The following is a 72,089-nucleotide window of genomic DNA, read 5'->3' as shown; positions in this document are numbered from 1 at the left end:
TCCTCGTTTCACCATGTCAAGATCCGGTTTTCCATTGTCTTGATTTTGGCACTGCCCCATATTTATGCCACCCTATGGGGCAGCATCAAAATCAATGGGTGTAGCAGTGAAATACCCACCACAACACCCACTGCCAACCACTTTCACGCTAAGTATAGCGTGAAAGGGGGCCTTATCCACAAGGCGGCATTAAGCCATGTGTATAAAGCAAATCCCTTATCACCACAGAAACGTCGAACAAAGTGATGTTGCCCCCCCAGCGAGCAAATCTTTCCTTCAGCTACTTGCTGCAGCACATATTTTCCAAAACACATCAGCCGGAGGATCACACTTTGGATTGTTTTATGGGAAAAAGATGATGGCCCCTCTGCTGCCTTTGTTATTTAATATGCCCTTGCCCTTTATTATGTTTTCCAATTCTCAGGTTGGGATACAGGTGTCTGAATAAAAAACACTTACATTAGCTACATAATAGAAAATTCACAGGTTGAAGAGTGTTCTAGTGTAAAGAGACATGAAAGACTGGGTGAATTTCAACCAACACAACTGAACAACTAAAAAAGTAAATAATTGTTTTTGGTGCCTAGGACCGATTCATTCTATCTCCCCTCACAAAATAGTTCAGCAACATATTGCCCAACAGCTAAAGTGAAAACAATCTTGCAATAATGATACAAACATGTATTTTAGCTCTCAGGTAGGATCAGTCACTGACAGCTCCAACTATTAACTGACAGCAGTCAATTCAATGTTAGTCGATTGTATTTGTCTTTATTCAGGGCTCCCAGCCTTTCAGAGTAATTGACTTCAAAGAGTGCAGCATGCTATCGCCTGACTGATTGCAGGCCTTGCCAGATAGGACCAAGTTACATCTGCTAGAAAGACACTCAATTCCACTAGTTTCCAGTGAAGGGTAAGATTACATTCAAACTAGACTACAGCGTTAACAATCTCTCCCCTTGTACCTGTCAATCAGAGATCTATCGGTCCACCAGAATCATTCGCAGCCAACACAAGACATATCTGGTTATCCTACGGGTCAAGCTAAAATCTCAGGAAGGCTGATAATTTTCAAAGATAGGGCCATGTTTTTTTGGAACTCTCTTTTAGATGCAAGTCGGCATTCGCCCAGGGACGCAGGGTTCAACTTCTGTACTGTCGGGGCATCCAATTGCCACAACTGACAGTGCTGTAAACTCTGAAATACAATCATTTACTTTGCTACCATGCTGCTGCAATAATTAAAAGTCAATGCTTCTCTTTTGCCTTTTATGTTATTTGTGTTTCTGAGTCCAAAATTGTAAAAAAAAAAAAAAAGCAAAGGCAGGCTAAATAGGGGAAAAAAAGAATACATAAAGTTTTAAAATAGCACTCTGTAAAGACATTTGAAGAACAAATGCGTTTCCACTGGACTGGGAGCACTCTCACTAGCGTCCCTGAGGCCTTTGCCCCTGGGTCGCCAGGGTCTGGTGTGGAGTGGTTGGATCCTCTTCTTCAGGACGTCCGAGCAGTCTCACTGTCCAGTCTCCCATGCGACCCCAAAGGTGGATGTCACGAATGTCCAGCCTTCTCGTATCTGTAATCACCAGGTGTTCTGAAAACTCATGGATAGGTAGTTTGGTAGTTTCTCCAAGTCCCACCGGTGTTCTTCAGGTACTCTACTCCATGCCAGATGTTCTTGAACTCGTCAGCTTTGCCTTCCGGTGTGTGAGTTGTCATACCACACACTCTTCCCCTCTTCTCAAAGTTTTTTTGAGGTGTCGCCATGCCACACAATTTCCTACTTCATGTCCTTTTGCTTCATGACGCTGTCCAGTCCTACCTTCTTGCTCGTCTTCACTGCCCAGGCCTCCCCATGTGACGTGCACTTCACACTGGTGTCCCTGTTCCTGTCCTACCCCTAGGACATGCATTCTCTTCCTTCGGTGACCAGACCTGTAGTCGCGACCTTCTCCCTTTCCATGCTCATCATCAATCTTCATTATTTGATTCCAGTTCTTTCTTCTCTGACCTCTTCTCAGGTCATTGCTTCAATGACCTTTTCACAGGTCACCGCTTTACCGACCTCTTGCAGGTCATCCTTCGCTGACCTCTGGCAAGTCATCTCTCTTGAGGGCGTGCTATCGGCACCTCAATACGACATCAACGTGGCTCTCTCATTGCAGCATTCTCTCGAGCCAGCTTCACAGGATGAATTCGCCATTTGATCACCTGGGCCCTCTTCCCTGTAGGGCGCTGACTCTCATGCTCCAGTCCGTACCGTCCATGTCTGGGACACATCTTCGGTGCAACGTCATCTCCTTGTGCTCTTTGCTCAGCTACTTGTGTTGGCGTCCTTTTGCCACTGGGTGTGCATGCAGCGCTCCTTCTTCTGTTCTCCAGGGACTTGCTGCTTTAGACTTGTGTCCTGAACCACTCTTGTTCTACTGGTGGCACTCCTTCCTGTGTTCCTGCTGCTGCTTTGAATTCCCTCACAAGGCAGGCCATGCAGTCTTCCTTGACCAGCAGTGTACTAATGTTTAAGAGGCAAATCCATTTCTCGCCCCCCATGAACTATGGGCCACAGCAGCCATTCTTGAGCTGCTTTTCACTTCAACTTGCACTCTGGTTGTTTTTCTCATTGTAAATGCTGAGTGCTGTTTCCTATCGCCAGGCTGCCCATTTATCTCCTTCTTTTGGACAGGTCATCACTTTCCTTCTCTTGGCCTTTTAGCAGCAGCACACGTCGTCCTACTGCAGGCCGTCATTCAGTTCACTTGACCTTGGGCGCGGTGTCTCCATTTGGCCAGTAGGTGGTAGTGTTGCATTATTTCTAGCATGGCCGGTGCAGCTTTCCTGACGCTGTGGTCATGCGCTGGAAGCACTGAGGATACCGAGCAACCTCAACTCTCACCCACAGCTGGTTGCTCTAGCGCTACACTCTTCCCTCACAAAGCGGCTCGCAGTGCAGGCACACTGTTGATGGTTTCCGGTCTCCTATATCATTAACCAGCTTCTCCTGATGCGGCTGGTCCCTGGCACTCGTGGCATGGCCTTTTCCAGTGCCTCTTCGGGGTAAGTCCTTTTCATGCTTTAGTCAAGTCCTTTTTTTTTTTCTTCTTTCTCGCCGTTCAGGAGGCAACAGCCAGCCTCGACAGTGTCACTCTTCCTGCCAATGCGGTACCTGAGCTGTGCCACTAGGTGGCCTTGTCACTCATTTTCAGGCCTCCCGGCAACTCCTAAATGTTGCGTGCCTCGTCACTCACTCCAGCTTTATACAGCTGCGCATGCCTCGCTTCAGCCGTTGTCTGTTCACTTTGCTGGTGGTGGGCCTCACCTCATGCCAGCACCCGACCAGCCCTGCTCGTTCAGCACTGACTTCCTCGGGCTTGCTGGCCATGTACCAGGCCTTTCCAATGACTTCCAGACACATGTTTCCTGTGGCCCCGGTCAGGGCACCATTGCCGCTGGCCACAACATGCAGCGGAAATACCCCAGCAAGACGGTGGCATCCCTTCCCCCGCACAGTGAGTATAGTTGCATTTGGACCGCGCGGGAGATCACCTCATGTACCACTAGTGTCCGTTCAGGTCAGCCGCAGGCCACACGCTCTCGCCTCTTTACTCCAACCCACCGCAGCAGCTTCTCTCAGTTCACACGCTGCGAGGGGGTGGGCTGGAGCTGCTACCCAGAGACCACGGAGCTTAAAGTAGTGTTCTCCTTCTTTGCGGGGGTGCGAAAGAGCAGGTTACTGCTCTGCTCTTGTCTTCCCCTCGTCACACTTTCTTCGATGTCCCGTCTCCCCACTTAGGGCTCACTTTCTGCACACTCACTGGTCGGGCTTCACTCAGCCGCGTGGAACTGTCTGCGGCATCGGCAGGCATCTCGGCAGTCCGGCCTCGCTTGCATTTTGTAGGAGAGTGGGATCTGCTTCTTATAGTTACCCCTACTTTTTGCTGATGCTCCACTGTTTTTCGACTTAGTCTGGCTGGGATCCTGCTGATCAGGACCACAGTCTAGCTGCTTTCTTTCTAAATTGATTGCATGTACTTTAGGTACACTTCAGATTTGATTCTGGGGTACCCTTATAAGTCCCTAGTATATGGCATACTATATACCCAAGGCATAGGTACCCCAGAGGCCTCTCAGGGGTTGCAGCATGTATTATGCCACCCCTGGGAGACCATTCAAAATGACACAACAGGTCTGCTACAGCAGATTGTGTGTAAGGTGGTGTATGCACCCCTTACTTAGATATAGGTTCCCTATATCTATCCATATCACTGCACATATAAACCTATTAGTCACCCGTATGGCAGGCCTTATCTATCCTGAAGGCAGGGTGCTGTGTTTTATGTGAGAGGGTGCACCTGCATGAGTAAAGCCCCTCTGCAGCCTTCAGAACCTCTATTCCGGGGTTGTTTGTGATGCAGCCATACCATATACTCTTAAGTGCATTATAACCTCGCGGTAAATGCTAACTTTAAAATGGCTGCATGGAAACATGTTGTGTTTGGTGTCAAACACATTGGAATCATACCTCCACACCAGTAACTGGTGTGGGAGGTATGATTCCACCCTGCTAGAGGGAGAAATATGACAGCACCGGTACACCCGGTACCAGCTTTGCAAGCCCTGGCATCACAAAATGGATGCTGCCAGCCACAGACACAAGTCTGCCCTCCTGCTGCTGGACAAAACTCTGGCAGGGGATGGCTGGACAATAGGTTTCCTGTCACAGGGAGGTGTGACCACCTCCCAGACAGGCTTTAGTGTATTGGGGCTGGGTGGGTGCACTCCAAGAGTGCTTTGATGTCTGCACTGGGGGCACATTTGGTGTCCCTGAGCATAGTCCAGCTCAAACTCGTTGCAGGGGCTACCAGCCCGTGCTCTGGCGCGAAACTGAACAAAGGACATGGGTGTATCCACCCCTCTGTCCTGACCCTCCCATAGGTGGGTCCCCAGAGTTTGTCCCACCCCTTTCTTGGGTATAAAATAGGAACCCCTGGCTACAGGACTGTAGATTTACCTGGACTAAACTCTGCTACAGAATCCCAGAACTTCAACTATCTACACGACATTGAATGACCGAAGAATCTCCCTTGGAGTAAAGGAGTTACTCCCCTGCAAGGCAGGCACCAAAGACGCATCTGTCCGGTTGGCAACTACGCAGCTCCTGAAGGACTCCAAAGACTTTGCAACACAGGAGGTGGGTTTCCAAGCTTCCCCGAGACCAATCCATACTCTCAGCGAACCTGAGATCCAAAGTCCTCGTGGAGACCGTGCAGCCAGAACCCCTGGATAGCGTGCATATTTGCAGCAGCATAAGCTTCTTGGCAATCCCTGAGCCTGTGCTTTGGGCTACTTGTAGTCCAGACCCCAAGCAGTGACTCCACTGAAGATTACTGACCTACACTCCTCGAGTGTCCCGTGGGCTGGTATTTAGTGCTTCCTCTCGAGGTCCCTTCACGATCCCATGTCCATCGACTTGTGGGTCCCTGAGAAGGGTACTTTAACTTTCAATGGGCTTACCTGGTTGCTTCAGACATGCCCTGACTCTGCATCACTTGGGGAGTCCACAGGACCTGGCTGGTCCACACCGAAGCCTTTTTACTCTCACCGCGTGGGTTGCCCTGGCCAAGGCTTGTAGGTCTCCAATCCGGACACCGACCCCCCAGCACTCGACATCCTTTGTGGGACAGCTCGCCTGCAGACTATGTTCGTCATCGACATCTCCTGGTCCCCGTGGCAGTGGAGTCAAGCTTCACCTCTTCGCACCTGAAACATCTGACATTGGTGGGCATTGGTCTACCGTGCCCCTGGTAACCCTGAAGAGACCCAGACTCTGTCCCCTCTGCTTTCAGGTTCTTCACATCTCCGATCCAGGCTTGGATCACACCGGACACTTTTCCTCTTCACGGCAGCAGCACTTTGCAGCAACTCTCCATTGAAAATGATGAAGATTCCCGACACTATTTGACACCTATGCACCCGGCTTCTCTGGGTTAGGTAACACGAGTACTCCAGTGCTCACATGGGTGCTGGCCGTAGAACCTTCTAAGTTTGAAAGGGTTTGCTCCATGTCCTCTCCTAAGTGTCCTTAATCTTTAAATTCCAACCGTGACTTTCCCATAGGATTGTACGGAGACTGCGGCTGTGTTCTCAGACTGCACGCGTCCCCCGTGGGTCCCCTGTGTCAATACCTTGGGTGGTTCCTTGGTGTCCCAGCGATTCTATGTGCTCTAGGCACTGTGTCTAGTCAAGTCGTGGTTCTTATACCACATTCTTAATAAATGATTTGGTCTCCCCCTGGGGTCCATTGTATATTGTGCTATTTAATGTCGTTCTAGTGCTTTATTATTGTGTATCTTGTTCTCTAATCTCATAAAGAGGTTAGTAGAGAGTGTTTAGAAATAAATACATATATTTTATATATACCTTGTGTGGTTCTCCTTTCGTTTGGTCATTCATGATGTTATAATCTGGTAAACCAAGCTGCTTTACATTCCTTCGAGACATAGCCTGAAGGTTGTTCTCCGTAGTTACCACTAGCATAGCTTTCAATACAGGTTGTCTTTAACCTAATCATCAATAAGGGTTGTTTGGACTGGTACAAGGTGCCCACTTTAATTAGTGGACAGCATATACCAGGCCAACTTCTCACACATTTCTCTTCTGTAATCACAGGAGCTCACATCACACCGGATGGCACAGCCACATGCTCTTCAGTCGCGGGGTGGGCTCCCGCTCCTTCACCTTCACCCCGATGCTCTTCACACGCCCTGCGGGTGCTCAAATTATTCCCTCACCTGCTGCAGGGGATGCCCTGGACACGGGCAGCACTCTCCCCCTTTTACAACCGAACAAGGTGGCTGTAGAAGCGGGCAGGTCCTGCTCGTCTCCAATGTAATGGTGTAGGGCCCTAGGCCCTCATGCACTAGTAGTGATGACACAGACACACTTAGGTAGTGGGTAAACTGGCCCAGGGCAAGTGCGCCCGGCCCCTTTTATTGGCAGGGTCCCATGTCCAGTGATTTCTGTGGTGGATGGGTGTGGGGTTGGGTGTAAGCCAGCCCACTTGGGAGTGGCTGGTACATCAGGACAACTAGAACAGTGACCAGCAGGTCACTACAGAGCCTAGCAGCGCGCATGCGCTGCACTGCGAGGCCTGTTGTTTCTGAACATTGGCGTGAAGCACCACCCATGTATTCTATTGGCTGCTGTTAGTGCCCTTCATAAAGGGCTGCTTTTGTTTGGAGGGTATGTTTGGTTGGTCCCACCTTTTAGTGTTTCCCAGGCGACTGGCCCCGTTACTGTGGTGTTCCTCTTTTTTTAATTTAATGTCCTTTGTGCACTCTTTTCTTATTGTTTGCATCGGCTGTGCAGAAGCACGGAGCCTGCTTCAGAGACGCCCTGCTTTGTTTAGGATGGGCGAAAATTGCACACATTTTTCTTTCAAGCAGATGCGGGCAGCTGGTGAGGACAGGATGTAGACCGGTTTGGGGTGGCCGTGGCCGAGGCAGGGGCTGTGTCCTATCACTGCAATGGAATTTAAGAAAGAATAGAAACCTGGGTCATCTTCAGGGTATATGGTCTTCTATCCTTCTTGCAAGTTCCAAAGACGACGCCTTGTTCTTTGTTCTCTGTTCCGGGGAGCAGAAAAGGAAGAAAATATGATCAATATCTTTATTTTTATAGTGCCCGCTCTCAGTCTTGTAGCCTTGAAGCACTGTAACCATGGGGCTGCTGGTTGCCTGTATTTAAAGAAGTTTAATGTATCAGCCTCAGCAGGATGAACTACATGTATCTTTTTTCGGGGTATGCAGAATTTGTATTTATCTACTTATGTGAAATTTCGCAAAACTTAGCTGAAATGCAAAGTGGTATTTAATGCTACATTTCAGTATGAAATGCATTTTCCGGTCCTTTTTGCCCAGAAAGACTAATTTTGTGCTTAATAAAACAGGAAAAAAAGTGCTGCAAGCAGCCGCTTACTTTCTGGTGGTGTATATGGTTCTGTGCACCCTTGCTAATTTCTTTGGTGAAAACGGTGCCTAATTAGGTAACATAAACATAACGCAGAAATATGCTAAATCAGTTGGTAATCAGTGGTTAACATGGTATTAAAGAAGTGTAGGTACTTATTGCCAAAGAGTAGCTGTGTGTTACTGAGAAGAGTCCTCCGTTCTCCTGAAACTTGTCAATGGGTCCAGGGGAGCTGTATAGGTGCAGAACCCACTCTGGCCCAGTGAAGTGCAGAACTCCCTCTGGTCCAGTGGAATGCAGAACCCCCTCTGGTCCAGTGGAATGCAGAACCGCCTCGGGTCCAGTAGAGTACAGTGAGAAAGGCTGCACCTGAGATGTTCCCATGTGAAAAGCAGTGTGTGTGGATGTTGAGCAAGTTGTACCAGGAGCCCTCTTTGTCAATGATGCTGGGAGGACCATGTGTCTGGGTGAGCCTGGGGCAGAAGTAAGGACACGGGTGCATTCTGAGCTGGGTTAATGATGGACACTCAGTACTGGCTGTCGGTGGAGAGCTGGCATGAGAGAGAAGCTGTGCTCAGCAGCCCCCCTGTACAGTAACACTTGGGGTACATGGCAAGACCAGTCCATGGCTTCTGGTTGAGTGTGATGCTTGCACCCCCCTGTGCCTCTCCACTAGCGGTGGGCAAGCCAAGCACTGGCTCGACCCAGATGTCTGGCTTAGCTCTGGTGCACAGGGGGATGGCAAGTCGAAATGGAGCCCCAGGCACTGCCACTTCTCTCCTAATGGAGCTGTGTTTAGAAACTATCACTTCACAAAGTACTAAATTAAACACATTCTCAATTAGTCAACTTTTTTCATCATTACAGAACTCTAAAGAGTGCTTATCTGTAGTGCTGCGCTCTAGTCCTCACGCGCTACGTGGTGACGTAGCGCGCGAGGACGCATGAAGATGGGCGAATGGGCATGCGCGAGGTGGATTGGACCCGCAAAGTCGCGTCTTTCCCGGCGCTCTCCCGCCGATAAGAAATAAAGCGTATTTCATGCAAATTTCTGACTCCTGGTGCTGATTGATTATAAGCTGGAATAGCAACTGTACAGTGGCGACGAGAGTTGGGAACTGAGAGGAATATTAAGAAAAAAAAGGGGAACTTAGTCACCCCACCAAGAAGTGCTGTCTGGCTGGGAAGATACCAGAGAGGACCACAGGAGGGGAACCACCATCAAGGAGCACATCACGGCGGGAGAGCGTGGCAGAGGCAGCAATAAGGGGCAGAAGACAACCACAGGGTGAAGTACCAGGTGTGGAAAAAAAAATATGCTTATCTGTAGAATTGCGCTCTAGTCCTCACGCGCTACGTGGTGACGTAGCGCGCGAGGACGCGTGAAGATGGGCGAATGGGCATGCGTGAGGTGGATTGGACCCAAGAAGTCGCGTCTTTCCCGGCGCTCTCCCGCCGATAAGAAATAAAGCGTATTTCATGCAAATTTCTGACTCCTGGTGCTAATTGATTATAAGCTGGAATAGCAACTTTACAGTGGTGACGAGAGTTGGGATCTGAGAGGAACATTAAGAAAAAAAAGGGGAACTTAGTCACCCCACCAAGAAGTGCTGTCTGGCTGGGATGGTACCAGAGAGGAACACAGGAGGGGAACCACCATCAAGGAGCACATCACGGCGTGAGAGAGTGGCAGAAGCAGCAATAAGGGATAGAAGACAACCACAGGGTGAAGTACCAGGTGTGGGAAAAAAAATAATAAGACGGCGAAGACCATCTCCATTCCAAAGAGACCCTGGTGGAAGCAGCAGCACGCAGAGACAGGGGAGCAGGAGAACCCCGACAAGATCAAGCGCAAGGTGAGAGCGCGGACGCGCCAGGCAGTCCGAGAGGCCCAGGGGCGGTGCCAGAAGAACGCGCCACGATGAGCACGCAAGCATCTTCACTGACGACGCCAATCCCGTTCCTGCCGAGACCAGGAGAACCTCAAATGAAATGGGAGGATTGGAGAGAGTACTTCAAGAACTATATTGCAGCTCTGGAAGATGAAAATGGAGAGGCCTTCCCCAGTGCGAGGAAGAAAAGGATCCTACTGCACAATTTAGGCCCGGAAGGGATAAGAGTCTTTCAGAACCTGGTACCCGCACCCAGGTCGGACACGGATGATGACTTATTCAGACAGGCAATAGAAGACCTTGACACCCACTACCGCCCTGCGGTGTGCGTCTCCATTGACCGGTATAATTTCCAGCAAAGGAAACAAGAAAACGGCGAATCCATAGATGATTATGTGGCAGCGTTGAGGAAGTTGGCGGTAACGTGCAAGTACGGAGTCCTGAATGACGAGTTCATAAAAGATCAGATAGTTATGCACACCATCAACAAAACAGTGCAAGACAAGTTGTGGACAAACAGTGAGGCATCACTGAAGGAATTAATAGCCATGGTGAAAAAGGCGGAAATGTCGAAAAGGTGTGCTGACGCAGCAAAAAGGGAGACCATCCAGAAGACCATGGTGAACAAGGTGGATGACGCTGAACCACAGGGAAGGAACAAAACCATGCCGCCCGAAGAGAAAGGACAAAATAAATGAAAAGGGAAACCGGGACAAACATGGAAGCCGAATAGAGACAACAGTACGACGTGCTACAGGTGTGGTAGTCAAGCGCATGCTTCCCAGGACAAAAGTTGCCCAGCGTTCCGAGCAAAATGTATGTTCTGCGGCATAATGGGGCACTACGAAAAAGTGTGTTGCCGGAAAACGAAGAGACCAATGGTGAAGTACGTGATGCAAGACCAACAGGAGGAAGAAGAAGAACAAGATGAGGAAGACGGTGTATTATGCGTGGACGAGCAAGTGCTAGGCATCGAGGGCAAGCGCTCCCGCAAACCACAATGTGACATGGTAATAGGAGGAGTGAAAATCAATATTGTAGTAGACTCTGGATCTCCATACACAATTGTCCAAAGAGCAGTGTGGAGGGAAGAATTTGAGCCCAGCTTGGGATCAAGGCTAGAACCACCGGACATACGACCAGTGTCGTACACAGGCGAACCCATTCCCATGGTGGGATACAGGAAGTTGAACTTCGAATTTAAGGGAAGATGTGCGGAGTGCAAATTATATGTAGCAGAAAAAGGCCCATCCGTCTTAGGATGGATGGATCAAGGGGACCAAGGGATCAAGTTAGACCCAGGAGGGGACACGCAAGTGCTCCTGACAGTGCCAGGGAGCTGGCCGGAACTAGAAGAAATGAAAAGCAAATTCCCGAAGGTATTTGGCGGGAAAGTGGGCAAATTAGAGAAATTCACACACAAGATCGCACTCAGGGAAAACTCAAGACCGGTGTCACACAAAGTCCGCAACGTGCCTCTAGCCATAAAAGAAGCTGTACAGCTGGAACTACGTAGACTAGAAGAAAATGGAATAATAGAGCCCATAGACAGCTCGGAATGGCTGGCCCCCTTGGTAGTAGCCATGAAACCCAATGGAAAAGTTTGTCTGTGTGTGGACCTTCGAGAGCTGAACAAGTGCCTAGTAGTGGAAAAATTCCCATTGCCGCGCATTGAAGAAATGTTGTCCAAAACAAAGGGGATAAAGTGGTTTTCCACTATCGACCTCACCTCTGCCTATCACCAGATTGATCTACATCCAACAAGCCGGAAACTGCCATCCTTTATAACGCCTTTTGGATGCTATCAATTCCGCAGGATGCCGTTTGGTCTCGCTTCTGCAGCGGCGGTGTTCCAGAAATTAATGCATCGCCTCTTCAAGGACAACGAGGGCATCCAATATTTCCAGGATGACATACTGGTGATGGGGTCAGACAGGAAAGACCATGATAAGAAGTTAGATAAGGTACTTTGTGTGTTGGAAACCAACAGCCTGACCGCAGAATGGGAAAAGTGCCGACTAGGAATGACGTCTGTCACATATTTGGGACATGAAATAGGAGGACAAGGCATCACGCCTAAACGCGCAAATGTGAAAGCGATCTGCAATGCTATGGCTCCATCCAACAAAGAAGAAGTGAGATCCTTCCTAGGGATGGCAGAATATTACAGCAAATTTGTGCAACACTTTGCCACCAAGACACACCACCTGAGATAGTTGATAAGGGACAAAACAGCGTTCAAGTGGACAGAAGAAACACAAAAAGAATTTGAAGCATTGAAGTGCGACATCAGCCAAGCCGTACCACTGCAGGGACACGACCCGATGGGACAATCAATATTGACGACGGATGCCAGTGAGAAAGGATTGGGGGCAGTCCTCATGCAGGAGAGGAGAGAAGGGACGACGGAGACCCTCAGTTTCGCATCCAGATCATTATGACCCACAGAACAGAAGTATAGTGTAATTGAGAAGGAGATGCTAGCGGTGGTGTGGGCCATGGGAAGGTTCCGTCTCTTCCTATGGGGCACGAGGTTTAAACTCAAAACTGATCACAAGCCATTAGTCAAAGTACTCACCTCAAGTGGACATGCCAGCGCCACGCCGCTCATCGCCAAGATGACACTAAAGTTACTAGAATACAGGTATGATGTGGAGTACATACCAGGGACACGAAACAAAGTCGCTGATTACCTCAGTAGAGCGACAGCGATGGAAGAAGCCCCCAACCCAGCAACAGAAGAGGAAGAGATGGTAGCGGTGATGGAAGACCCTGAAAGGGTGATAAGTAAGCAAGAGTGGACCCAAGCGTACGAAGACGACAGTGAGATTAGGGAGGTCAAAGAACACATAATACATGGATGGCCCGAGAAAAGACTGTTGCAAGAGGCGCTCAGGAAGTTCTATGAAGTCAGAGAGGAGCTGTCTGTGGGAGACAAAGGGATTTTCCTTTACAGAGGTGATAAAGTTATTCCCCCAGCAGCGTTAGTATCTCGCCTGGTCATGCTGTTGCACGAAGGACACCTAGGAATAGTGAAAACCAAGATGAGAGCGAAGCACATGTACTGGTGGCCCGGAATGGATATCCAGGTGGACAGACATGTAAGAGAATGCGACCAATGCCAAAGAGCAGACAAGACACTGAATCCTTTAAGGCCAGCATTGGGAAAATTCACTCTACCGAAGGATCCGTGGGAAGAAGTGGCGGTGGACATTCTAGGACCAGTGCTGGACAACCAAGGAACGCCCAAATATCTGTGCGTTCTTGTAGAGAAATACTCTAAATGGCCAGAGATACATATTCAAGAAGCGATGGATACGGAAACAGTGATTAAGTTCTTGACTTCAGTTTTCCCCAGGGAAGGAATCCCGAAAACCATCCTGAGCGACAATGGACCGCAATTCACATCAGAAAAGTGGTACAAGTATGCAGAGAGGAATGGAATCAAAATACAACACACTTCCGTGTATCATCCGTCGAGTAATGGACAGGTGGAACGTTTCAATAGAGTCATCATGGGATCCATCCAAGCAGCCATCATGATGGGCAAAGATTGGGAGAAGGAGATACAGAACATGATATGGGCATACCGTATCACCCCCACAGGCACGGGGTATAGCCCTTTCCAAATCTTGAGAGGAAAGCATCCATTCACCAAAGGCAATCTAACGTGGAGAGAAAAGACAATAACTAGTAAGTGGTCTCCGGCAGTAGTACAGCACAACCTAGAGAAGGCCCAAAGGATATACACTGAATACTACAATCAAAGGAGAAAAGTGAAGGCCACAACCCTGGAGAGAGGGGAATGGGTGAGAGTCAGATTAGCCATAAGGAAAAAGAAGGGAGACAGCAAATACAGCCTACATCTACAAGTGAAAGACGTGTACGATAGGGCAGCATTGCTCAGTGATGGGAATGTGTGGTCCCAAGACCGTATGTCCAAATGTAACAAGATCCTACGATGGCCCCCGGAGGAGAGTGAAAGGACACTACAAGACATAAGCCCAAGAGAATGAAGGAAGTAACGCAGCTGTAGAGAAAGACAGGAGAGTAGAAGAAAGCAGCGAGGAGCATGGAGAGCAAGTAACACCTGAGATCGAGGAACAGAGTGGAGAGGAGAGTAGAACCCCGAGGAGAGAGGAACTGAACACACCGAGAGGCCAAGCGGGAAGCCCCGCAGAGGAAGGTGCCCAAGAAGATTCCTCCACTCTGGTAAGGCGCACTAGAGCGGGCAGAGTGGTAGTAAGACCCAGCCACTTCCGAGACTTTGAACTAGAGGGTAGCTAAGCGACCCGAGGGACTTTATGGACCACTAAATCTTTGTTTAAATAAAAGAAGGGAGATATGTAGTGTTGTGCTCTAGTCCTCACGCGCTACGTGGTGACGTAGCGTGCAAGGATGTGTGAAGATGGGCGAATGGGCATGCGCGAGGCGGATTGGACCCACGAAGTCGTGTCTTTTCCGGCGCTCTCCCGCCGATAAGAAATAAAGCGTATTTCATGCAAATTCCTGACTCCTGGTGCTGATTGATAATAAGCTGGAATAGCTTATAATCAATCAGGGGCCGGTGGCAACTTCAGCGAGAATTTGGTGCAGGAGCGGAGCTTTGCGGCTGCGGTAAAGATTGTTAAAGTGCCCCAGGGGCTCGTTGGGCCTGTGACCTGCACTTCCAAGCCTCTCTTCCGTGAAGTCCCTTTCAAACTCCTTTGTAAGGCCCGGAGGGCGCAGGACCCTGGCTGCAGCACCATACACTGAGCAGTTGACACTGCACCTGATGCTGGGCAATGCTCAAGGAGCCTAGCTATCAGGGACCCTTCCTGCCCCTACAGTGCAGGCTGTGTGCACCAGAAATTTGAAAAATGCACCAGTTCAGTTGTTTTATTTAGAGATTTGCAAATGTCCCTCCTCCTATAGAGGGTGCGGAGTTTGCATCAGAATTTCACGATTTGTACTCGGTCAGACTCCTGCTGCTTGGGGTGAACCTGGGCAGTAAAGAATAGAATAGACAGGAGGGCATTCGCCACAGGAATAAGGCTGCCGGATGGCTCTGTGATCAGGCCCTCAGTGTCCCTATTCTGGACCTTCACAAGTCCAGTGAATTCTGGGAGCTGTAGTCCAGGTTGATCTCACTGCAACGATTTGGAGTGAGGCTCAAGGTCCTACTGATTTGCAGAAGGAAAAACGCATATGGGATACTTATTTTGTTTAATTATGTATACGTTTTACAAAAACACTTCTCATCTAGGTCACTGTAGAGGGCTTGAGCAAACAAGCATTTGCAATGCAATAGGTCTCGCGTTTTCGAAACTTTGACCTATTGCTATAGTAAATGACAATGCTTTTTATTATTGCAGGTTTTTTTATACACATTAATGAAATGCATTGTCATTTACAATGCTAATAGCTAAAAATCACGCAAATGTGAAACCTATTGCATTGCAAATGCTTGTCTAAATATTCTGGGGAAAACACCACAAACTGCATTTGGGGGTTGGCTTTGCTTGCTGTGCGTGATTCAACTTTAAAAGGACACAGCCCACAAAGGGATAAATGCAGATAAGCATGAAGATAAATTATTCCTTTCCCCTGGTATTCACTCCCATAATATAGTTATCTCACAAAGAAAACTTCAAGAGGACTCCAGGAAAAATGTATGACAAAGTCTGGTAGATTAATATTTTTCCAATATATGTGATGCATTAATAGAAAAATGGCTAATAAAACTTGGCTGCAGTTCTAGCAGTTCAATTTCTAGCCTACATTAAAAACTGGCATCATTATCATTATCAGCTTTAAGGCTTTAGATTTCCACTCGAGTATCACTTGCAAAGGTTGCAGCAGATTACTATGCATGCTGTTCTCCCAGCTCCTCTTGACTATTTTGTAAATCTGAATCGAGTCCTATTTGAATTTTATAATGGACTTGGAATTGTTCTATGCATTTTCACGGCACTATTAAGAATGCTTTAATCTAAGGGGGGTTATCAATAAAAAGTACATTAACATGAGCTGAAATCTGCAGTCTACCCTAATTAATTTCAACAGTAATGATCTTTGAAGCAGGAATAAATTGCTCAATGCTCAAAATTGCTGATAATGTGAAATTGTGAATTTTTTTTCGGCAAAAAAGGAAAGATGGCTTGAATATTGTATAAGGTAAATTAATACATTGAATCATGCGCTAGATGCTAAAATCCAATAACGCTATAATGCATTTATACAGCATACCGCAGCCATTGCCTCTCACGATTTACATGAAAGAGTCATTTTTAACTAGTTGTACCATGTTCTAAGTCTTTGAACAATGAAATTCTCAGTCTGCATTGTGTGATTTAAACCTATTATCTACAAGTTACGTATAGATATGTCCAGCCGGTACCTAGCTCACTAGGATGTCTTAGTAATACACTACTGCCCTGACAAGGGGAAATTGCTCTGAAACACATAGGGGCCACCTTGTAGCTGGGCTACTGAAACACAATCAACACAATAATTGTTTCTGAACTCTGGGTGCAGAATTATGCATTTTGACTAATATTTGGCATGTGTCACCACAAGCACTTCCTGACTGTACTGAAGAATCTAGAATAACTTCCACTCAAAAAAGGTCCGAATTTTGATGCTTGTTGATTTATTTTTCTGAAAGATGCATAAGAACTTCCAAAAATAATCAATTCATGATAAATCCATGCATGCACAAAATACAACATTATATGTACAAATGTATACACATTCCTCGAAAATTTCAGCCTCTAGTTCAGTTATAGTAACATGTTTTTGCTTTCCCAAGAACACACAGTCTCTTGTTATTTACTTTTGTTCAACAGATGGCAGTGCTTTAACAAGCATTGGCAAAGCCAAAGGGCACGCCTTTGTGAGAGCTATTGGCTTTGGCAATGTGTTTTAGTTATGTTGTACACCAGTGTGGCTTCTGACCAGCATGAGTTTAAGTTAGTGGTGTGGATTTGGGTGGGATGGAGTGGGGTAGATTGGGGTAGATTGAAGTGAGATAGTTTTGGGTACAATGGAGTGAGTAGACCGAGATAGAGAAAAGTGGAGTAGATTGGGGTAGAATGTAGGTGAGTAGATTGGGGTAAACTGTAGTAAAGTAGAGTGGGGTAGATTGGGGTTGTGTGTGGTAGATTGGAGTGGAGTGGGGTGTGTGGGGTGGGGTGCAGTTAAGTGTGGCGGATTGAAGTGGGCTAGATTGGAGTGTGCTAGATTGGAGTGGGGTAGATTGGAGTGTGATAGATTGGAATGGGCTAGATTGGAGTAAGAAAGTGGGGTAGAATGGAGTAGTAGATTGTAGTGGAATAGATTTAAGTGAGATAGATTAGAGTGAGGTAGATTAAATTGAGCAGATTGGGTGGAGTGGGTTAGATTATAGTGAAGTAGGTAGATTGGGGTAGATTGGAGTAGATTGGAGTAGAGTGGAGTGGAGTAGATTGCAGTAGAGTGGGGTAAATAGAAGTGGAAGGGTGTAGATTGCAATGGGATGGATTGGAGTGGAGTAGATTGGAGTTCGGAAGAATGGAGTTGGGTAGAATGGAGTGGTGTAGTGTGGGGTGGGGTGGGATAGATTTGAGTTGAGTAGATTGGGGTAGGGTGGAGTGGAGTGGGGTGGATTGGGGTAGATTGGGGTGGAATGAGTTAGAGTTGAGTGGAGTGGGGTAGATTGGAGTGAAGTGGGGTAGATTGGAATGTAGTGTAGTGGAGTAGATTGGAGTGGATTGGGGAAGATTTGGGTAGAGTGGAGTGGAGTATATTGGGTGGATTGAAGTGGGGGAGACTGGAGTGGAGTGGGTAGATTATGGGTGGACTGCGGTAGATTCAAGTGGTGTAATTTGTGCTGGATTGAAGCAGAGTTGGGAAGACATGAGTGCCTTGGATTGGGATAGATTGGAGTGTAGTGACGATTGGAGTGGAGTGTGGTAGTTTGGAGTTGAGTTAGGTAGATTAGAGTGGAATAGATTGCAGTGGAGTGGGTTTGATTGAGGTGAAGTGGGGTGGATTGGGGTAGATTGGAGTGCGATGGTTTTGGGCAGATTGGAGTGGAGTAGGTAGATTGAGGTAGACTGGAGTGGGGTAGATTGAAGAGGAGTGGGGTAGATTGGAGTGGAGTGAACTAAGGGGGAGGGAAGTAGAGTGGAGTGGGGTAGATTGAGATACACTGGGGTAGAGTGGTGTACATTGGGTTGGAGTGAAGTGGGGTAGTTTGGGGTAGACTGGAGTGGGGTAGATTGGAGTGAGTGGGGTAGATTGGAGCAAAGTGGAGTGGGGTAGATTGGAGTGGAGTGGATTGGGGCAGATTGGAGTCAAGTGGAGTAGATTGAGTTGGAGTGGAGTGGGGTAGTTTGGGCCAGATTAGAGTGAAGCAGATTAGGGTGGAGTGGACAGGGGTAGATTGGGGTAGACCAGAGTGGAGTGGGGTAGATTGGAGCGGAGTAAGGTAGACTGGGGTTGAGTGGAGTAGATTTGAGTGGGATAGATGGCAGAGGGGGAGATTCGATTGGGTAGATTGGAGTTGTTGGGAGGATTGAAGAGGGTAGATTGGAGTGGTTAGTGTGGGGTGGGGTGGGGTAGAGAGGAGAGGGCTAGAAATGGGTGGGGTGGAGTAGGATGGGGTATATTAAAATGGGGTGGATTGGGGTAGATTGGGATGGAATGGGTTTGATTTGAGGGGAGTGGGGTAGATTGAAGTAGGGTGGATTGGACTGGAGTGGGGTAGATTTTGGTATATTGGCGAGGGGTAGATTTGGGTAGAGTGGAGTGAAGTAGATTAGGTGGATTGCAGTTGGGTAGACTGAAGTGGAGTTGGGTAGATTAGAGTAGAGTGGGGTAGATTGTGGTAGATTGGAGTGAGGTAGATTGTGGTAGATTGGAGTGGTGTACATTGGGGTCGACTGAAATGGAGTGGGGTAGACTGGAGTGGAATGGTTTGGGATATTTTGGAGTTTAGTGGAGATTGGAGTGGAGATGAGTGGGTTAGTTTTCAGTGGGGTAGATCGGAGTGGAGTTGGGTAGATTGAAGTGGAGTACAGATGTTTGGGGCTTATTGGAGTGGAGTAGAGTAGAGTAGACTGTGGTAGATTAGAGTAGACTGAAGTGCAGTGGGTTAGGTTGGGGTGGGGTAGGGTGGAATGGGGTCGATTGGAGTGGGATGGATTGGGGCAGATTGGAGTGGAGTAGGTAGATTGGAATGGATAGGGTAGATTGGAGTGGGCTAGATTGGGCTAGATTAGAGTGGATTGGAGTGGAGCAGGGTAGATTGAGGTGGAGTGGAGTGGGGAGATGTGGTAGAGTGGAGTGGGGTAGATTGGAGTGGAGTGGGGTATGTAGGGGTTGATTGAGTGGAGTGGGGGTAGATAGTGGTTGACTGAGTGGAATGGGGTAGATTGGAGTGGAGTGGGGTAGATTAGGGCAGACTGGAGTGGAGTGGAGTAGATTGGAGTGGAATGAGGTAGATTGGAGGATGGTAAGTGGAGGGGAGTGGAGGGGCGTAGAGTGAAGCGGCAAGAGTAGTGTGGCGTGTCGTAGAGTGGCATAGAGTGGAGTGTAGTAGAATAGAGTGTCTTAGAGTGGAGGGGCATAGACTGGAGTGGAATGTCATAGGTGGAGTGGCATGTTGTGCTGTGGAGAGGAGTGATGTGGAGTGAAATAGAATGGAGTGGCATTTTGTACAGTGGAGTGGAGTGGCATAGTGTGGAGTATGTATGGTGTGGTAGTGCACTGCCATTACAGACAGCACATTTTCCATTGAAATGATCATTACATTTGCACAGACATACAGTTTTACTGCTCACAAGCAATAATGTGTGGAAATGTTATCACCTAGTGTATTGATGCATTTTGATCATATTCAAATATTTGTTCCCATCACACTTTAGAATTACAAAACGTGTCGTTAATTTGTAGTTTCCCTAATCTGAAGATTGTCACATATATTCTCTCACTTTGAAGTCAGAGAAAGAAAACTAAAAACAGAGTTCTGTTGGAAGACAGAGCCTGACATTTGGCCACTGTGTCTTTGAATGCACAGCAAATGTGATAAGATAAAAACAAGATTTAAAGGCATGTTTACAGAAAGCGATAACTCAATATGATACCATAAACTGGTGTTGCTTCACAGGAGGGTCGAACTCGAGCTGGACAGCCTAAAAAAAATAAAGACAGCAAATAGAATGCAAGCAACTTTGAGTTACAAACCACAAAGCCAATGGTAAGCAATAGGTGGAATGTATTCCTAGGGAAGCTTTCAGAATGCCCACAAGAAGTTGTCAGCAGACCAGGCAGCTGTACTGTCTGGTAGGATTTGACATAAAAATGTGGGAAATTAGTTGGATTTTAAAAAAGCATAATTGGTGTGCATGTTCTGGATTTCTTTACATGCCACACTGAATAGTGTGGAGGAAATTCAGATGTTATTATTTTTTGTTGGTTCTTTGTTTTGTAGTGAATTAGGATGGGACATGCTTTCTAGTATATTTCTTTGAATTTCTTAATGCATTTATTATTTATTCATTATTTATTGGTAGAATCATTTATAAAGTTTGTGAATTTTGTGTTCATTTATTTTGAATGAAGCTTATATATTATTATTTATGTTCATAAATATTTTTAAGAATAAGCCACATTTTATATTAAATTATTGTTTTTCATTTTTAAACAAATATAACTGTTTAATTCGTATATGAAGTACTATGATTACATTGTTAATTTAAGCTCTTATTTATTCCTTCCAATTTTAAATATGTATTTTTTCAACATATTTAATTTAGACTATTTCACGTGATTTTTTCAAAAACCCTAAACAAATAATATTTTTAATTGTTTGATGTATAGTTGGTCATTTGTATTTAGTTTAGTTTATTTCTAATATTTTGCAGCAGGAAGAGTGAATCTGACCCTTTCAAAGTTCAAAACTTTCCTTGTGGTTGCTTAGGTTGGAGTAGGACTAACAATTCTGACACCACTAAACTCCAGAACTTGCCACAAATGTCTTTGGTTTGGGGTGGGAATACTTAATTCCCTCAAAAAGTCCAATATTTTCCAAACTGAATTAGGAATCATACAAAGTTAATCATTTTCCCTTCTAATGCTCATTCTATAGTGGGTATAATAAATCTGACCCCCTCCAAATTAAATATTTTCCCTGCTATTGCTCAGGTTGTAGTGGGAATAGTAAATATTTGATTTATTTTATTTTATTTGAAAAGTTTTATAAAGCGCGAACAAGACACAGATGGGTATCAGAGCGCTGTACAAAGAGGAAAACTAAAGTTGACATGAAGACACAGTAAAAGTACAATAACATCCGGAACATATAAGGAACCTGTCACATGAGAGTAAATGTGGGTGTAAGGGGAAGAAGAGGTAGCAAGTGAACAAACAGATAAAAGCCCAACTCAATGGGGTTGAGCAGTTTTAGCATCTAACTGTTTCCAAATAACGATGGAATATATTTTAAGCCCCACGTAAAAATCATTGTCAAGCATATATATCAAACACATAATTGTCACGCATACATTTCAACACACAATGTAAAAATGATTGTCAAGCATGAAAGGGCATTGTCTAGCAATGACATAGGGGCTATTGTTAATGAAGTTCTTCCAACAGTAGCCATTTGACCTGTTTTCTGAATGAAGCAGTCGAGAGGTTGGCTCTGATCTCCGTTGGAAGGGCATTCCAGATTCTTGGAGCCAGCCCTGAGAAGGTGCGATTGTAAGTTATTTTTTTGTTGAATTTCGGTGATTTCATAAATAGGGTATTGGAGCTTCTTAAGATTCGCCTGGCTCTGGAGAGCTCGAGTTTTTTTGCCAGGTAAATGGGGCTATTGAAGTGTATAGCTTTATGAGTCAGACAGGCTATTTTGAAGCAAAACCTTACTTCAATGGGAAGCCAGCTAAACTGGATTAAGTCAGGTGTAATATGATCATGCTTTCTGGTACCTGTGATTAGTCTGGCAGAGGCGTTTAGAGTAGCTCTCAGCAGAGCTAACCTAGTTTTAGGAAGCCCAGCTAGGGTCACCAAGCCTTATTCTAGTTGTGAGATAACTAAAGATTGCACTGCTGACTGTATGTCCTTGGGAGGTAGGAAAGGTTTGATTTTCCTAAGAGTGTTGAGCTGATGATTGGCGCTCTTAATGGTGGCACTGATGTGGCCTTGCATGTTTAGAAATTTGTCCAGGGTGACACCTAAAGAACAAGCGTAGTCCACCATATGCGGGGTGCAGTTGAGTGCAGAGATTTCTTTGATCCAGTTTTGTGTGGGGGCCTCATGGTTGCGAGGGGTAATCAGGAGAAATTCTGCTTTGAGGGAATTAGGTAACAGATGGTTATGAGTAAGCCATTATTGAGTTTTTTAAAGCGCTCCATTAAGAGTTTCAATGTCATCTGGAGAAGAGATCTTCAAATATAGTTGAGTGTCATCCGCGTACATGTGGCACTGAATGTTTGAATTGTTCAGAATGGCAGTTAGAGGTTCCATGAATAAATTGAAGAGCGTGGGCGAGAGTGCAAATCCTTGAGGTACCCCAATAGAGACCGTGGTGCTGGCAGCCAAAGATTGGTTGACTTTGATTCTTTGTGTTCGGTTATGCAGGAAAGATGAGAACCAATTCAGGACAGGGCCAGATAACCCCATCCAGTATTAAAGAAGGCCAATCAAGTTAGCATGTTTGATAGTGTCAAAAGCAGAGGAAAAATCCAGAAGAATTAGGAGACAAGGCGTATCTTGGTCAAGAGCTCTCAAGGCGTCATCAACAATGTGAGTTAGAGCTGTCTCTGTACTATGGCCTGATCTAAAGCCTGATTGATGTTGGTCTAGGAGCTGAGATTTATCGATGTGGTCGCATAGCTGTGTGTGAACGCATTTCTTGAGCAATTTCGCTAAACACATGATGTTGGTGATCGGCCGGAAGTTATTTGGATCTGTTAGGTCTGCATTGGGCTTCTTGGGGATGGGTGTGACTTGCTCCATTTTAAGGCAGTCGGGAATCCTCCCCTGAAAGAGAGACTGTTGGATGCTCCTGGACCAGAGAGGCAGAATGGCCACGTTGAAGTCTTTGAGCAACTTGGGGGGAAGTGGATCACTAAAATGGTTGGATGGTTTAATAGATGCCAAGGAGTGAGACACTTCCTCCAAAACCGGAAGTCGGATGGTATTCCAGCAGGCATTGTTTTTGGGTGTTTACTCTGTGGGGTAAAGCGTAGCACACACTGCCATAGGTACAGTTAGACCCACGTTGCTCATGGACAATAGATTAGCAGCTGCACGTTGTAGCTCATGCTCAATATTCCTAGACTGTTCAGAAAAGTGTGCAGAGAAGTCCTCCTCACTAGGTCCAGCAGTTTTGATTGCTGGAATAGGATTAGCCTGTTGTTTGATGATATGAAACAATTTCTTGGGACGGTTTTTAGCACTGTCAAGCTGATCTCTGAAATGATCTGATTTAGCACTGCAAATGAGTTTGTTATAAGAGCTTCTCATCTTCCTTAGCTGTTTGAGACGAGAGGTGGAGGGGGTATCTCTCCAGAGTCTCTCAGACAGCCTCAGTTTGCGACGTTCGTCATTAAGGGCTCCATTGAACCAAGGTTTGGATGGTTTGCAAGGAATCCTTTTGAGTTGCTTCGGGGTTGCAGAGTCGAGAATATTTGACATGGAGTTGAAGTAATGATCCGTCAGCTCTTCCAAATTATTCATGTTAGTGGGAGGGGCCAGAAGATTCTTTCTCATGTTGGATTGGTTAGCGATGTTGATGTCTCTCAGATTACGAGTCAGTTGCTTGTTTTTGAGCGGTCGACCATGTCTAAGTGATACCTTTTCCAGAATGTGAAAGGAGATTTGGTGATGATCCGACCAATCACATGGTACTATGGCATCCAGTTGAATGATGTGATCACTAGCTATGATGAGGTCCAGGGTAGCGCCCTTTCAGGGGGTGGGTCAGTTGCAGACCTGTATATAGTTACGGTCGGAGAGAAAAGTCTTTACAGAGCAAACTAGTGGGTCGTTAGAGTCATTCCAGTGAAGGTTGAAGTGACAGAGGAAGATATGGTTAGAGTGGTAGGCTGAGCTGGTAGAGATGGATTCCATCAATTGTTCTACGAAAAGTAGGTTATCCCCAGGCGAATGACAGATCGACTGAAGCACACACACACTCATGCCCTTGTTCCAAATTTCAGTGACTAGTTGCTCGCAGGAGGACATCAGGTCCTTATGAGTCTGCTTCAAAACGAGGCTGGACCAATGGATGCAGGCAATGCTCCCCCCCAGATTTAATAGGCCTATCGCATCTGATAATGTCATAGCTAGGCGGGATTCAAATGTCAAGAATTGGGAAGGAGGAGTCATTAAGCCAAGTTTCTGTAAGAATCAGGAGGTCTGGATCTTGTGATATGATAAGTTCGGAGCTATCCGCTGCGTGCTTCACTGCTGATCTACAGTTGAGAAGCATCGATTTGATATGAGAGATTGTAGTTGCTTCCACTAGGTGAGACGTGGAAATCTGAAGTAAGTTATCCTTATTCAAAGATCTAAAGTTAACGCTAGGTTCTCTATCCGAATCAGATGTGATAGTGGGTATGATGCTAGGTGAGACTGCATAGTCCTCATAAGATAGTAAGAGTGCGAGCCTCCGACATCTGAGGCTGAATTCCAGGGGGTCTAGAGTGAAGGTTGAGAAGAGGACGAATGGGCCAGCGAGGGTTACTCGGACAATTATCAGAGGACCTTACTATTCCACCACTTAAAGTAAAGGAGGGTCTGGAGGTTATCCATTACAGTAAGGAGGTCTAACTTCAGTTCAGCCAGTTTATCCTCAAGCCATCTAAGGCTGTCACAGTCAGGTACCCGCCCAGAATAAGATGCAGGGATAGGCCCCTTCTCCTTGCAGCGATTGCACGGGGATATAGATCCCTGCTTGAGCTCAGTTGCGGGCTCCAAAGGTGGAGTGGGATTGGCATAGCTAGAATCATGGATCCAAGAGGAAGGTTGAGGAGGCAAGTGGGGTGGCCACTGGTAGTGTTCTGTGCCATGGGTCTAGAGCAAGATGCTGCGGTTGGTCTAGGAGAGTTCAGAGAAAAGGAAGACCCTAAGGTAGTATCATGTGCAATAGGTGTAGAGGTAGAGGAGGAGGGTGGGTGTACGGGGTTCAGAGGAGGGGCGCTGGGGGTTAAAGTTGTGTGCAGGGACAGAGAAACAATCAGCTTCGAGTTACTGGTGTTAGGAGCCGTAGTCAGATTATGGTTACTGGAATTAGGAGATGGGAGGCCTGTAGTGTCCGGGTTAGTATTGGGAAAGTTAAACTCAGTCGTGTTGAGGTCAGTATCAGAGTGGATCAACAAAAGAGAGGTGGGGGTGGAGGGTGTGCCCCCCGAATGTGAAGAAGCAGGCGGTTCAGTAGTAATGGGAAGATTAACATATTTAGGCCTGGTAAATTTGGGGTTGACGCTCAGGATGTTTGTAGGGGAGATAGGAAGGGAGGGCGCGGGCGGTGTTGACATAATGGGGAGGCTGGGATGGTTTAAATTGGCACTTGTATTAGAGTTAATAAGTGAGTTTTTCATCTTATTAGAAATATTGTCAAACCGATTCAAGTACAAGTCGGAGGCTTGAATGAGGATGTTGCCATTATTGTAGAGGGAGATGGTCAGTTCCGCCTTGAGGAAACGAGACAGAGTTATGTTAATACAGAAACCATGTGGGTTTTTACATAGGGCTTTGGAGGGGAGCTTATCCATAAAAAATCTTCTCCTCTGGGCTCTCTTGGAAGTGTAGAAGATAAGATCTGTCACCACTATGCCCTTGGATGCACATAGGTAAGTATCAGAGATGAGGGTTTCCGGGTAGCGTTTAAGTAAATTGTGTTTGAAGGTTTTAGCTGCCTTCTTCGAGAGGTTGGGAGGGTAAGTAATCTTACAAGCATTCGTGCCTACCCATGTCAGGCCATTAGAGGAGGACCGGGTAGATGGTTGCGCCATGGTAACTAGTTGAAGCGATAAATCCCAGAAGAAGCCTAGGGCCTTGTAACTGCCATGTGAATTGCAATCAGGCCGAGTCCAAGTGTGCCAGAGGGGACAGGCCAACCTTTCTAATAATGTCCGGACAGAGAGTGGCACAAATGTGACTGGTGCATTTTGACTGAAGCCAATATGTCCTCCCCATATACTAGACAGTGAAAGTGTCCCGCCTTACTGATCATAGATTTAGCATTGGTCTTGAATTGCAGGGACCATGAACAGCATATAAGGAGAAATTGGTGACTATGCACAACACAGAAGGAGAAAGTGGTGGCCCATCAAAGATCCCTTGACTGGAGCCCTGTGAAAAACGAGGCTCCTTCTCAGCAGGGGGCAGTGTTCATAAACAAATCTCAGACACGTCTCCAAGGCCCAAGCATCAAGCGCAATTCAAACTTCCCGGGCTCCCTCCCACGTGTAAACAGTCCCAGTAACACAGGCATCAGAGGACCGGGCAGGCTCTCCACGTGTGACATCGGGCAGCAAATTGTGTCTTTCACCATCTCCCAGCAAATTGTGTCTTTTCCTTCTTCCCGCTACCAGCTCCTCGAACCACGGGGGCAGCAGGGCTCCGACTCACCCGAACAACAGGAGCTGGGGCTCTGCTGCCCCGATCCGCGCAACCACAGTGGGAGATGGGCCCTCCTCAGCTCCAGCTCCCCATGCATCCCTAAAGATCTGGAGCTCCGATTCACCTCTCCTCGCAAACCAAACTGGGAGGCACTCCATAGCAAAACAGCCAGTTCAGTGAGGCAGACCTTCCCGTGCGTTTTGGACCTCCCGGGATCAGCACAAGAGGAGTCAGACCCTCAAGGCTCAGCATAAGAACGAGGGCAGCCCACCGAGACCAGAAACAGCACGCGAGCAGCCCCGGCAACCCCGGCCTCACAGTCTTCGTAGGACTGGAAGGCTCAAGATGCACATCCAGTCACGGGCAGATAGAAAGTACAGACGCACTCGCCCATCCAGGCAGCCTCCATTGCCCACAGCAGGGGGCCGACTTCAAGACTTCGCCATAGAGGCCGTCGACAATGCACCAACCCCATGAGCGTCTCCGTGACAAAGGGGAGCATGAAGGCTCCAACTCATCCCCATCAATCCAGCATTGAGCTTGAGGAGACCAGTCCAACCACCACAGGCCAGCGAGCCCGATCCACCTAGGAGTCCTCCCCCGCAGTTTGTAATGATGGAGAGGCCCCCTCAGAAGTGCCGCAAGGCCCACCTTGTTCTTGGCACAGTCCGTGCCACAGACCCCTCCTGCAGTTCTTCGTACAGGCCACCGCCAGCAGAACACCGAGACCACCCATGTGAACACAACTCACCCCAGCCTGCCTCCGCAGGTCTGCGACAGTGAGCCCTGTCCAGCCAGCCAGAACGGGAAGACCGATCATGCACCATCGAGTCTGCAACCATGGCCCCGATCCAGCCAGACGTCCTCCATAGTAATCAGCAACGATGGGGAGGCAACCGCCAAGTGCCAAATGTCCACCAGGAATCTCTTCTCGGACAGCGTCCACGACGATTCCTGCTGACCTTCAGTCGGCCTGGGTCTTCAACTTGCACAGAAATTGCCAACTCGGGTGAGTACAGAGGAATTTTTGTCTCCAATTGATCCGCTATAAATTGTTCGATAATTCTTCCAGGTTTAGAGGGTGGGTGGCATGGATTGTTTGGGATATCTCAAAGATAAGGGATCCTAAATCCAGGAGCTCCATTTTGGGTCTCCCATTTGGCGGCCATATGACCTCTTAAAGTTCAACACTTTCTCTACTGTTGCCCAGGTTGGAGGAGGGGAAGTGGTAAGTCTGACCCCCTCAAAATGTTACATGTGCTCAACATTTGTTAAGTTTGGGGTGAGGATTGTAAATCTGACTACTTTCCCAATTATGTTAAGTTTGGGATGTAAATAGTAAATTGTATCCCTCCTCAGTCTAACAATTTACCTAAAGTTGTTTAGAATAGAGTGAGAATGGAAAATGTAAGTTGTTTATTAGATTGGAATAAGCATTATAAATAGTCTTTCTTAATGTCCCCAAGAGGAATGTGTTTTTAATATTTCTAGGATTTCATTTATAGTTTTTAAAAGTTGTTATATTAATATTTTTAATTGTATACATTATGTATATTTTTTTATTGTAACCATTTTTTAAATAAATGCATTCAACAGAACACAAATTTAGAATGATAATATTGCATCTAATTATGGCCAGAGCTCACTGAACTCCAGGATACGCTTTATTTGCCAAGATCTGAAAACAGGCATGAAAGACAAATGTAACTGCCCTTCAGAGAAGCACTTTCAGAACTCTCATATATAAGGTTAGTAAACATATGTGTGTATACAGCAATCTATTTATGACTGCAATTATAGTCTCCTGCAAACAAGCAATATCGGGATGAATATCCCACAGTTCATACTGCATCTTTTAATGCTTTATCCGGGCATTTAGCTCTTAACAATTAAGTGACTATTTTAATTGTCATATTTACAATGTCTTGCCCCTCAGATCAAGAAAGTAAAAAGCATGAAAAAAAAGGTGGAGAAGTGAAACTATGCCTGCCTATTTTTTATACAGACAATTTCTGCTCAAACTATTTCTCACATTTCCCAGACCTGTCTGTCCGATAGAAGAGTCACACTCCTAACCATATTGGATGCTGCTGTGTGCATCATGCAAGCTAAGGCCTCTTCCATTCGCTCCCTGCCACCCCCGCTTCTGCCTGTGCCCCCAAATCCAAACCTTTTTCCTGAAATGAGGAAAAGAAGACTTAGAAAGAAGAAAGCAAGAAGACAAGAAAAGGAAGGCAAAGTGGTTAGGGAAATGAGAAGAGAAAACATGAAGTAAACAAATGATACATTTTGATCATCAATTCATTATTAGACTGTTTTCCAGTTATAAATTGGCATGCCTCTTTTGCTTCAATAAAATTACGAAATTGGTCTTGCCCTTTAATTTAGATGTTGGGTCCTCAAAGTGAGATAGGGATTGCAAGTGCCTAGATCTATAGAAAGAGAGCAGGAAAAGTGTGATGCCTTCTGGCAGTTTCCTGTGCTAAATCTTAAAAGCAGAGAATGTGAAACCTAGATGAGACACTAAATGTCTCTTCGGCAAAGCTCCTGCTCCTTGATTCTGTAATCTTGGAAATAGACCACAAATGTACGGGGTTTTACACATTCTCAGTGTAGTGTTGTGTGATATTTTATGGCAGAACGATTTTGGCTCCTAACGGACTCTGTAGAGCTGTGACATAGGTGTCATAGTGCAATCCCATGAAAGCTTGCTTTAGAATGTTGCCACACCAGATAAAGTTGTACGTTATACGGAGCGATACTGCAAAAGGTGGGTATGTACTGATACAGGAAAAAGTGCTGGCTGACAGAATAAGTAAAAAAGAATTATATTATCATTGCACTTACCAGAGTCTTGCTAATTTGAGCTTTACGACCTCAGTACCAGGCGAGTAGACCCAAGAAGAAGCACAAGGGCTGTGCTTACTTAGCTGAAAGAATCCTGAAGCGGCCCACCACCAAAACTGCCAGGTGACGGCTCAGAACAACCTCAGAGTTCTCCAGCAAGTGAAGGACTCCAGTGGAGACTGTGGAGGTGGTCGCTGTGTCCCAGATTGTCCATGTCTGAGGCCAGTACATCGCAGGGCCTCAGTGACAGAACAAGTGATGCAGGCTCAAATGGGTAGCCAACAGGAGCAGAAAGAGCTCCACCCTCAAAGTCAGCTATTCCCATAACTAGTTACCAATGCCATGCTGCCGCTTTTTTTAAACCACCACCACCTTTTGATACCACTAAAAGGCTAAATATTGGTGATAGATGGTCTGCGCGGATAGAGACATTAGATTATTTCATTGAACCGCTTGACTGATAATAAAAAGATTATGAAGTATCTCAAAAGTCTTGCTGTTGATGGTGTGAAAGAAGTCATGAAGACAATGCCGCGAACTGAGGAAGAAAATTCATATTGTCAGATTAAAGAAATGCTGAATCTCAAGTTGAATCCAGTAGCAGATATTGATTATGAAAGATACATTTTCAGTAAAGAACGCCAAAATGTTGGTGAAGCCATTGATGACTTTGTTGAGAGACTTGATACGCTCATCAAACACAGTAAGTTCAATGACTTTAATGATGAGGAAGCTATGCAACTTAGAGCTATTGATGGATGCTTGTCAATTTAATTCAGAAGACGAATACTGAGAGAAACTCTTAGTCTGGAGTGAGTGTTGATGTCTGTCAGAACTGAGGAGCGTGCTGAAACACAAGCCACTGATATGGAGGCCAGAGATGTCCAGAGAGAATCAGTCATGAGTATTAAAAGTAAGCCAAAGCAAAAGACTGAAGGACATAAAGTACTGTCTACATGTAAAAACAAGTTATGTTTTAGATGTGGATTTTCATTTCCAAACGCCGTAAAATGTGACAGCTTGTAAAGTGTAGGAAAAAGCAAGTGCGTCATGGCAAGAAGACAAAATGGCCACCAGAATATTCCTGAGGCAACGTTTTACGTACCCCCACAAGCAAGCTGTGACATTTATTAAGGCAAATTGACACGGAACGAAGTTGATTGTCATCTAAACCTTCGTCAAACAGTTTGTTTGCCTCAATATCAAGTGAATTTGAAAAAGACATTTCCACAATGTCAATGCTTACCTCAAAGAAACATGCACAAGTCGGACTGACTGCATGTGCGGAAAAATGTTTGTTAAAGAAAAGTTGACGGACCAAAGAACCAAAGTCATGCATACATTGTAAATTACATTGAAAATAAATGATTGCTCGATACCTTTCATCATCAACAGTGATGCATCGATAAACAATGCTGGAAGAAAAATACAATGAATTGTCTCCATTGCCTCGACTTAACGACATTGAGTGCACACTGAAGCCATAAAGAGTGCATGGGCTGGGAACTTGTCATTATGAGCTTCCCTAGCTCCATGATGGCTTCATTTTACCCTAAGATGTTTGGAACCAAACATCTTGTCTTCATAAATACTTAGTGATGGCTGTGTGGGATTGATTAATAAATGCATAAATGCACACAGAAGACCCTTTAGCAGGTCCCCTGAAAACCTACCAACCACTGGTGTGGTCTCTGACTAGTCATCCAGCTTGCCACAACCAGACATTTTTTTAACCTCATGGGGTGAGAGCCTAAGCTCTCAGAGGCCATAAACAAAGCCTACTCCGGGCAGGGGTGCTTCACACCTCCTCCAGGTCGGAATGTCCTTCTAGAGCAGGAAGCTTCAAAAGCGTCGCCACCTTTGAAGTTCAGCCCAAGCTTCCCCAGATAGTGGGTGATGCCAACCCCCCTGTCCTGCTCCACATTTGACAGGAGACAGGTGGGAAAATTAGTTAAGGTGTGGCAGGCGATGTGAACCCCTCGCCTGAAAATCCACCATTTTGAGATATGTGGAGAGCCAACCTGTAAGGGATAGGATAACGCCCTTTCCAATAGGAAGTGGTCACTTAGAGGGTAGAGGCCCCTAAAGGCAGGTAGCCCATTGCTACTACCTGTCCCCCGGTAATGTCCCTAAATTCAGTATTTAGGTGGCATCCCAGACCTTGAACCTAGATTCAACAGACAGGAAGAAGAAAAGGACTTGCTGCCCTGGTAATGAAGCCCTGCTGAAGAACAAAATTGGCACCAAACCCTGCCTGCCGCCTCGAGGACTCAACAATCATCGTGTACTGAGTCGTCCTGAACCTGTGAAGACTCCAAGAATGCCTGAGCTCCTCCAGCCTTCAAAAACATTCCAAGAACCTTCCGTGGAGTGAAGGTATCACTTCCCTGCACAAATCAGGTACCGATCCTGCTGAGTCTAACATGCTGTTCCTTGATGACGTTGATGCATCACCCACACCAAAATAGGTGCACCAGCTCTAGAGGGTCAGATCTGTCTTCCTACCCAGTTTAGAAATACCACAACCTACTGGAGCTGCACCGTACCAATACACAGGGTACCAGCCCCCAACAGCAAACAGCAAGTAAAAGTTGCCTGACTGAAACAACACCAGCAGCAAGCACCTGTTGAGGGGCATAAAGACCCCTGACAACCACATCCTGAGAGGCCCAGCAGTCCAAAAATCACCTCTCCTAGTTGCCTGCTCCTGACCACAAGGACTTCTCGACGCATGGCTGACATATCTACACTTCTCATGGCATTGGCTCTGGTAACAACAAACCCGCTGTGCTCCCGTGGTTCTGCAACCCTTGTAACCTCCTCCCTTCAATAAGATCCACCAGACCTACCTCTCAGTCCTTCTGTGCAGTGTCTTTCCAGGTGTCCCCCTTCATCGTAGCACACTAGCTATCAATACCTCCAGTGCCCTGCTCCCAGCTGAATCTGGGATGCTCCGATCTTCTGCTGCTGGAACATTGGACTGCTAGCAACCGAAAATGAGAAGATGAACTTCATGAAAGCATTGCCTAATTTTGTATTAACCCTGGGCGGAGTTTGCGGTGTTCGCAGAGTTGCACTACGCTGAACTCTGCGAAGTGCAAAAAAACTCTGTCGCACTACGCAGAGCTCCGCGAGCGGCCGAGCACGATAGAAAAATGCAGTTCGCAGTGATTGCACAGTGCCGGATGCTTGTCCGCATTGTGCAATCATTGCAAACGGCACCATGCACAGTGCAAGCGCCCCCTGCTTTTCTTTTCTGCAGCTTGAGTAGATTTTTTCTTGAGCGGCAGCTTTCTCAACGCGAACGGGCAGTTTCTCAACGCGAGCTGTCGTGAGCATACGCGACCACTCGAATGTGAAACCTGACCCCCCTGATTTTCCATACTCGCGGTCGCCAACTTGACTTTGACGAACACAAGTGAGGATAAAAACTCCGTTCCACAGCGCAAAGCGGAGTTTTTCGGAACTCCACGATCTCCGCGTAACGCTGAGTGCAGAAAACTCAGCAAACTCTGCGAGCTGAGCGGAGTTCACCGCCCAGGGTTATTTTATATGCATTTTCTGCTTTTTCCTATTGACTTCAAAGGTGCGTAACTGCGCACAAAACTGATATATTTTCCAAATTCTTACAAATCATAATTTCTTAAATACTTACTATAGATAGCAGTTCTTGGTCTTAAAAAATACATAAAAATCAATATTTATTTTATAAATTGGTCTTGGATTTATTTTGAGTGTGTGTCTCATTTATTTCATCTGTGAGTACAAAAAATGCTTAGCACAACCCTCTGATAAGCCTAACTTCTCACCTACACTACCACAAAAAGTGCATTAGTAATATTTACTATGACCACTGTATACCAGTAAGGGATCCACTGGACAGTCTCTACACAGTGTTTTTCATTTTAGATTACTTGATCCAGGCGCACTGCTGATGGGGGTTGAGGTCCACTTGACTCGTGAGGGCCTCAGGACTAAAGTGGACTTCTTCCCCCAAGCAGCAGTGCACCAACAGCTGCATTTGCAGAGTAGTGGGGAAAGGGGGCATGGCCTCTGACCACCTCTCTGCAATCCAGCTCTGTGGATCTTACTGGAGATAACAGGAGGGCTAGTTGCCCCACAAGAACTATCAAGAGCCCAGGGGACTTCATCCCCCAACTAGTAGTGCACCTGGAGGCGCATTTGCAGAGTGGTAGAGAAAGGGGATGTGGCCTCCTACCAGGTCTTAGTAATCCTACTGTGTGGGACTTAATGGAGGTAGCAGGAGGGGTAGTTGGCTCCAAGGACATCCTTGGGGGCCAACTATCCCTCCTGTTATCTCCAATAAGTCCCACACAGCAGGATTGCTAAGAGGTCTTTGGAGGCCTGTGAGGTTCTTTTTGCTGACATTATTCACACTGCATGTTCTGGTGAAATTGTTCTTGAAAACAATACTGCTTTGGGGGGAACTTAACTTCATTTGCTGCTACTTGTTAGTTTTATGTTCTGCTGCTACTTGTTTTTATGGAATTTTTATGTGGAGTGTGTTATACTCCTTTTAATCTTTATCGGGACTCACTTGGTCCCAGGCGGCCATTTTGAGTTCCCTACACGCTGATTGCGGTCAGCGCTCCACTCGTTGCACGCCGCCTGGCCACAGCCTTTACTTAATGGCCATGGGTCAGATGCGCAGCGGACGCGCGCAGCGGGCGCGCCAAAGGCAAGCCCGTCTGCGCCCGTCCAAGACCGCACGGGACCAGGGGCCACAAACTCTGCCCAAATATTAGTTCCCCCGGTACAGCTAATCCAATATTCAACTGAGCAACTGTTGAATCTTCGTGGTAAGCACCACCCTGATTGTAGCCTACTTCATCCTATAGATGACATTATCACTTGTTCCTGTTGTAATTTTACCTTCTGCACAACACCCTCCAGTAAATCAAATAGTGCAATCATAGACAGTGCTCCCTTTCAGCAAGATTACTGCCTCTCCCAAGGCTGTAAATCCTCTAACAAAGTCTTTAACTTTTGGAACATTAATTGTCGATCCCTTCCCAAACATAACTGAAACATGGTTACACACAAGCTCAGGACCAGATGTGGCCACGGCCTCAGCAGCTAATTATGCTATAGTCAGAAAAGACAGAAATTTAAGGGTAGGAGGAGGCATTGCATTCATCTTTGATAAATCTTACTCATGCACATTTGAGGATCTGCCTCTTGCTGGTTGTGAAGCAGCTTTATTCAAACTTACCCTGACTTCTCAATTTACTTTCTCTGGTATGCTGGTTTATCGGCCCCCAGGACCATCTGGTCCTTGGGGGTCGTCACTCCCAGACTTGATTGCCCCCTACCTACTTAAAATGGCTAACTTCACCATTTTAGGTGATTTAAATCTTCATCTTGATAATACTGAGTGTACAACAAGCAGCGCATTGATCTTGGATCTGGCTGCAATTAATCTACTGTTTTGCAACAGTGGCCCGACGCATACGGCAGGCCACTTATTAGATCCCATTTTTTCCAATTTATCTCACATTCAGTGCCCTCCTGCTCTTCCCTTATGTTAGTCCGATCATTTTGCGGTCAAGTTTCACTGTACAGCCCCAGTGAATTTGTTTGTACCTGCATCTGGATCACAATCACAATCCAGAAACTGGGGAAAATTGGATATAGAAGCCTTTAATCAAATCCTGTCCAACAGTGCTCCTATTATTGATTCAATGCTGACTTCTTATTTGGAAACTATATACAGTTGGATATCTAATTCAATTGATGACTGCCTCCCACTTTCCATTCAAAAATTGTATAATCATTGTCCCCCTGCTCCTTGGTTTACGGAACAACTAAAAACCGAAAAAAGCAAATGTAAATCATTGGAAAGATGTTGGAGGAAAAATGATTCATCTGAATCTAAAATGACATATAAAATCTCTCTAAAAAAATACCAAGTTCAATGTAAATTAGCTCGAGAGGAATATGTTTCCTCCACTATTTCCAATGCACAGAATTGTTCACGTACTTTGTTTACAATGCTTAAAAAATTAGCTGGTTCAGACACACAGCCCACTTCTCCTATTCTAGATGAATTACAATGTGATACTCTTGCAAATTTGTTCATAAATAAAGTGGAGCAAATATACCTGACACTTGATAAAATTAGGCCAACGGCTCCTATTCAGTCAGTTTCCTCCCCTGAGCTCACTTCTATGGCCGAATCTTCCACGAAATTGGAAACGTGGGCACCTCTTAATAATAATTCTTTAAAAAAAAATCTTAGACAGCATTAAATCAGGGTCTCCTTCGGTCCAAGATGCCATGGTTCCGCCTGACTGGAAACATGCCATGGTCCTCCCACTTTTGAAAAAGGCTAATGCTGATCCTGCCCAGTCATCCAATTTTAGGCCTGTTTCCCTGCTTCCAATTTTTTCCAAAATCTTGGAAAAACATATAAATTTACAATTAACTATGTTTATTGAATCTTCTAACTTCTTACATTCTTCCCAGTCCGGCTTCAGAGCGGGTTTTTCTACCGAGACGACTCTTCTTGGTGTTACTGAAATGCTACGGCAACGTCTAGATACAGGTAACACAGTGGCCCTCTTATTGCTAGACTTGAGTGCCACATTTGACACGGTGTCTCAGACCGTGCTAATTAAATCCTTGCAGTCTCTTGGCTTTACCGGTACAGCACTTGGCGGCTGTCTTCTTTCTTATCCAAGCGGACCTTTCAAGTTTTTTCATCTAGGGTTACTTCTAAAATCCATTCTTCTCCTTATGGGGTACCTCAAGGGTCGATTCTAAGGCCTCTTCTGTTTAATGTATATGTACAACCTTTGACAGCGATTACAGAAGAGGCTGGGTTGTCTCTTTTTTCTTATGCCGACGACACCCAAATCATTTTTTCCCTTTGTGCGGAAAAATTGCCAGGATCCTCAACTCTTCAAGTGGTTTTGAGTGACATTGCATCTTGGATGCAAACGAATCTACTTAAACTCAATGGTGAAAAAACTGAGTTCCTTATTCTAAGGACAAATAAAGACCTTTGGGGCCTCCAACATTGGCCCAGCATAATGGGTCCTCTACCTTTGCCCACCTCTCAAGTCCGCAACCTGGGATTTATCATTGATAATAAATTATCCATGATGCAACAAGCGGTAAAAACTGCAGCCACCTGCTTCACCATTTTAAATTGGTTGAAGAAAATCATCTGGATGCTCCCTAGTGCTACCCAAAAGACCGTAGTCCAGGCACTCGTAACATCTAGACTGGACTTTGGGAATCTTCTTAATTTGGGAGCAAATAGGGATGTGTTATGTAAGCTTCCAGTGGTGCAGAACTCCGCCGCTAGATTGCTTTGTAAAATCCCAAGAACGTCTTCTACCTCTAGTGCCTTGAGAGATCTGCACTGGCTTAGAGTTGAAAACCGGGCCATGTTCATAGCCCTGAACTATATGTTTAAGATCAAGGCAGGCACTGCTCCTCAATACCTGCAAAATCTAGTCCATCCCTACCAGCCCTCTCGTCTGTTGCGCTCCACGACTCAGGAAACATTTGTGGTTCCTAGGGTCAAACTCACAAGAATGGGTGGTCGCTCTTTTTCCTATCTTGGCCCACTCTTATGGAATTCTCTCCCCACAGCGATTCGCAAAGAAACACTCCACACGAATTTCCGTAAACTACTAAAAACCTGGTTGTTTAATCAATAATCTCTCATTTCTTTGGTTCATTCAGGTGTGCGCTGGGAAACCCTTTTTGGGTAGCTGTGCACATTATAAAATTATTTTAACATAACTTAACATAACACTCCCCCTTTCTCCACCACTCTGCAAACATGGCTTGTGATGCAATACTGGTTGGGGCATGAAGTCCACTTTACTGCTGAGGGACCTTGGGGGCCAAGAGACTCTCCTGGTACTTACTGTAAGTCCTACACATAGGGATTTCTGAGAGCTGGTAGGAGGCCCAGCTCCCTTTCTCCACCACTCTTCAAACGTGACTACTAGTTGAAAAACCTTAGAAATGAAATTCACTGAAAAAAAACAAAGGTTACAGGGACGTTATAGGTAGGAACTAGCATTTAAAAAACCTTAGAAATTCACTGCAAAAAACAAAGGTTACAATGACGTTATAGTTAGGGTCAGATGTCACTCCATGGAAACTCTAGCTGAGATTCCATGCCAGATGCATAGGTGGGGGTAGTACAGCAAGCATTGCACAATATAGTAACTGGTAAATTAAGTGACCGCAGGGTATACTCTGCATATTCAAGTGGGTTGGCTCTAATTCCCTTAGAGTCTGTTGAGAGTATAATTGTAGTAGGGAGTGCCATTAGATCAGTAGTGCTAAGGCTGACCTTTCTGATGTGCAATATTGGTGGGTTTCACGTATGGCCTAGCAGGGTCTGTTTTGACTTGGTCCCCATCATGGAAAGAATTTCCATCACTATGGTCTGGATAGAATAGTTCAAGATATGGAGTTATGGTGGCACTAGACATATTGAGTTAGCAGTGGGAATTGTGGGCCTCCAGTAAGTGATCTGTGGAACAGTTTTCATAACAGTTCTGTAAAGAAACAAGCATTGGCAAAGCCAATTGGTTGCAGCAATCCAAGAGCTATTGGCGTTGTCACAGTCAATGTCTTTCAACCATGTTAAATAGCAGCACTGTTGCTGCTGAGCATGGCTGAAAGTCATGTATAAAAGCACTATGACCTAGCCTGTGCTGTATTAGGAACTCATATATTTGAAATCGCTTTCATGCGTGATAACGAAGAAAAAGATTTGGGTGAAAAAAATATATTTGGGCATGAGCACACTGCACTGTATAATGAATTTGCATATTTGAAAGCGCTTTCATGCGCGATAATGAAGAAAAACGTTTTGGGCAAGTGGAAAACCCCAGAAGTCTTTGATTACATTGTAACCATTGTTGCTTTAGTTTTTTTAAGGACTCCAGATGACCACACACACTCGACAGGCACACAATGAAAGCACACATATACATAGACACACACACTTAATGCACACCTCTCGCATACACAAAAGAAATACATAGATATGAGACACAGACAAGCACACAACGGCACCATCGCACAAAATACCACACACATTCCATGACACCACCCAAAACATACTGACATGTTTTAATAACCAATGTACTTCTCTGGTGAGAAATACCTGGTTTCAGTGCTATTTTGGTGCAAGAGGGAGACACTCACATGCACACTGGGGCAGGGAGACAATATGAATTTACTATGACAGGGTTAGGCAGGAGATATTGAGGTAACATTGAGACAGGAGAGGCTAATATAAAACACTGAGGCAGGAGACATTGACACAACAAAATTAGGCAGGAGACACTGACACAGCGCCCTGAGGCAGGAGATACTAACACAGCACACTGAGAGAGAGGAAACACACCACACAGGGATACAAAATTCTGGCACAGCGCACTGAGGCAGGGGACACTGAGGCAACATAGTGAGAGAGAAGTCTCCAATATAAAACACTAAGGCAGAAGATGTTTAAGTAAAACAATGAGGCAGGAGACATTGATACAGTGCAATGAGGCAGGAGACACAGATACAGTGCAATGAGATAGTAGACACTGACAGCACGCTGGGATAGAAGAAACACAGCATACCAGGATATGAAATGCAGGCACAGCGCATTGAGGAAGGGGACACTGAAACAGCACAGGGGGTGCGATACACTCACACAGTGCACTGTGACAGGAGACACACAGCACAATTTGATAGGGGACTTGGACACAACACACTGGATATAGAGACACTGACACTGCACACTTTGACAGGAGAGGCTGACAGCACACAACGACAGAGAGACACTGTGTTACACTGGGCTAAAGGGGACCTGACAAGTGTGCTGGGATAGGATGTACTGGGACAAGAAACTGGTGCGGGCAAACACTGACAGGCACCCTGAGACAGGGAGGCACCAACACCAATGACTGTGATAGCCTGGGTGTCATGGGCCCTACTGTAAGGAAAGAAATGTCACGACATCTGTTTGAATCATGGAATATAGGCCTCTAGAGGGGCTCAGGCCTCTGGGCCGCGGTGCCACTCTGCCTGCTGCCCCAATGGATTCTACACTTCTGGGTTTGCCCTGGATAGAGAGACACTGATGTGCACTGAGGCAGGAGACACTGACATAGTGCAGTGGAACAGGGGTCAGGGATACACTGACATGGGCACTGGGACAGCAGGCACTCATCTGATGTACAATAAAGTAAAATATCACATATCTGGTCACTCACGAATGGCACCAATGCATTTCCCACACAGACACACAACAAGTGCAACACTCTTATAACCAAGCACTCCCACCTAATGTATCTTGCTAACCCTTCTGATAACGCGCTTCAGCTCCCCACGGTGGAGTCTAAAGTGCTATACAAGTGCAGATAACACTAAGACTTCTGATGGGCAGGATAGAAGTCAGAGACTCAGACACTAGTACAGGTGACACTGATAGATACTGACACACTTAATTGGGAAAGGAGACACTAACACATTCTCCAGGGTAGGGGAGTCTGAAAAATGCAATAAGCTAGGAAACACTGACAAAGTGCAATGGGGCAGGGAGAAGCTTACCCCCACTATTAGAAAGGTTGCATTGGTATGCTTGTGAGCCAGACACTGACACAATCCTACTCACAGAGACAGTGGTACTCACTGGTACATGGATACACTCAGCAGCACTCTGGGGAGAGATACACAGCCCCTTGAACTGGTGGCAGATACACCAACACCCACACTCGGAAACAGAGGCTCTGATGGGCCCCGATATAGGGAGGCACATTGACATGCATACATTTGCAGGAGACAGTGACACAGTGCTCTGGGGCAGGAGGCATTGGCAAACACACATGCCTGCAGGCTGGAGATCCTAGAAAATACACTGACACAAGAGATAGTGATAGAGCACAAAAGATACGATGCTCAGAAGATGACACTTTACTAAATGAAATTACAAAGAGCTAAGGCCGGTCATGTGTTAAACACCATGACAAACCCCAAGGACCTTTTATCTGCACACTAGTGGTCTGATATTCAGTGTTTTATACTCAAGATCAGAAACAAAGCAGACCATACGCTGGAATCCTTTCCTACTGAACTTGCTTTATGAAAAAGTTTTATGTATGCTTGGCTTCATAAAATATGTGTTGCACAGCAAAATCATTAAAATTACAGCTGTATCATTTGCTGGTGGTATCAAGACGGTGCGAGTAGCACTTGTAAAGAAAAAGAAGTCCTTAAACAATGGGCTAAAATGGCCCCTGCATAAGTTTAGGGGCAATTGGTCCGTGCTCTTGGGAGGGCTAAGCATGGAAAAGAGGCATGACGCATGTATGCCGTGGACCACTGGGAAGAAGGAATAACAGAGCGACCTGGGAGATAGGAACTGGCAAGCCTATGGGCAGGCTGGACCCCACAACAGTAGATACAGCATGTCTCGGTTCGATACAGTGCAAGTTTGTCGTCTTGAGCCGAGACCTAAAAAAAGGTAATATTTATTTTAAATCCCACCATACTGGAGCACCCCAAGGATACCAGCACAAGCACACTATTAGGGTTTTCAAGAAACAGTTACCAATGATGAATCTATAGAAAGAAAAATGTATTCAGAATATGTGCGAGAAGTAAAACATCTTTTAATAAAATTAAAGTCTACAGGATTCCTTACTCACTGCCTCTAAGTCACTGGTTCCAAGAAGCGCAAGTTTAGAGACCTGCCACGAGTCTTAAATCCAGTTCTAGCACCAAAGCATGGTTGTCTGAAAGGGGGGGGGGGTATAACCATCTGTGCACATAACTACTGTTCAAGGCAGATGTTTGTCTGCCCTCCCCCCACACAAGGTTGACTCTGGCACTTCACAATTAATCCTCCTTAGCTAGCATTCATGTTGAGGCATGGTACAAGTCCTCAGTGAGTGGGAAGACAAGTAATTTTGTGGAAAGGCAGGTAGATGAACAAGAAGCTCTGTATCTCATGGGGCGCAAGCATTTTATGGACTCCCTGGAGTCCAGGACCATCCATGGTGAGCCTCAATGCCACTCTGAACAATCCTCTTCTTCTAACTCGCCCCAGTCCTCTATTGTTGTGCATATAGAATTCTGAGCATATTGTGCCATCAGAGGGCTTCAATCCGCTTTCTGATTTACTTACTTGTCTTAGGCTTCAGGTTTACAGGTCAACGATGATCTAGCCGGGCTCTCTCCATTACAATGCGAGGGCAATACATGCGTGGCAGGGTGAGTGTGCATGGCAGGGTGAGTCCAATGAAAGGTGAGCTGTGGATGAGAGAGTTTACATATATTGCCTTTCGGCGTCTCTCTCAGCCGCCATCTTGTCCACTAAAGGAAGGTTTGTAGTTATGTATTAAATCAGTGTAGATTTATTTGATTTAAATTTAATGGAGATTGTACGTTGTTACGGTTTGTTGTTTTTGAATAATAACTAGAAACATTTTCAGCTGTAGAAATTCTTCTCTGGTTAGATTTCGCTATATTGCATCCTAGTTTAGATGGCTTGAACAAGATGAAATAAGACTCCCATCACAGAAATATATATATACAGCTTCACAGGAAATAGTTTAGAGGCAACACGTGCAGCCTATAATATAGATGCTTCAAGCACAATTTAATTAAACAAACATATATTTAAGTTTAGGTGAGCGAGACATTGCCAGCTACAGTAGACTAAACATATGTAATAGGAGCAGTAAGAACCTTGTGAAGTAAACATAGAAAATAATTACAGACAAGTAAACATCACTTTGAATTGCCAAATACTTAGCTTTGTTCCATTCATTCATTGCAGTAAATACAGAACCGCTATTTACCGTTTTATGTCTTTTTTAGTTCTGTCCTTCGAGATAGCTGTTTCGCAAGACTATTGTTTTTTTCCCCTCCAAAAGTTATTTATATTTACATACATAGGGGTGCTTTAGGTCATCGGGCTTCATTCGTTCTCTATTTAATTGTCATTCACATTTCACTCCCGCCCACCTTAGCATACAGCAGATGGCAAGGGGTCAGCCCACTTTGCCTTTTATCTTCCTTCACTGTGAGTGACTGTGCACATTGTTCGTATCTGCCTAAAAATAGTACTTTTCTGTTTAGAGATATGGATGGTTAAAAGTGTGCATTTTTAACTTATGTTTATATTAACTTTAAATACGGGCTACATATTATGTCTGTACTTTGGGTAACCAGCTAGTTAGGGGCCGATTACAATCCGGGTCGGAAGGCACCGAACACGATCAGGCCGGAAAAACCGCGAGCCGTACGCGTGTTTTCCGCCCGACTCGTACAGCTGTATGAGCGAGCAAGTACGATGCGAGCTACGTGAAATTCACCGACCGAGTCGTTTCCGGGTCCGAACCGCTCCGTACGTCTCGGTAGGAAGCTAACTGTGACATGCAAGCCGGAGTGTCCAGCTTGTAAAACGTCCGGGTGGTTGCATTTGGGGGTCCGCGTCGGACCCCCTGTCACCCGCAGCCCTGCGACTCGGACACATGGGGAGACCCAAGGGTCCCCCCAACACAGGCATGTACGGTGCGGATGGCACCGATGCGTACCCACTGTAGGGGGCAAGACGTACCCATTCAGTCAATGGGAGCCCATGTACGCGTCGTACGACCAGCTCCCATTGACTGCTATGGGAGTCCGACCGAACCGAGTCTGGCAGCATACGACCGCATCGAACTCGCTCGGTCGGACGGCAGGACTCTGGCTCGGTCGAAAAACACTCCGGATCCGGCTCGGTCGGAGTGCTTTCCGACCCGGATCGGAATTGGCCCCTTAGTGATTTCTTTTCCATCTCCTTTTCAAAGTTTGTATTATAAAGTAACATTGAAACATTGAAGCTGGCAGTGTATTGACTACTTGTTTATGTGGTGATATTTTTTTTTTGTCACAAGCAAGGGTTGTTATTTATAAAAAATAAAAAGAAAAGCCACAAGCCACATCATCGAATGTTTCTTAAATTTTACACTTTTATTGCAAGCATATGCCAGTCACATTTAGCTGTTGGCATATTGTCTGTTCCTTATTTATTTTAGAGCAATAAAAAATAAACAATATTAAACTATTTCATCAGCTTCCCAAGGCCAGAACTGTTGGCTATGCAAATGCTCATTTTCGCAATGCACCACTGTCAAGAAAAACATAAAATACCAAACCTCCAGAACACCTTTAATGCAAGCGCAGCAAAACACTGTGAACATTTAAAGGCTTATATCCAGTTAAAATAAAAAACATACCAGGAAAATAAAAACTCCTAATGTTTCACTCTGACCGGTAAGCAGAAAATTGTGTGCAACAGAAAGGAAAGACAAGTGATGAAGGATACAGCATAATAGAAATTCAACACTTTAGAACTGTCACCAAGTTACACTATCTCTAATGTCATCTCAGTGGTGGACGGACTTTAAGGGAATCAGGTGAGAGGTTCACCAACCCCCAGGAAATAACCCAGCAGCCCATAGGGTTATGTGGGCATTTATAAAAGGAACTCAGGGCTTCATATACAAGGCTACTGCACCACCAGTGCGTCACTTTTTTGACGCACCAGCCGCATATTGTGCCTGCCCATATTTACAAGGCCAGGTAGTCACCCTGTATGACTTTTCATGGCCTTGTAAGTATGGGCCCCTTTCACGCATTACGTTGCTGTGGGTGTTCCCACGCACCACCCATGGAACCTGACACATTCCCAAATGTACAAAGTTTTGTTAAGCTGGGAACGCTCCAGAATCCTATGCCAGGAGTGGCGCAACGAGGAGAAATACTTTTATTTCTCTTTGTTGTTTCCTCTTTCTATGCATGCTTCATTCTGCGGCATGCATAGAAATAGGAAAATGTCATCAATTATTGTTCTTGTGCAGGAAGGTATACCTTCCTGCAGAAAAACAATCATTCCCAGCAATAAAGACACCCTTGCAAAATGAAGCAAGGGTGTCTGCGTTAGTGCATGGCAGCCAAATGTGCGCCAGCTCAGCAGAAAGTACAAAGATGCGTTGTATTGTTGTTAATATGACTCATCCCTGTGCTTTTAAAATTACGCAGCTCGGTGCAGCAAAACGGCTTGTGGCGCTGCACTGTGTCATTTTTTTGTAAATGAGGCCCTCAGCCAATATGTTTTTGTTTATCATATAGAAGAGACCAAGCAGACCTATCCTGTGTAACCAGGTGTTGCACTAAAATGTTACATCTAAATGCACAGGGCAGCTAGCACGTTGAAATCTCTCATTTTTGCAACATATTTTTAACAACTAGCTGGGCTTTTTTACACTGCTATGTTACAGAGTTTCAATCAGGACACATACAAATCTTGTGCTCAAAATATTTCAAGTATTCTCCATTTTCTTGCTGGTCTCAGATTTCACACTCAGCATATTCATACTAACCGCCTACTCTATGCTTGAAATTGTTTTAGAAGGCAGCCTGGAATCCCTATCAAGGTATATTGTTACCTATCTAAATGAGTGCCTGGGTCCTGCTCTGCCAGTTACCCTACAATAGGAATTGCAATCATTTGCCCATCAAAGTTGTTTTAGCCCTCTGCTTAGTTTTTCCTTGTCCCCTGAATCTGTTTCTGTTTTTCAGGCCTGCCTATGGATAGACAAATGAGGCTTGAAAAAGGAGTCAGTAGCAGCATCCTTTCTCTTCGTTCTGAGACATATAGGCAGGCGCACCTCACAACAAATGCAAAAACAACAGTTGATGGACAGAATGCAGAACAATGTCATACATTCACCCAAGTACAGAGATCTGGGCCTAAATCCATCGTTTTGTTGCTCACCATGCCGTTCCAGTTTGAACCCAGCCATATGCAAATCAGTCTTGACCCTGTGCCTCTTGGGAACAGTCCAGCCCGAACTGCCAAGCCAGGTCCTCCCTGGACTGGAAACAAGCATCCTAGGACCGGTTTCGGGGTTTCACCCCTCTTCAGCCAGGATAGCTTGATTCCAGTGGCATGGAGAGCAAGGGACCCACGTCTGGGCATACCCTTCCCACTCAGGGTGACAAATGCAAAAACAACAGTTGATGGACAGAATGCAGAACAATGTCATACATTCACCCCAGTACAGAGATCTGGGCCTAAATCCATCATTTTTTTGCTCACCATGCCGTTCCAGTTTGAACCCAGCCATATGCAAATCAGTCTTGACCCTGTGCCTCTTGGGAACAGTTCAGCCCGAACTGCCAAACCAGGTCCTCCCTGGACTGGAAATAAGCATCCTAGGACCAGTTTCGGGGTTTCACCCCTCTTCAGCCAGGATAGCTTGATTCCAGTTGCATGGAGAGCAAGGGACTCATGTCTGGGCATACCCTTCCCACTCGGGGTGACAAATGCAAAAACAACAGTTGATGGATAGAATGCAGAACAATGTCATACATTCACCCCAGTACAGAGATCTGGGCCTAAATCCATCGTTTTTTTGCTCACCATGCCGTTCCAGTTTGAACCCAGCCATATGCAAATCAGTCTTGACCCTGTGCCTCTTGGGAACAGTCCAGCCCGAACTGCCAAGCCAGGTCCTCCCTGGACTGGAAACAAGCATCCTAGGACAGGTTTCAGGGTTTCACCCCTCTTCAGCCAGGATAGCTTGATTCCAGTGGCATGGAAAGCAAGGGACCCACGTCAAGCAAGCCTGGCTGAAGACGGCTAAAATGCCAGAAACCGGTCCTAGGAAGCTTGTTTCCGGTCCAGGGAAGGTATGGCTTGGCAGTTCGGGCTGGACTGTTCACATGAGGCACAGGGTCAGACTGATTTGCATATGGCCATGTCTGAACTGGGGTGGCAGAGTGGGCTAAAGAGCGGTGATGGATCAGACCCAGATCTGTTGACTGGGTGTGAGTGTTTGATTGGTTCTGATGCTCCGTCCATCACCACCCCCTTTTGTACCGCTTTGTTCGCCATAAGTTGGCAGGGTATACTCAGACGTGAGTCCCTTGCCCACTTTGCCACTGTATTCAAGCAAGCCTGTTTGAAAACGGCTGAAATGCCAGAAACCGGTCCTAGGAAGCTTGTTTCCGGTCCAGGGAAGGCATGGCTTGGCAGTTCGGGCTGGACTGTTCCCATGAGGCACAGGGTCAGACTGATTTGCATATGGCCATGTCTGAACTGGGGTGGCAGAGTGGGCTAAAGAACGGTGATGGATCAAACCCAGATCTGTTGACTGGGTGTGAGTGTTTGAATGGTTCTGATGCTCTGTCCATCACCACCCCCTTTTGTACCGCTTTGTTCGCCATAAGTTGGCAGGGTATGCTCAGACGTGAGTCCCTTGCTCACTTTGCCACTGGATTAAAGCAAGCCTGGCTGAAGACGGCTGAAATGCCAGAAACCGGTCATAGGAAGCTTGTTTCCGGTCCAGGGAAGGCATGGCTTGGCAGTTCAGGCTGGACTGTTCCTATGAGGCACAGGGTCAGACTGATTTGCATATGGCCATGTCTGAACTGGGGTAGCAGAGTGGGCTAAAGAGCGGTGATGGATCAAACCCAGATCTGTTGACTGGGTTTGAGTGTTTGATTGGTTCTGATGCTCCGTCCATCACCACCCCCTTTTGTATCGCTTTGTTCGCCATAAGTTGGCAGGGTATGCTCAGACGTGAGTCCCTTGCTCACTGTGCCACTGGATTCAGGCACGCCTGGCTGAAGACGGCTGAAATGCCAGAAACCGGTCCTAGGAAGCTTGTTTCCGGTCCAGGGAAGGCATGGTGTGGCAGTTCGGGCTGTACTGTTCCCATGAGGCACAGGGTCAGACTGATTTGCATATGGCCATGTCTGAACTGGGGTGGCAGAGTGGGCTAAAGAACGGTGATGGATCAAACCCAGATCTGTTGACTGGGTGTGAGTGTTTGATTGGTTCTGATGCTCCGTCCATCACCACCCCCTTTTGGACCGCACCTCACAACAATGCAGTTCATTGACACCAATGTCTCCCACCTTTGCAATTACAGGTAAAAGTTCCTATTGCCCAGAGACCACGACTGATCACCCACATTTACAGGTATGCTAGGATCTTTGATGTCCATTTCCACAACATCTGTCCAGCGAGTTGATAGATTCCTGCTCTGGTCCACTGATCTGGATCAATGGGCTGAACCTCACCAGTCCATTATCACCACCTTGGCTTTGCAGCATGATGGAGGGGAAGGGAGACATAGATATCCAGAGCAGCTGTCCATGGTTCAGAATCATCTCTGCATAATGTGGTTGGCTCTCTCCTGTCACACAATTTGACTGGATACTGTTAGACCTGGCACCATTGGCGTAGGTCTCCCTTCCATTTTTGTAGTTTATGTCTCCTTCTTGGTTGCTGGCGTTCGATGTTCTGGGCGCTGTGCCACTGCCATTCAGTGACACAGCGCGAATGCTCCTCATTATAAAATAACTGATGAACCGGTGTAGTCCTAGTAGTACCAAGGAACATGCTAGGGAGGTCGAATTTGGTATGCTTCCGCTCCAAATATTAACGTGCATCTGGTAGTAGTGATTGTCTTTATGGTCTGCGTGTGCAATTGCCGCTTTTGGAAAGTAGGTGTCTTTTTGTCTAAGTCTTTCTGTGTTTCACTGGTATGTGTATTGGTTGTCTGGTTTAGAGGGCCAGGGCAGACCGGGGCCGACCTGGGTCGAATGGAGCAATCTGCCGTTGAAGTATGGGGAGGGGTGACCCCTTTGATCTGAGCAGGGCTGTGCCTGGGTAGGTGAATGATGGCTCCACCTCCCGCTGGGTGTCTGATGGTGGGCCCCTCTCCCTGGAAGGGAGGATGCAGCCTCGTAAACAAAGTGACCCAAGTCGACACCAAACTGGTTTTGGCCGGGTCAAGTGATTTGTGAGTTTCTCAAGAACAAAGACTTTTGGGGTATAAAGATCTGAGCTGAAACCCCTTCGAGGTGTGTAACTTCGGGATGCCGAGACGAACCTCTGGCCGTGTAAACGAGAGGGAGAGGACTTTGAAACTTTCATCCATCCACTGAAGCAATTACCCAAGGGCCTGAATTGAGCTTGCCCTCTGCCGAAGTCTCAGGGACATTAGACTTCATTCCTCAGCAGCCCGGATTCCTATTGAGAGAAATCCAACTCACAGGTGAGGCTTCTGTCGAGAAATCCAAGGCCTCTGGATCTACTGTGGGGAACGCCGCTTTTGCTTGTCTACGGAAACTACTGCTATCGCCATTGTGGGCTGCTGCAGCTGAGAAGCTGTGCCGCTGAGTGCCCGCACTTGCCTTGTCTACGGAAACTATTGCTATCGCCATTGTGGGCCGCTGCAGCTTAGGAGCTGTGCTGCTGAGTGCCCGCATTTGCCTTATCTACGAAAACTATTGCTATCCCCATTGTGGGCCGCTGCAGTTGAGAAGCTGTGCCGCTGAGTGCCCGCATTTGCCTTTTCTACGGAAACTATTGCAATCGCCATTGTGGGCCGCTGCAGCTGAGAAGCTGTGCCGCTGAGTGCCCGCATTTGCCTTGTCTAGGGAAACTATTGCTATCGCCAGTGTGGGCCACTGCAGCTGAAGAGCTGTGCTGCTGAGTGCCTGGATAGGCCTTGCTACGAGATCCATTGTTGATGCCATTGTGGGCCGCTGCAACTGAGGAACTGTGCACCGTGCCCCTTTATATCCTAAGTACCTTGTACATTGTGCATCACCGGGTCGCATAGACCCCGGCCCCGAACTAAGTTCGTTCCACTCACACGCACAAGTGCTTTCATCGCTCTTGAGACGAATCTGTAATTACGTACATTGTGGTTCTTCGAGCATTCCTCAGTTGCGTGTTTAATCTACATAAAGATAACTATTTTTTATAACCGCTTGTGGTGTCTATTTTATAGCGTCTTTCCTGCGTTATTGTGTATGGTCCTAAATGCTTCACACACTGCCTCTGAGATAGGCCTGTCTGCTCGTGCTACGTTATTACAGGGTTGAGCAGGGGTTATCAAAGGGTGTAGCCCCCTTACTCTGACTTAGGAAGAAGGGTCACTATTCGACATCGGCACCAGCCACTGTCGACTAGAGACCCCCATTTCTAACAGATACTAATCCAGTTCTCAGAGCTAGCCTGCAGCCGGCAGGCAGATCGCTGATTTGGAGCTAATAGTCAGCCTAGAAAAGGCCGGCTGATGAACACATCATCCCCGTCCTGCTGGACCTCCATTGCCTCAGCTTTCCAGCTTGCATCTCCTTGAAAACCAGAAGCATCATTTATATATTCATCACGCACCCTTCTTATCTTGTATTCAAGCTCACCATCTCTGGTGGTTATCAGCACACCCGCAGCCAGCAGACCATAAGATCGCAGACTAATAAATGTAAAAAAGAAAAAAAGGCAGGCACCTATTTACATCTATGCACCCAATCTGGAACAGCACCACTGTATCCATCAGGACTACCCTAACGCTGCTCCAATATATGAAATATTTGAAGCCTCACCACTTTAAAGAACACTACATAACAGTACATGAATTGTATACAACCTATTTTCCTCTCCTATTACTCGTTTACTTTATACCTGTCCTTGACCATGTACTGTGCTTCGATGCCTTTAGGCTGGGTATGCACCATAGAAACACCATATACATACATACATAGATACATAGATGCCTACATACATACTGTCCATCCTCAAGCCCAGTATTTACGCAGGGAGGGGAAGATAAAATGTCATCAGCACCTTGAATTAAAGTCAATAAAACCAAAGTTTAGCTAGAATCCAACCAGAAGCTGGCCATATTACTGAAGAGATTCTGACATTGTAAGGGTTAGGAAGCCCCTCCTTAAAGGTTTTACAACCACAAGAGATGTTGATCTTTCACCAGCTTTTTTTCGTGAAACCACACAGTATCTCCTAAAAGGTCTACACCTGTCACCCTACATGTAAATGTAGCAAAGGGACCAGAGCATTTTAAAAACATCTGAACAGTAGTTGTTGCAATTGGATTGGACAGATTGTCTGGGAGTAGCGTTTCCCCTTCAAATGGGGATTTGTTATCATTGACATCTGTTCGATAACTCCAGGTGACCACGTATACTATAACCTGGCTCGAGTTTAGGTCTTTTAATTAAAATTCCTTAACATTCAGGTGATTCATGGTGGCTCCTAACAAACTAATTAATTGTATGAAGCTAGCACATCGTCTGATTTCGAAGATAGTCCATGACTGGAGCAGTGTGTTTGGGTGGCACAGAGTCATTTCGTAGCATCACATTTAATTGATTGTATTGGGTTATGAAATGTTTATAAAATACAGATTTTACCAAATTCTCGCATCCAGGATACAAGTTTGCACAGAAAATTGGTATGTTTCAACTCAGAACAGTCTCCTTAGAGTATCTTGTGTCTTACCTGAGTTGCGTCTTCTAATGAAGAGTCACACGAGATACCGACAAACCAGAATTTTGCCCTAAAAGTGTAATTTCACTTATGTTTTGTAAATTCCCCAAAATTTTAGCAGAGAAGAGTATACAATTTCACACACTCCTAACGGTGACATTAGACTAGTGAACAGTTATGCAGTTGGCACACATGTAAGTATGAATACGTAGCTGGTGCAGCCATGTTTTTGCTTTGTTCAGGCAAAGCTAGCCCAACTAAAAAAAATTGCATTTCTTTGTATTTACCAAATAATGCTTTACAGGATCTGTGTGCAGAGTTCAGTACACAATAACATTGGAACTTAAGGTTAAAGGATAACAAAAAAATATACGATAGAGAAATTGTTACAATCAATTATTAATGCTATATCCACCATGGGTACATATTACAATCCTGGGCTTTTACTTAACATTAGATGTTCTGAGACCACCAAGATGTAACTAAGAGGAGCATATTTTAGTCCTGGTCTTCTGTTTAACAACGGTAAATGTTCTGAGAACACCAAGATGCCACTAAGATTTTGTTTAATAACATTATATATTCTGAGACTGCTAAATCAGGGGCTTTTGTCAACTGTATGTGTCAACTGTATGTGTTCTGAGCTCACCAAAATTTAGGGGGTGATTACAAGTTTGGAAGTTCATAGGACCGTCAAACCTGCGGTGGCGTGGCAGCTGCCGCCGCACTGGCAGTACGACCTCCCTATTTTGAGTTTGGTGGTCAGACCGCTGCAGGCTCGCTGCAACCGCTGGGGAACCACAGTTCCCCGGTGGTGTGCAGTGGTGTGAGGCAGTCATATGCTCGCTGTGCAGTTCAGACACTACTAAGCATATTACGAGTTTCCTCACTGCCAGCCTTTTCATGGTGGTGAGCCCACCATGAAAAAGTTGGCAGTGAGGAAACTAAGGGGGCCCTATAGGGTCCCCTGGTGCCTCAGGGCATAGGGATTCATGCAGGGGGCACATGTTGTGCCCACCTGTATTTATGCACCCCCTTTTCTGCACAACATGTACTACAGAGCCATTCCGTGCAGGAACGGGCTTTGGCGCTCCCATTGCGGTGCTTTTTTAAAGGCCCTGGAGTGGGACTGATAAAAAACCACCTGCCAGACAACGAAAGAACACGTAATCTGGTGGGCGGCCGGCAGTGGACTCTGGCAATGTGGAAGCAGGGTGGTTGAATGGCACCCCCGCTCCCACACCACTAAGGTCATAATCAGGCCTTAAGTCTTGGCTCACTTCAACAGAGTCATTGTCCAAAGACAGTGATTTCTAAGAGGAACACCATGAATTGATTTTGCATGCAGTAGTGATGGAATATTAGATATCTAAAACTCATTATGGATGCACGTCGCAAGCTCCTTCCATACTGACCTGTGACGTAACCTCCCCGTGGGCCTCTCATGCCACTTCCTGTTTCACAAGTCATATTACAGAGAACATACACATTATACACTGGCTGAACTAGCCTGACATTTAAGGAAAGTAACGCATCACACCTGACCTTGACACCACTTCTCTCCAACTCTTGCCCTTCTCCTGGTCATCTCACTTTCACGCTTTAACATATCACTCCTTTGTCACTACTGTATTGTCTATAGGCACTTATATGTATGCAGCTCTGCTGACGATTTCCATTTTAGAACTCTTATGCATTCCGGTTTGTGCCACACTGTCTTGTGTCATGATAACAATCCCGAATAAAGAATTTGTATACAATAGCCAGACCTGGATTTCATATCTTGCAATAAAATCAGATTGGATATATTTTCCCATGGGAGCCTTCCAGGTGGAAGATATAGTTTATCAGGTACGACCCGGAGGAGGAATGTAACCTGCAGGCCGAGTGTTGGCAGGTTCCAGTGAAGTGGGGCAATTAAGAAGGTTCAGAATGTAAAAGAGGCACAGGAGATCATAAGGCAATTATGAGTCGGTAAGATGTAGAGGGGAAAGAGTGAAAGAAACTGTAGGGATAGCCTACACCAGATAAGGGGAGAAGAAATGCCACTGGCTATAATAGATCTGGCGAAGGCCAACTAGCCACAGAGGTCAGCACTCCAGGGGATGACTGGTCACTGCAGAAGGGGCAGGAAGTACATCAGAGATAGATGACAAGATGGGGTGGGCCCAGGGAGGAGCGATGGGGACAGGAGCAGAGACAAGACACACAAGGTGCTTCGTTCAGGTATGTACATGAACTCTCTCACCCCCCAACCCGAATAAATAATGTGCGCTCATAGATGATTGGCGTCGTTTCCGCTGCCTACCATCTCACTGGATATCAGTCATTCTAAATTACAAAGTGGTATAAAGTGAGCTATAAACCTTGCTGCGGGTAGGAGGAATACGTTGCGCTGTAGACAGTTTGCAAGTTGCAGGTGGCAACGCTGAATAATTTTTCTAGTGCTTCACAAAAGCATTGATGCATACATAGGAAAAATAGTTGTCACTTAATTTGGTCTCAGGCAACACCACTGTCTTTAAAAAAGAAAGAAAGTTAAAGAACTTCGTAAATTCTGAGTACAGACATAGTCTCCTTTGCCGCCAAATTACCTATAATACCGAACTCATTAGCTGTCACCAGCGTGCATTGCATATGCAAGACAAGTTTCATAAATCAGAAAGTCCCAGCACACAGATGCTAGACCTGTCAATCTGCCTAAAGGCATGAAGTCTGTTTAAATCTGCTGGAATAACTATCAAATATTTCATTCTCATCCTCCCACTTGTACAATTACACCTGCACATGTATTGTTGCCTTAAACTGTAGTCAATATGAATTTTCTGGTGCCCATTCGTGTCAAACTACTATTACTGACATTGCACGAGGAATTACTTGGATATTAAAAGAGACACAAGGAGGGAGAAAGTGCCCACTTTTCATGAGAGGACATGGGCCTGGCGTTTATTCTGCAGCCCCGGACGTCAGTGCAGGTCAAATATATCCAGGCACCCAAGTAAAAAAGAAATAAGGAACAAAAAATCTGTAAAGTTCTTTAAGTATGGTATATGAAGCAGAGCTAGGCCAAGCACTCCAAGGCTTGCAGGGACAGTGTACGTAGGCAGACATGGCTACAGCGGAATAGATATGTGACTCTTCCTAGCAACAGCGGTAGAGTGATAGAGAGAACCAGAATGCACATTAGATGTGTCCACGTGATGTGATGTAGATTGAAGATCTTGTTTAGAAAGATGTGAAGTTTAAAGCATCTCAGGAGGTTTGAGAAGTTCAGGATTAAAACTCACATGGCTCAGTCCTCTACCCAGAGTGTGTTTATACTGGGGAACATCCCATGTGTGCAGTGAGGTCCAGCAGACTCTCCAGGGCATACAGGAGTTGGACTGGGTTGTTCTAACCATTCTGTGAAACTCTGTAGAAATGTCCCCTAGGACGAACAGCCTCGTATCAGCACTGCTTTGGCACAGTAATAGAAATGCAGAGCAGCTGCTGCCAGGGGAACATTGCAGCAGAAGGTTCACCTCAGTAGTGATTGGTCAGTGTGGCAGGAACACCAGTGAATCCTAGGGCAAACATGGCACTGACCCTGGCCCTAGTTTAGGTCCACTATGCATGAACCAAGACCTCTGTGTAGCAAGTCCAGCCTTCTGTGCGTTTGGTGATCAACCTGTGAACCTAAGAAACCCAACCATTAGTATTTGTGACAGGGCCTAGGAGACACTCTAAGCTGGAAGCAGGCCATGAAGCTTGTTCCCATGCGACCCAAGCAAATCCTTCTATTTAAGGTAGATAGGAATGCATGCCAGAAGGGAGTGGAATGGAATGGAATGGAATGATATTTATATAGAGCATGGCTACCCGGAGGCATCCCAGCACTGCGAGGAGGCTAGAGAGCAGGTGGAGTTACTGGAAAAGCCAGGTTTTCAGATTTTTGCAGAAAGTAAGGTGGTTAGTTTGTCTGCGGATGGTCAGAGGCAGGGAGTTCCAGAGCTTTGAGGCGTTGTAGGAAAAGAGTCGGCCCCCTGTCCGGGCCTTTCTTAATTCTTGGAGTGTCGGCCAAGTGAAGGTCATCGGAGCGTAACTTTCGATTGGCTTTGTATGGTTTAATCAGGTTTCTTAGAATAGGGGGGCCCTTAGCCTGGAAGATTTATGAGTGATACAGAGGGCTTTATAGTTGACTCTCTCTTGAATCGGGAGCCAATGAAGAGATTTTAAGGCGGGCTTAGCCGAGCACCAATTTTTTGTGCCCGTGAGAAGTCTTGCCGCCGAATTCAGGACTACCTGAAGCTTAGAGATGACGGTTTTGGGGGCGCCAAGATTAAGGGCATTGCCGTAGTCCAGTCTGGAGAGGATAAGCCCGTGAATGAGGAGTTTTTTGGAGTGGCAAGGTAGGAGGGGGAGAATTTTTTGCGTAGTCCGAAGCAGACCGAAGCATATCCCAGCAGTTTTCCTTGCTTGGGATTGGAACGTGAGGTCCTGGTCAAGCCAGATCCCCAGGCTTTTTATCTCTTTTTTTGGGGTAGGCGCTGGTCCCATGCAAGTCGGCCACATTGATTTGTGGATAAAGTTAGACTGGTTGCCTAGCAGTAAGAGCTCTGTTTTTTCACCGTTAAGTTTAAGGTGTGATCTGTTCATTCAGCCAGTAACTTCTTTGAGGCAGGAGCACAAGTCCACCGGAAGTTGCTCTGCCTGACTCAAAGTCACAATTAGCTGGGTGTTATCTGCGTAGGTAACCAGTTTGATTCCAAAGGGGGCTACTATGTCCTCCAGTGGGGACATATACATATTAAAAAGAGTGGAGCTAAGGGACAAGCCCTAGGGGACCCCACAATGAAGCGGAATGGGTTGAGATTGAGTGTTTCCTTCGAATACCTGGAGGATCTCTTTTCCAGGAACGATTTCAACCAGGATAAGGCCGTGCCTGTTACTCCTGCTTTGTTGAGACGGTGTACCAGTGTGGAGTGGTTCACCGTGTCGAAGGCTGCGCTTAAATCCAGGAGGATAACGGCTGCGGATCCTCCAGAGTCGAGAATCCTTCTTGTCTCCTCCACAACTGCAATTTGTGCGGTTTCAGTGCCCTGACCGGGGCGGAACCCCGTCTGGGAAGAGTGGAGTAGTCCACCGGACTCGAGGTAGGTAGAGAGTTGGTGATTGACACATTTTTCTGCCAGCTTACTGATTCCCGGTAGTAGGGAGATGGGACGGTAGTTACCCATCTCGGTTGGATCTAGATGTTTTTTTTTTAGTAGGGCCTTTACCATGGCCATCTTCCAGTCCAGGGGGACGGTGCCCCTTGTTAGGTAGGCATTGATTAGGTTGATGATCGGGACATTAATGGTAGGTGCAGCTGACTTCAGGATGATGAACGGTGCTGGATCGAGCGGAGAACAGCTCTTGATCGATTCTAGTGTGGAAATTTAGCTTGTAACTGAACATTATCTGCGCCATCTTGCCTCTCCCCAGCGCCACGCACAGCGAACGCACTGCCGCCATTTTAGGCACCCCACTCTCTCCCCGCTCATTCTCGATCGCCAGCGCGTTCCCCTGGCGCTGCGAGCATCCCCCGCGCGCCGGCCACCCCCGCTCTCTCATACACGGGCCATAAACCCCCTCATTCTGCGCGACCCTGCCATGGAACCACATCCCACGCCTGACCGACATCCCATACATGGTCATGCCTCTCTTTGATAACCCCCTTCCTCTGCGCCCCATTGTCCGAACCGATCCCAGGCCATCACCTAGCCCTGCGGATGCAGTTTATTGCCCCTACTGTAAGGGAAACACCCCACATCAAAGGGATTACAGTGGATCAAAGCCCCTACCCCCTGAGACCCGGCCGGTTGCACACATCCCCGGGAATTGGCGGAATGTCCAGCTGCGTGATAGCCATCTCCTACTGTAGATGGGGTGGGGACTTCCACTGTAGATATGTCTGGGAACGAGTTCAAAGTGGGGATTCCGAAGACGTTCTTTTATACATCAAAGTAATCTCAAGAATGTGCCATGTACAATAACCCTGCAATAAAGTCATAAACGTGTGTATAAGAGACCAGGTCTCAGAGATGCAGTTAGAGCACCTCGTGACGATACCTTGCTGTCTGATCTGATGTGTTCTGCTCCGACGGAATAAAACTTTGTTTCCTGCCTTCCAGTCTCCGGCGCCTGCCTCTTTCATTGGTAAATTATCGAGTGGTATGAGAGGCGATTACCGCCGGGCAATACTTGAAAGGTTATCGACTGACACTGCCGCTACCATTTAACAATTGGCGTCCCAAGCGTGGGGCCCATCAGCGACACGTGGATCCAGTGGGAGCGGTCCTGACGACAGAGTGAACGACTGCAACGATCGGGAGAGCTCCTGCCCGATAGACCCTCGTCTGGCAGCCGATCATCCGAACTTCACTGGTTCCGAGCAGACCTCTCTCGAGTGATCCACGGTCCTGACTGGGAACCATCAGGAGTGCCGCGACAAATACGGAGAGTAGAGGACGATCGGGCGCTGGAGGCGGAAGACGAGAAACTGTCCACGCGGTCCGGGTAAGGTCGTGAAACACGACAAATTGCGAAATAATTGATTGATTGTTTTGAAATACTAGTATTGCTCATTGATTGTTCTCTTTGAGATATTCGCTGTCTACAAACGGGGAGGAGTAGAAACTCTCTCTCTCCCTTTGCAGATAGTGAAGGGTAGGTAACGCAGACTTTTGTCCCCGTTGAAACCCGTCGTGCCTATCTTTATCTCCCCACTGATTGATTGTCCGAACATTGATTGTTTTGAAGAATAGTGCTCTTTGAGATATTCTCTGTTTGCAAATAACGTAGAATAGAAATATTCTGTCTAGTCTTTGCAAATAGTGAAGGGTAGGTAACGCAGACTTTTGTCCCCGTTGTAACCCGTCGTGCCTATCTTTATCTCCCCATTGATTGATTGATTGATTGTCCGAACACTAGTTGTTCGATATTGGTTCTTTGGAGGTATTCTCTGCTTACAAATAATGAGGAATAGAGATATTATGTCTAGTCTTTGCAAGCAGTGAAAAGATAGGTAGTGCTGACTTTTGTCCCCGTTGAACCCCGTCATGCCTATCTTCTCCTCACTGATTGGTAGTTGGTTCTGCCCGGACCTCTTATTAGAGGTGGACCATCCGGCTCCACTGGAAGGCACCCCTAATAAGGACATGTTCACTAAATATGGACTAGTCGCCGTAGCTTATAGCAAGCTATGGCATAAATATACAAGGAAGGACCCCGAGAGTCAGTGGCCACTGATGGGATCCTTCGACGACCATAAGATAGAAGTGCTAGAAATGGCTCTGCGTAGCAATAAGACGACGCCTACTATGCTTGACAGTATCGGCATGTGGCGCAAAGAAGCAACGCAACGGAAAAAGAGGGAAGAAGTAAAGGCAGAAAAGGAATTACGAAAGGCAGCTCACCTTGCCGCTAGAAAGTTAGAAGAAGAAATAAAGGAGAGAAGGGAAACTAAACTAAGACAGGAGCCCGAAACCTCAGGCCAGTACGCTGTTAGGACCCCCTCTATGCTCTACCCTGAGTTGTCCTCTAAGCAACGAACGAATGACGAATTACTATTAGGTCCCCCAATCATTTACATGCCCCCTCCATACGCACCCTCCCAATCGGTAGTGCAACACCCACAACCCCCAAACACGAGCGAAAGCAGTACAGGGGCCTCGGTCCTCACGGCCTCCGCGCCGGCCGAGCCTCTTGTACTGAACACAACGTCGGCAATGACGTTGGATGACCCTGAGATAAGAAAGAAAGATTCCACCAGAATGAATCGACTAACAAAGGATGAACGAGCAGGAATCGACAAGATAGTAGGGACACTGGTGGAGCGAAAGGAAAGTGAGGAGTATATAACAGATGTGTATAACTCGTATGCCGACAGCCGCAGACGACACTTTGTCATACGACTTTGTTACCACGCCCTGAATGCATATGAGGATAGGTACCGCGATAAAGGTCCCGAAGGCTTAGCGGCCCTATATAGGAAGGTAGACATTGGGGAAGAAGGAGAGGGCGATGTGACGAACCTCTTCACTCGTACACTCGAGGTCTATCGACACCTTAAAGAACACAGGCAGACAACCAAAACAGAAACCCCCATAGCGACTAAGCCCCAGGAAGGAAGGACTGATACCATGATGCCCATCAAAGAGGCCGCCCCCTACTGGGTCCCCCCACGAGGTCAGGGAACACATGACGACATCAACCACCAAGATGCGAAGGGGAGGGTTGTATATAATTGGGTCTACCAGCCATGGGACCGACAAGATATTTTGACCTTTAGAAAAACTCTACCCGACTTAAGAAAGAACCCGACTGCCTTCTACACCGAACTAGGTACAGCCTTAGGCTCAACAATAATGACTTTAGCAGATATCGACTTGTTCTTCGGATTATGTCTGCCGGCTGATGTGTGGAAACAAATCCGGAAAGTTGACCACGCTGAGCCGTTCGGATATACCTGGGTACAACTCGATACCATAGATAAACAGCGAGAACCAGGACAGAAACCCCCGAAAGCCATATTGGAGCTCCCAGACAAGATTGTACAGAAGTTGAAGACTCTAATCCCAGAAAGAAAGGTAGATTGGTCGATAGTGACGGCTTGTCGCCAGAAACCCCAGGAGGATGTGTCTGAATACTTCTCTTGGTTCGAGACTGTGTTTTCCGATTATAGTGGCCAGGACATGACCACTGCAACCGGACATCACCTCTTTGTCCAGAATTATGTGAAGGGTCTGTCACAAGAAGTTTCCCAGAAGCTGCAGACCAGCGAGAGTAGTTGGGCAGCCTCCAAACCCGCAGCTATCCTCCAGATGGCCCAATACTACGAAAACCAAAAGAATGAGAACGATAGGGCGTCAGAAAGGAAGAAAAAGGAACTGAAGGAGAGGGTAATGATAGCACAGTTGCAAGGGGTGACCATAGGAAGAGAACCCCCGAAAGGGAATTACCAACCAACCGCCCCTAGAAAGCTACCCCCTAGAGACCATACACCTGCACCCTACAACGGACGGAGAGACTTAGATGGGAATCAATGTGCGTTCTGTAGAGGGTTCGGACACTGGAAATCCCAGTGCCCGGTCCTTCTGGAATTGAACAAAAATAGGGACCCCAGAGACACAGCATATGACCCCAGAAATAGAGGACAGGGACGAGGATACACGAACGAAGCCATCAACGACAGGCCAGGCAGACCAAGCACCTTTGATCGCCCCCGACAAAACCAGTGTCAACAGTCCGACTATGAAAGCACCCATGACTTCGCATAGGACCGCCAGGGGCAAGGGAGGGATCCAGTCGAACTCCGTGTTGACCAGCAAGGTCCTTACGTCACTGCTAAGGTCTTGGGCACAAAATCTCCATTCCTGGTAGACACTGGGGCGACACGTAGTGCGTTATCTAAACGACTGATTCCTAGGGCACCCTTGTCTGGCTCACATGTAACCTCAATAGGCTTCGATGGAACGCCCTCCACTAACCCCTTATCAGCACCAATCTCCTTTGACTTAGAAGATAACACCACTGACACGACCTTTCTGCTCTCCTCCAACACCCCCGATGCTATTATGGGACTTGATTTGCTAAAACATTTTCGAGCTACCATCAGATGCTCCCCAGACGGAGTTCGAGTCATCCTGCACGATAACCCAGATCTGTCCAGACCCTGTCACACACGGCGTATGCTCTCTATAACCGATGCTGACATGTCCCTACTCGACACATTACCTTCACATCTATGGGCTAAAACCGACTCAGATGTAGGGCGCATGGTGATCGACCCGGTACACATAACCGTCCGACCGGACGCAGTGCTCCCAAAGCTTCCACAGTATCGGATATCGCCCGAAGGCGAGAAGGCATTGGTGGAAATCATCGAGTCCCTAGTCGAGGCAGGAGTGGTAGAAGAAGTAGTCAGTAATGTTTGCAACAGCCCTATCCTACCCATTGTAAAGAAGCAAGGCGAGGGAGATGAGAAAGCCTACCGTTTCATTGTTGACTTGCGAGAGGTTAACAAAGTAGTCATACCTCAGTACCCCGTGGTCTCAGACATCACCACCATCCTCACCCTGATTCCATCCACTGCCACCACCTTTACTGTTATTGATCTCAAGAACGCATTCTTTTCCATCCCCATCCACCCAGACAGCCGCTACCTGTTCGGCTTCACTTTAAAAGCCCGTTCGTACAGATTCTGCAGGGCACCCCAAGGCTACACTGAAAGTCCCAGTATTTATAGCCAAGCCCTCAAGAGGCAACTAGATGCAGTCCAACTACCCGATGGAGTGGTGTTGATACAGTACGTCGATGACATTCTTTTGGCGGCCGACACCACTCCACTTGCCGTCACAGCCACCATTCACCTCCTCCGCTTCCTCGCGGTGAACGGTCACAAGGTCTCCAGGAAGAAATTGCAATTCTGCCAACCACAAGTAACATATTTAGGCCACCTACTATCCAAAGACGGGAGAAAACTTACCCCTGACCGAATTCAGACCATCCTAGAAACCCCTGTTCCCAAGACTCAGAAGCAAGTACGTGTCCCTAGTAGGCCTTACCTCCTTTTGTCGACAATGGTTGCCAAATTTCAGTCTTATCATAAAACCTCTGCTTTCCCTGCTGGCTAAAGATGTCCCCTTCCCCCTCCCCTGTACACCCGAATGTCAATCCTCCTTCAAAGAATTACGAGACGCCCTCTGCTCGGCCCCAGTCCTATGAACCCCAGACTACACTAAACCTTTCTCCCTCTACACCCACGAAAGGGAGGGATGTGCGTTGTCTGTCCTAACCCAGTCCATAGGCCCTAAACAACGCCCTTGTTCCTACTTCTCTGCCACTCTTGACCCTGTAGCCAGAGCTTTGCCCGCCTGCCTTCGAGCAGTAGCCGCCGCTGCTGTCTCTATCCGGCAAAGCGAGGGGATCGTGCTCTCGAACCCCCTCACAGTATTGGTACCCCATGCGGTTGACACCCTCCTGAACCAAACCAAGACTCAACACCTGACTAGCGCACGACTGACTGGTTACGAACTGACTCTGCTTGCACCCCACATCACATTGAAACGATGCACCACTCTGAATCCAGCTACTCTACTGCCTCTCCCTGACGCTGACCCCAATGCGTCCCCTATACATGACTGCGTGACCCTCACCGACGAACAAACCAAGAGTAGGGTTGACCTCCGGGATACTGCCTTCCCGGACCCTGACGGAGAACTGTGGGTGGATGGCTCATGCATCAAGCTCCCCGATGGCACCACCTCAGCTGCCTATGCAGTCACCACAGCCCGAACAGTTGTTGAGACAGCCCGCATCACACAGCGATCCGCACAGGTGGCGGAACTAATTGCTCTCACACGAGCCTGCATCCTGGCAGCAGGGACAACCGCAAACATTTACACAGACAGTCAGTACGCCTTCGGGGTAGTTCACCACTTTGGGCTCTTATGGAAAGAGAGGGGATTCTTGACTTCTCATGGCACACCCATCCTGCATGGAGATCTAGTCTCTGCCCTGACCGAAGCAGTCCTCCTCCCCACACGGTTAGCTGTGATCAAATGCCAGGCACACAAGAAGGTGACAGACATTATAGGACAGGGAAATGCACTAGCTGACATTACTGCCCGAACCACAGCCGAGAATAGGTCCACGACCCGTATGTACGTGACCAGGTCACAAACTGAGAAATGGAAGGATGCTAGGGAAACGATTAGGGATATCCAACTAGCCAGCACACCACACGAATTAACTGAATGGGCCCAGGTGGGATTGAAGGACGATGACGGTTGCTGGCGAACTAAAGACTTGAACAAATGGTTGCTACCAGACTCCTACTTGATCCCCATGCTGACCATGGCACACTCCCCCGCACACATAGGGTCTGCCCCCATGATCGAACTCATCTCCAAAGTCTGGCACAACGACAAAATCCCAGACTCAGCCAAACGTCTGGTCCAACAATGCCTAGTATGCCTCCAACACAACCCTGGGAAAGGAACTGCTGTACCCCGGGGAGGGTTTGGGGTCCCCAATCACCCCTTTAAAGTCCTACAAATGGACTATGTCCAGTTAGAAAGGTGCCAAGGTTTGAAGTACGTACTTGTCGTTGTGTGTGCCTTCAGCAAGTGGGTGGAAGCCTACCCAACCCATGACAACACCGCTATGACTACCGCAAAAGTACTACTGAAGGAATTCTTCCCCCGATACGGCCTTTGTCGAATTTTGTGGAGCGACAACGGCCCCCACTTCGTAGCCGAAGTTATCCAACTCATCTTAAAAGGGTTGGGTGTAAAACAGAAATTCCATGCGGTCTTCCATCCCCAATCTGCAGGCTTGGTTGAGCGACACAATGCCACATTGAAGCTTAAGATAGCAAAAATAGTCGCCACCACAGGACTGAGATGGCCAGACGCTCTCCCGCTAGCATTGCTATCAATGCGTTCCACCCCCACTAAACACCACTTAACCCCCTACGAGGTCGTTTTCGCGCGGCCCATGAACCTTTGGGCTGCTCCAAAACAAACATCCATCCACGACGTCCCGGACGTCCTCATGTCTGACTATTTGTATAACCTAACTAAAACGTTGTCTGTTATCCATCAGCAGGTGCTGCACGCCATTCCCGATGTTTCCAGGGGCCTCGGACACGACATCCAACCCGGTGACTTCGTCTTAGTGCGTAACTTCCAGCGCACCAAGAGTCTGGAGCCCCGGTGGACGGGCCCCCTGCAAGTCCTGATCACCACCCGAACAGCTCTTCGAGTGGAGGGGAAACGCAATTGGCTGCATGCACACCACTGCAAGAAGGTATCACCGACCCTGACAACCACGGACAACATCACCGCCCAAGAAGAACTTCTGGACAAAGACCGACCATCCCTGAGCCGCTGCCCAGATACAGAGACACTTGAGTTAGTAAAATATCCCGATCCCACCGTGCCATCCAAGGAAAGGTATAACTTGCGACGAAAGGAGAGAACTTCGGCTAAACAGACCACAGGCTAAGTGGAAATCTCAGAGCGGTAGCCTAGTCACCTCAAAGGCCACCAGGAGAGAAACTAAACAAAGTCTGTGGTTCTGCCCGCTACCGAGTTTCTTGAAGGTGATGGAAGCGCCCGACATGAAGATGATGGAAGCAACCGGACGTCCGAAGATCCACTACAAAAACCCAAAGACTGACCGAATGCACAGCTCAAAGACTATTGCACTTTTCATTACCCTTCTCTTTTGCCTTCTCCTCGTGGTCACCTTCTGGATCATGGAGGAGAGCACACCCGCTCATAAGACATTGCTGACCACCGTTCAACCTACCACCATGAAAGAACACCATCTGATCTCACTTTCACCCCAACTCCGAGAGAGGCGTAAGGAGTTCTGGAATAACTCTTTTGTGCAGTTGCTCCACCAACACAATCTTGCTGCCAACGCCACTAATTGCTGGATCTGTGGATTGCTACCACATGCCACTGGACACTCTATCCCTTTCATCCCTTCACCTTTTTCTGTCCATGGCTCCTGCCTCGCCTGGTTAATCCTCCTGCAAGAAAGCTACAAGGACAATGCCACTTCCGGCAGAACCATGTCACAATTTTAACATGGGTTCTGGCTGAACAAAACTGGAAGAACTTCTGCCCCCTTCTGTCCTCTGAGATCAAACACTTCCTTTCACATGGACATCCCTGCCAAAGAACGAGTTGAAATGCAAGTGTTCAACAACCCAGCCAGACCCACCTTCTCTTACCTCCGGAAACGAACGGCCGCCACCCTGACAGTGGCCCTATCCGTCGTCAACATCACTGGATTTGTGTGCCTCGAAGGCCTGGGGGCGCAGCTGGTGGGCCACAGCTCCTGCCTCATCACCCGAACATTGGACTCAGTTGATCCACCTTCCTTTGTTGCCTCCCCGAATATGTACTTCGTCTGTGGTACTAAGGCCTACACCTGGCTTCCGAAAGGTTGGGGAGGCACCTGCTACATCGCCTTTGTCCTTCCTCCGACATATGTGGCTCCAGCAAACCATCACCGACAGAAACGTGCCAAAGACATTGTGCAAGCCGACTCCGCCGGAGCGCAGTTCATGGACGCAGTAAAAGGTCTTGTTCCACTCTGGGGTCCAATGGCAAACAGCCGTGCCATCCGCCACTTAACCCAGGCAGTCGAAACGGTGATGAACATTACGGCCGGCATCCTCGCCAACAACACCGCCGAGCTCCAGGCCGTCCGCCTAGTGGCTCTTCAGAACCGCCTCGTTCTAGATGTGGTTCTGGCTGATCGTGGAGGAGCATGCCGCATCATTGGGTCCAGCTGTTGTACCTACGTACCGGATAACTCACCCTCAGTCTACAAAGCAATTGAACACCTCCACAGACTATCCGCAGAGGTCCATCAAGAGAAAGAAGAATGGTCACTGGGGAGTTGGTTTTGGGACACTATTAAAAGTTGGGGATGGAGGCTGTTTTCATTTATCCTAATACCGATTGTGATACTATGGGGATGTTGCTTGGGGATTCAGTGTCTGCCACCTTTATGTTCGCTTTTTATGAACTGCATCTGCCCTAAGACTTTGAACTTTGAAACGGAGCGAATGAAAGCTCTGTATGAGGTGGAAATTCGTAGTATTATGGGGATAGATCCGAACTAGACAAGCTGGCGAGATATGTTAAAAGGGAGGACTGTGGAAATTTAGCTTGTAACTGAACATTATCTGCGCCATCTTGCCTCTCCCCAGCGCCACGCACAGCGAACGCACGGCCGCCATTTTAGGCACCCCACTCTCTCCCCGCTCATTCTCGATCGCCAGCGCGTTCCCCTGGCGCTGCGAGCATCCCCCGCGCGGCGGCCACCCCCGCTCTCTCATACACGGGCCATAAACCCCCTCATTCTGCGCGACCCTGCCATGGAACCACATCCCACGCCTGACCGACATCCCATACATGGTCATGCCTCTCTTTGATAACCCCCTTCCTCTGCGCCCCATTGTCCGAACCGATCCCAGGCCATCACCTAGCCCTGCGGATGCAGTTTATTGCCCCTACTGTAAGGGAAACACCCCACATCAAAGGGATTACAGTGGATCAAAGCCCCTACCCCCTGAGACCCGGCCGGTTGCACACATCCCCGGGAATTGGCGGAATGTCCAGCTGCGTGATAGCCATCTCCTACTGTAGATGGGGTGGGGACTTCCACTGTAGATATGTGTGGGAACGAGTTCGAAGTGGGGATTCCGAAGACGTTCTTTTATACATCAAAGTAATCTCAAGAATGTGCCATGTACAATAACCCTGCAATAAAGTCATAAACGTGTGTATAAGAGACCAGGTCTCAGAGATGCAGTTAGAGCACCTCGTGACGATACCTTGCTGTCTGATCTGATGTGTTCTGCTCCGACGGAATAAAACTTTGTTTCCTGCCTTCCAGTCTCCGGCGCCTGCCTCTTTCATTGGTAAATTATCGAGTGGTATGAGAGGCGATTACCGCCGGGCAATACTTGAAAGGTTATCGACTGACACTGCCGCTACCATTTAACACTAGTAAGGGGGAGAATAGTTCCTCTGTGAGAGGGGTGAATGAATCTAGGCAGTGATCGAAGTTCTGAGGTTCAGGTGTGTGTGGCTCTGGGTAGAGATCATTGTTGTTGGGTGGGAAGTGCTTTAGGATATTTTGAATTTTGGTGGAGAAGAATTCTGCCAATTCCTTGCATCGATGGCCGGAGGGGTCAGGGGTTGGCGATGGGTTTGGAACTTTCAGGAGTTTTTTGACTATACGAAATGTTTCCCTGGAAGAGTTAGAGAAGGATCGATTTTTTTCTTCATAGAATGCAGCCTGTGTTGTTTTTAGAGCAGTTTTGTAGGAAATAATAGATGATCTATATTCCTTTTTTTTATGACTGGCAAAGTCTTTCCTCCATGCTCTTTCTAATCTCTTGCATTGTTGTTTTAGTTTGCGGAGTTCTGGGGTGAACCAGGGGGATTTGTTCGACCTACTGTTTAATAGGATTTTTCTGGGCAGTACTTTGTCCAGTGCATTCTCGACCCATGAGGAAAATTTCTCGTTTGCTACTGTGGCGTCAGGATCATATGTGGGTTTGGTTAGTTCTAATTCGTGCGACCAGTCCTTTATGTTCAGTTTGGGCCAGGAGTGTTCTAGGGTGCGTGCGGTTGGCGCCTGGGGGCCCTCAGTGAGTGGGTGCCAGATGAAAGGTACTAAGAAGTGGTCTGAACAGGGGACGGGGATAGGCTCCAGCCCTTTAAGTTCTGTTATGTTTGAAAAGATAGGGTCTAGGAGGTGGCCTTTCATGTGTGTGGCTTGATGGATCTTAAGGTGGAGTTCGAAGGCTGTAAGGTCAAGTGTTAATTCGTCAGCTACTTTATCCTGTGAGTTGTCAAAGTGCAAATTAAAGTCTCCAAGAAGATTAAAGTTGGATGAGGTACTAGCCAGGGAGAGTGCAGTTTCCAGTAGCGAGCTGCAGAATTGTCCCTGTGCTCCCGGGTGGCGGTATAGGAGGATGCCGGAGAAGGATCTAGAGGGGGAGAGTTCAATGGTGAAGTGGGCGTTTTCGCAATCTAGAAGGGGGCTGTCCAGGATGCGACACGTTAGATGTTCTTTGTGGATGATTGCTATTCCACCACCCTTGCCACTTATTCTGTCACGGCGTTGGATCAGGTATCCCGGAGGGAGAGCCTGTACAACATCAGGGTCAGAACTTGGAGAAAGACAGGTTTCTATGAGAAACAGCACTTCAATATTTGTGTCCTGTAGGAGGATGGAGTTTTCCAGGGAGTGTTTAGGTAGAGATCTGCAGTTCAGTAGGGCCATGCTAAATGGATTCCAAGCTGGGTCTTGGATTCGTATAGGTGAAAGTTCGTATTGGCATTGGGTGCAGTTATTTTGCAGTTTCTCAATGGAAATTGAGTGAAAGCATGGTGATTTTGGGGATGGCATTAGTTGGAGTAGTTTTTCCCTGGAGTAGCGTAGGGGGGCTGTGTGCGCAGGAACAAGGGTTCCTGGCCCTGGGCCCGGTCTGGTGCGGACGGGCGCAGACAGCCTTGCTTTAGGCGTGCCGGCTGCGTGCGTCCACTGCGTGTCGGGGCGAGCATCGGGTTTTATCAGGTGCTCTGGCAACTAGACCGCTAACCGTCCCAATTCCGATGAGGCACTTCTGGTCCGTGTTATCCTTCCCTCCACTCGACCGGAACAATCCGTGGTGGACCAGGGAAGACGCAGACCTGGTGGATGTGTGGAGTACAGTTATATAACAATCAGTGAGTGATTTAAAATCAAATCAGATGCGGCGATTTTCGGAAGTGGAGAATTAAAACAATAAGCTGTTATTAATGTAATGGGCAACAGAAAGACTTAGTATAGTGCAGAGACAGCGTAAATACAACTTGTGCAGCGCGATTCGGGAGCCCTTTACCAGGCGCTCCTTCCCTTGGATCAGTTACCCGATTTAGGAGCCTCTAGCGCGAAGTTTGTACAATGTGCTCCTAATGTGTATTGTTAGGGTGTAGGTGCAATGCCTGGTTTAATTAATGTTTATTAGTGTAATGAATCTGATACACTACTTTATTGAGTCAGTTCATTAGGATACATCTGAGAATATATATGAACTAGTGTGTGTAATGAAAGTGTGAAAGTGAGCCGCATAAAACTCAATGTAATACTACACGCATTCCATCCCTCCAACAGGTCAGCTATTTTTCTGTTTAAAATTTGATCCCTTTCTATTAACGCAGAAAGCGCATTCTCTTCTCATGATTTCTTTAAAAGAAACTGGTAAACTCCCGCTCACAGAGAAAGCATACTGCTAGGGATCCAACCTGCTTCCTTTCTTTAGCTACCAGCCTTTGGATTGGCTAATGGTACTGTGTTTGTTTCACTGAACACATCGTGCCACATTAACCACCTTCTCCGAAATGAAGTTCAAAACATAAAGGCAAAGAAATACTTTTTTAGATACTGAAGGAATTGGCCCGATTCGGTTCACTTGGGCCACCAATGACCACCTCTCAGCCTTCCACTAAAATGAAGAGTCGGTCAGACAGTAGAGAATACAAATCAATAATAGTTTATTCAAAGTATACTCAGAGCAGAGCCCAATCTGCCCAGCCGCTAAGGAGTGCTGCAGAGGGACTGGCATCAGCAAGTATAACAATGCATTATGTACATTTCAGAATCAATGAAAACACGCCCATTATGGAATTTTCCAGAGACACGCAGCTGGACAGTCAATTGCAAAGGAGTACGTTTCGGTTCTGAAGCCGGGCAAACATTATCTACCAGTCAAGGTCATTCTACCTGTGCCTGCCACTAGACAAGTGGGAGAAGGCTTACATCTAAAGGAAAGGTATGTGCTAATTAGGGGTGGGCGGAATTTGCGAAATCCACTTTCGCAAATCATCGCGAAAATGTTTAAAATTATCGCAAACAAGCGGAAATATCGCGAAGATGCAATATTTTTTTCCCCGCATGTTCGCGAGATTTTCTGCATGGTTGCGGGTCGCCAACTTACCCATGTGGTTGCTCGCGGGCGCGGCCATCTTGTTTTGAGTTGTCTCGCGGTGCATGATCGCGAGAAGAAAGACGTGATCGCGCGACGCATGACGTCACTGCGGGCGCGAACTGTCGCGAGACAGCGCAAATGGCTAAAAACAATCCAACATCTCATGTAGAACGCGACCGGATCAAGAAAACCTGTCAGCGAACGCAGGGATTCAGGTAAGGCGATCGCGCGTGCGCGAGAATGTATTATTTTACAGCGCGAGCAAGAAACAAATTATCGCCAAGCTGCGGAAAGCGGAAATTTTGACATTTTCGCGCTCTCCGCGGAACGCGAAAATGTCAAATTATCGCAATTTCCGCGAACGGAACGAAATTTTTGCCCAGGCCTAGTGCTAATAAGAACAGTGCATTCATTAGTGTGGCAGAAGTCAGCTCCAAAGAAACATAACCTAGAGAAGACTGTTTCTCTGAAATGGCAAAGGATTCGTTTTGATCATGATACAAAATGGTGCCTGTATACAAAATGGTGCTGCGAATGCTTACTTAAGTAAAACAATACAAGAGCATAAGTATTATTTCTACAATACTCAAAAGCCACAAATCTTCTACCTAACAGAAAAAGGTGTCATGACGACCCCAAGGACAACCTATTAATCACATTAGCCACCTTCACTAGAAATGTTATGCTCTTGTCATCTGCATTGCTTTCCTAAACCCACAGATCACACAATATTCTTTAAGAACAATGCCTTCACTGGAAAAGTGGTTCCATGTCATCTTCAACTCCTTCCTACATCCACTACACAGCTTTGTTACTTTGAAGACTATCATTTATCTCAAACGACCATCTGCCACACTTCATCAAACCTTGATTTGCAATTTCCATAGCAAGCTGCAACCTTTTCTCCAACCTCTCCTTCTTATTCACCACACCCCGTAGCTCCTTAAATAAAACCATCCTTAGAACATACTAGGGTTTGCGCTTAGATTTACCTACATTTTCTTTAAAAAAAATTATTATCATAAAGATTGTACAAAAGGTTAAAAACATTAAAAACTTACACCAGGTAGACATATTAATTCCACTTGTTATGTAAATATATATCACACTTAATTAAAAACATATTGTTCATGAATTCATCACAGATCAAATCCGTTATAATCCTTGTCCTGAAATTAATCTCAAAGTGCATCAAAAGATCTTCTTGAATTTAATCTCATGTGATAACTTAATTGAGCGAAGCGTACTCCTTCAAATTTCCTCAGCCATTGCATCCTTGATGGTGGATCAACACATTTCGATTTTTAATGTAATTAACGAACGAGCCACAATATTGGCTACCCTTTCGGGGGCTTTACTGGATGAATTCAAAACTCCTAACAATGCAATTTAACGTAAAGGTCGTCCTAATTTCTTAATTCATATAACAAATTCTAAACTTTAAACCAGCAGTAGAATCTAAGTGGGGACAACTCGAAAATAATATTATGCCATTCATCAGTTTGTGAGGTAGCACTTTAAGTACAATTAGACAATATTGTTGATTTAAATGTATGAAGTCACTGGGATATAATACAAAAGTCAAGACCTAAAGAAATTGTCCATATCCAACCCTAGGGCGAACAATTAATCTTTCTGAGCTCTGTATGTGTTAAATCAATTTCCATCTCAATTTGTTGTTTCAATCTAATAGCAGTCACCTTATCATCGACGTTTACGTTTTTTGCATCCCTTTAGTCCACGCCCTAACTTTCAGTTTCCATCCGTGTTTGAAGAAAATGTATTCCAACATTTTCATTAGAGTGGGAAATGCCATCGAGACGAATAGTTTTAAAAACTATGGACACTTGAGAATATGAAAAATAAAAAACATTGCTGCAGGCAAATTGATCAGCTAGTAATGGATGAATGGTTTCAGCTGATTTTGTGCGAAGAAATCTCTGATCGTAATCACCCCAATGAGTATGTGTCTATCACTCATGGGAAATTCGATACATGGAGAATTTCTGATACAATGCAGGCAAGTCGACTATAATGCATATGCAGAATATTAAAATAGTGCAAAAAAGTGAGACACTATTTGATCAAACTGACAGTGTGTATTTTGTTACTTAGATAACATAGACAAATAAAAAATGCTTGGAAAATCCGGAATGAAGGTTTTGGTGCTATCTGCTGAAAAATGAGCCCATTGAACATTTATAGCAGCTAAATAGCTAAATAATACAGGCTAAAATCTAGCAAAGCTAAATCACCTTCCTCCTTGGAAGACCGAGGTTATGCAAATTGATTTGTAAGTGTTTTCACGAAGAGAGAAATTCCATTAACATTTCTTCCTGCTCCTGAAAAATGCACTAAACTAAGGGGACTGTGAAGAAGAAAAAGGAACACGTGTAGTGCTGACATTTTAAGTGGACCAACACGTCCAATGAGAGACAGCAGGGGAGTTCACCACCTTTGGTCACTATACAGAGCAAAAGAGGGTAATTTAGTTTGTACCAATATTGGTAATTCAAATAGAATGCAACACCTAGATATCTCTTGGATGCTTTGAAACAGGTTTTAGCAAGTACTTCAAGGAGACATTACACAAAAGCACTAAATACACAAAGTAATACTTTTGTCTTTCACTGGTTGATTTTATATCCACTCCTCACTGAGAATTGTTGAAAAGCTGTAAAGGTGTCATTGACTGTTGTCAGAACGCCTGCAAAAAGAGCACAACATTGTCCACTTATAGCTTATGACTGAAGATGTATTCATAGATAGAAAAAATTGCTGAGTTTTTCCATATCAAATTGCTATAGTTTTAAAGAATAATGAAAACAGTGTTGATGCTTGAACATGAAATACCTTGAAAAAACAAGAGACAAGCGGTGTTTTGGCAAAACAGGAACAGTTCATTTAATTAAACAGTGCCACC

Source organism: Triturus cristatus, chromosome 2_2, assembly GCF_964204655.1.
Source record: "Triturus cristatus chromosome 2_2, aTriCri1.1, whole genome shotgun sequence".
Taxonomy (NCBI): Eukaryota; Metazoa; Chordata; class Amphibia; order Caudata; family Salamandridae; genus Triturus; species Triturus cristatus.
This window is presented reverse-complemented; position numbering follows the sequence as displayed.